Source organism: Pan paniscus, chromosome 1 (genome assembly GCF_029289425.2).
Source record: "Pan paniscus chromosome 1, NHGRI_mPanPan1-v2.0_pri, whole genome shotgun sequence".
NCBI classification, from domain to species: Eukaryota; Metazoa; Chordata; class Mammalia; order Primates; family Hominidae; genus Pan; species Pan paniscus.
The window spans coordinates 191,712,632-191,773,579 of record NC_073249.2 but is presented as its reverse complement, the minus strand read 5'-3'; the positions used below and the strand labels follow the sequence as shown (position 1 = coordinate 191,773,579).

Below are 60,948 nucleotides of genomic sequence, written 5' to 3'. Positions count from 1 at the left end.
TGAGGTGCATGGTTAGGTAGTTAATTAGAAATATTTCTTCTTGGCCAGGCGTGGTGGCTCACACCTGTAATCCCAGCTCTTTGGGAGGCTATGGAGGGTAGATCTCTTGAGGCCAGGAGTTCAAGACCAGCCTGGTCAACATGGTGAAACCCCATCTCTACTAAAAATACAAAAAAGGCTGGGAGCAGTGGCTCATGCCTGTAATCCCAGCACTTTGGGAGGCCAAGGCGGGTGGATCCCCTGAGGTCAGGATTTCCAGACCAGCCTGGCCAATGTGGTGAAACCCTGTCTCTACTAAAAATACAAAAATTAGCCGGGCATTGTGGTGGGAGCCTATAGTCCCAGCTACTTGGGAGGCTGAGGCAGGAGAATCACTTGAACCTGGGAGGCAGAGGTTGCAATGAGCTGAGATTGCACCACTGTACTCCAGCCTGGGTGACAGAGTGAGATTCCATCTCAAAAAAAAAAATACAAAAAATACGAAAAATTAGCCAGGCATGGTGGCACATGCCTGTAGTCCCTGCTACTCAGGGAGCTAAGGCATGAGAATTGCTGGAGCCTAGGAGGTGGAGGTTGCTGAGATCACGTCACTGCACTCCAGCCTGGGTAACAGAGCAACACTCTGTCAAAAAAAAAAAAGAAAAAAGGAAAGAAAGAAAGAAGGAAGGAAAGGAAAGGAAGAAGGAAGGAAGGAAGGAAGGAAGGAAGGAAGGAAGGAAGAAAGGGAGAAAGAAAGAAAGGAAGGAAGGAAAGAAAGGAAAGAAAGGAAGAGAACTATTTCTCCTTTTTTAGCCAGGTATGTTGACACATGCCTGTAGTCCCAGCTACTCAGGAGGCTGAGGCAAGCAGATTGCTGGAGTGAAGGAGTTCCAGGCTGCAGTGAGCTATGATCACACCACTTCACTCCAGCCTAGGTGATAGAGTGAAACAAGAAAGAAAGGAAAGAAAAAAAGAAAAGAAGAAAAGAAAAGAAGGAAAGGAAAGGAAACAACAAAGAAAGGAAATAAAAAAAGAAAAGAAAAGAAAAAAAGGAAAGGAAAGGAGGAAGGAAGAAAGGAAGGAAGGAAAGGAGGGAGGAAGGAAGGAAGGAAGGAAAATCATTCTTTTTTGATCCATTTTTTGGTAGGAACTTCCCTCTTAAAACTGCTTTTCCTGTGTTCCTATGATTTTGTGATGATGTGTTTCCATGTTGTTTGTCATTCTGTCCCCCAGCCTGGAGTGCAGTGGTGAAATCTTGGCTGACTGCAACTTCCGCCTCCCAGGTTCAAGCGATTCTTCTGCCTCAGCTGGGATTACAAGTGTGCGCTATCATGCCCAGCTAATCTTTTTCTGTATTTTTAGTAGAGATGAGCTTTCACCATATTGGCCAGCCTGGTCTCAAACTCCTGATCTCAAGTGATCCACCCACCTTAGCCTCTCAAAGTGCTGGAATTACAGGTATGAACCACCATGGCTGCCCTCAAGGAATTTTTAAATTTCCACTTTAATTTCTTCATTGACCAATTGGTCATTCAGGATCATCTTGTTTACTTTCCACACATGTGTAAGATTTCTGAAGTTTTTCTTATTGTTGATTTTATACCATGTGGTCCAAAAAGATACTTGCTATGATCTCTATCTTCTTAAATTTGCTGAGATTTGTTTTGTGGCCTAATATATGGTCTATCCTGGATAATGCTCAGTTGAGAAGAATGTGTATTCTGCAGCTGTTGGATGGAATGTTCTGTAAATGTCTGTTAAGTCATTTGGTCCACGGTGTAGCTAAAGTCTGATGTTTCTTTGTTGATTTTCTTTTTTTTTCTTTTTTTTTGAGACTCTGTCACCAGGCTGGAGTGCAGTGGCGCCGTCTTGGCTCACTGCAACCTCCACCTCCTGGGTTCAAGCGATTCTCCTGCCTCAGCCTCCCAAGTAGCTGGGATTACAGGCACGCGCCACCATGTCCAGCTAATTTTTGTATTTTTAGTAGACATGGGGTTTCACCATATTGGCCAGGCTGGTCTTGAACTCCTGACCTCGTGATCCACCCACCTCAGCCTCCCAAAGTGCTGGGATTACAGGCATGAGCCACCGCACCCAGCCCTCTTTGCTGATTTTCTAGCTAAATGATCTATCCATTTTTGAGGGTGGGGTGTTGAAGTCCCGTACTGTTATTGTATGCAGTCTATCTCTTTAGCTCTAGTAATATTTGTTTTATATATTGGGGTGCTCTGGTGTTGGGCACATATATATATATATATTTTTTTTTAATTTGTTTGAGACAGTGTCTCCCTCCATCGCCCAGGCTGGAGTGCAGTGGCGCGATCTCGGCTCACTGCAAGCTCCGCCTCCTAGGTTCACGCCATTCTCCTGCCTCAGCCTCCTGAGTAGCTGGGACTACAGGCGCCCGTCACTGCGCCCAGCTAATTTTTTGTATTTTTAGTAGAGATGGGGTTTCACTGTGTTAGCCAGGATGGTAGCACATATATATGTATAATTGTTATATCCTCTTGTTAAATTGACCCCCTTGTCATACATAATGACCTTGTCTCTTTTTACAGTTTTTGACTTAAGTTCTATTTTATCTGATATAAGTGTGGCTACTCCTGCTTACTTTTGGTTTCTGTTTGCATAGAAAATCTTTTTCCATCCTTTCACTTTGCTTGTGTTTGTCTTTAATGGTGAGGTGAGTCTCTTGTAGGCAGCAATATGTTGGGTCTTGCTTTTTTGTTGTTTTTTGTTTTTTTTTTTTTGAGTCAGAGTTTCACTCTTATTGCCCAGGATGGAGTGCAATGGCACAATCTCAGCTCATTGCAACCTCTGCCTCCTGGGTTCAAGTGATTCTCCTGCCTTACTTCCACTCACATAAAGGAAGCCCCGGATTGGTTTATAGATGGCAGCCATCAAAAAACCCTCCCCTCCAAGAGGATATGCCATTACTGAGGGATATCATGATGATACCCACTCTCTCCCACCTAGAAGAGTTGTAGAGGCTGCCCCCTTGCCTTTGGGCACATCCTACCAAAAAGCAGAAATTAGTTGCCCTAATAAGAGCATTAACCCTAGCAAAAACCACACAAGTTAATATATACACCAATTCCAAATATGCCTATAACATCAACCATTCCAATGCCCAAATGTGGAGCAAGTGGGGCTATCTCACAGTTAAGGGAACAACTATCATTAATGGAAAACCAATACATCATCTACTAAAGGCAGCTTTACTTCCAGGAAAGGTTGCAGTTATTCATTGCAAAGACATCAGTCAGATAAAAGCTACATTTCTTTAGGGAACTGTGAGGCTGACTATTGTGCTCAACCAATCACCCAATTCCCCAATACCTATTTCCCCTCATACAACGTATCCCCTCCTTTTATCCAGAACACCAAATACAACAACTAATCATGGCAAGGGCACAATTCAAACCCCCATACTGGTTCATACAAAACAAATTAGTCCTACCTGACCCTGAAAAAGCAACTCTTTCACGGGACATTCACAACCTCTTCCACACTAGCCATTGCCCTCTACATTTCTTAAGTTCCCATATACACATAACCCCAGATACAAAGGAACAGTTAAAAGCCATTCCCCATCAACGCTCTATTTGCCAGAAAACTTCACCCCACTGCAACACTAGACCCCCTTCTCTCCCAACCTGTCAAGCCAGGGGACACCTTCCAGGACAGGACTGGCAAATTGATTTTACCCATATGCCCCCAGTAAAAAAAGGTTCAATTTCTGGCCGGATGTGGTGGCTCACACCTGTAATCCCAGCACTTTGGGAGGCTGAGGTGAGCGGATCACTTGAGGTCAGGAGTTCAAGGCCAGCCTGACCAACATGGAGAAACCCCATCTCTACTAAAAATACAAAATTAGCTGGGCATGGTGGCGCATGCCTGTAATCCCAACTACTCAGGATGCTGAGGCAGGATAATCACTTGAACCAAGGAGGTGAAGGTTGCGGTGAGCCAAGATTGCGCCATTGCACTCCAGCCTGGCAACAAGAGCGAAGCTCCATCTCAAAAAAAAAAAGAAAGGAAAACAAATGAATCAGCCAGGCACGTTGACTCACGCCTGTAATCACAGCACCCAGGGAGGCTGAGGTGGGCAGATCACTTGAGGTCAGGAGTTCAAGACTGGACTGGCCAACATGGCAAAACCCCATCTCTACTAAAAATACAAAATTAGCTGGGCATGATGGGGCACTCCGGTAGTCCCAGCTACTTGAGAGGCTGCAGCAGGAGAATTGCTTGAACCCAGGAGGCAGAGGTTGCAGTGAGCCACCAAGATCATGCCATTGCACTCCAGCCAGGGTGACAAGAGCAAAACTCTGTCTCAAAAAAAAAAAAAAAGAAAGAAAGAAAAAGAATGAATCAAGCTTCCTATCTCCCAGAGCTCTCCTCCTATTCCTTAGGACTTAATCTTTCAGCCAGTATAAACTATTGAGACTTCAGGGCAAGAAAGACGCATGCAACTTGTGACCTACATCTACTGCTTGAAATATTGGGCCAAATTTTCAGATCTATCACTGGGGGTGGTTGGAATATCACATCTCAAAATTATCACACATCCTTACAATTTTTTATGATATCATGAATCCTACCATTTTTTCAACTCAACTCCCAAGGAAGTTAGTAATGACGATGAAACCACCATTGCAAGATTATGACTGAGACCATGAAGGAGATCTAACCTAATGGACTCCATCTTGGTTCTAACTTTAAACTGTCCTTGTTCCTTCCTGGGCATAGGCTAAACTAACTTTGGGAGGAATTTAGTTTATAGTTTAAAACAAAGACAATAACAGCCCTTTCCCAAAACAAACCTCCTCCTTGCCTGGGGACTAGAGTGCCTTTATAAGATTAACAAATTAGCCACAAGATTAGAAATTATGGTTTAGGAGTCATGCAGCTGGAGGCCAAGATTCTGACCCTCCCTAAACTGCTCCTGAGATCAGTGCTTGAGATATTTTGCAGACCCTGCACTTGATGGATCAGCTGGTACTACCCAGATCGATAAACAGGTTCATCTGATCTTGTGGCCCCCACCAGGGAACTAACTCAGCGCATGAGGACAGACAGCTTCAACTTCCCATTATTTCATCTCCTACCTAACCAATCAGCGCTTCTGGCTCACTGGCTTCCCCCCACCCACCAGTTGTCCTTAAAAACTCTGATTCCCAAATGCTCGAGGAGACTGATTTAAATAATAATAAAATTTCAGTCTCCCGCACAGCTGGCTCTGCGTGAATTACTCTTTCTCTATTGCAATTCCCCGTCTTGATAAATGGACTGTGTTTAGGTAGTGGGCAAGGTGAACCCACGGGGCATTTACAATGACATCACTTGCCTTTGGATGCCCACTGAACCAGGACTCATTTCTGGGTTCCAATCTAATCCCAGTCACTGAGTTGCTGTGTAACTTGGGGCAAATTACCTTTATCCTCTTGCCTTCAGCTTTTCCTTTGGTAGGAAGGGAGCATTAGAGGAGAGATCATTTCAGTAAGGTCCTTTCTAATCCTAACAGTCTAAATAGATTATTATGAATATTAGAAGGTAATAATAAATGTTGGAGAAATTAACTTCAGTTACTCGTATAATATTTCAAATTACCAAAGGGTTTATATTAGATTTGAGGCTAATTCCAAAGGATATTTAAGGACCATAGCAGCAAGGATTAGGAGGCCCTTTTGGTCTGGACCTCACCTTCACAAGGGCCTCAAATTTAGATTTTTGAGAATATCTCCTTTAAAAGTAATTGTCAAATATGATTATAATAAGTTCATCATTCAACCTTATATATATATTTTAGAATCCTCTTATGCCTTTAGGAATAGCACAGTTAGTTCGTCCTATACTTTTTTAGGTGTTGAAAGTATTGTCAAAAAACATTTAAAATATGCCATTATTTTTGACATGCAGTTTGGGGTTATTTTAATTTTTTTTTTTTTTTTTTTTTTTTTTTTTTTTTGAGACACAGTCTCTGTCGCTCAGGCTGAAGTGCAGTGGTACAATCTCAGCTCACTGCAACCTCTGCCTCCTGGCTTCAAGCGATTCTCCTGCCTCAGACTCCCAAGTAGCTGGGATTACAGGCGCCCGCCTCCATGCCCGGCTAATTTCTGTATTTTTAATAGAGACGGGGTTTCACCATGTTGGTCAGGATGGTCTTGAATTCCTGAACTCAAGCAGTCCACCCGCCTCGGCCTCCCAAAGTGCTGGAATTATAGGTGTGACCCACCACACCCAGCCTGGGGTCATTTTAATTTTAACGTACTAATGAAAGAAGTCTGAACTCCCTCCCTATCTCTGAGGATAATTTCCTTTTACTAGGAATTTACTCTGCAACTGGCACTTTGCTAACATTGCCTGTCATTTTTTTTTTTGAGTCCAGCTTCTGCAGAAGCCTGCCTAATCTTTACAAACCTACGATGCAGCCACTACAATTATCCCCATTTCAAGGTCGAAGAAATGGAGATTTATAGAAGTTGTCAAATCGCTTACTAGCACACAGCTAATAAGTAGTAAAGCCATCTCTCAAATCCAGGAAATCTAACTGCCCTGCCTGAGCTCTGAGTCAAGGGTCCTACTTTGGCTGCCAGCCAGCGACGACTTCAAGGGTAAGATCCTATGCGGGCCGTAAGGACTCTTCCCCTCCCCCTCTCCCACTTTTTCTATCCCAAAGTCGCTCTTCCCAATTCAGGGAGCTGGGACCACCCTGAGCCAACGGCCCTGCGCATGCTCAACCGCAGAGCACGACGGGAGAGGGGCGGGGTCGGCGGGGCCGTTTCGCTTCGAAGATTGTTTCAGAAGCGTTGGGCGGCGGGCGTCCCTGAGAGAAATTAGTAAGCCTCCTCATGCGGCTCTGGTTTCGGTCTTTACTCCTGCGCCTTACTCGAAAGGGGCAGGGTTTCTGCTGTCGGTCGGAGGGAGGATGACGCGCCGGGTCGGGGTTTTAGAGACGGAGCTTTGAGTGCGGATTCCGCCAGATGGGGGTCGGGAACTCCGGGCCAGGCCCTGACCTGGTTTGTGTTTGTCGCCTCCTTTAACCTTGCCCTCATAGACTGGGGGGGTTAGTGCTCCCCGCTTCCAGCGATTCTCGCCGCCTCCTGCTCCTGTGTAGTAACTGGGCCTTCAGACTTTAGTCTCGCTCCGCAGCCTCCGTTTCAGAAGCCCCATCACACCTGTAGCTCTCCTTCACTGAGCAGTGATTTTTCAAGAGTTTGACTCCTGGCCGGGCGTGGTGCCTCACGCCTGTAATCCCGACACTTTGGGAGGCCCAGGCGGGCGGATCCCTTGAGGTCAGAAGTTAGAGACCAGCCTGGCCAACATGGCAAAACCCCGTCTCTACTGAAAGTACAAAAATTAGCTGGGCTTGGTGGCAGGCGCCTGTAATCTCAGCTACTCAGGAGGCTGAGGCAGGAGAATCGCTTGAACCGGGAGGCAGAGGTTGCATTTAGTCGAGATCGTGCCACTGCACTCCAGAGCGAGACCCCGTCTCAAAAAAAAAAAAAAAAAAAATGAAATGTTTGCTGAACCCCAAAAGCACAGTTTGAACGCCGCTGATTTACAAGATTAATTTTAAGGTATTTGGTATCAGGGACCTTCCTGACATGACCCATGTCTACTTTTCAAACTTTCCAGTTCCTTCTACTAGCACTCTTGCACTTGTACTTTATCTGCAACAACAGTCCCACTCCTTCTAGCTCCCATATATTTGTGCTTCTTTTTTTTTTTTGGAGACTGGGTCTCGCTCTTTGGCCCAGGCTGAGTACAGTGACACGATCACGGCTCACAAGCAGCCTCAGCCTTCCGAGCTTAAGCGATCCTCCCACCTCAGGCTCCAGAGTAGGTGGAACAACAGGTGCTCCCCACTACGCCCAGCTAATTTTTGTATTTTTTGTAGAGACAGGTTATCTTCATGTTGCCTAGGCTGGTCTCGAACTCCTGAATCGAAGCAATCCACCTGCTTGGGCCTCTCAAAGTGCTGGGATTACAGGCTTGAGCCACTGTGCCCGGCTATTTGTGGTTTTGTACATGCTGTCTCTATACCAGGAATATCCGCCATCATTGGTTGGTAGACACTTTAAAACCCAGCTCAAATTTCACCTCCCAGAAGACTGACCGTCTTCTTTTTTCATTTCTTCTCAGTACCTTGTATATACTTACTGGTTGGGACATCCTACTCATCAGTGTAACCCAGTACCAAGGCACTTCGGAAATGATGGCTCTTCATTGCCTGCAGAATTAACCATGGACATTTTAGTTTGGTTTGAAAAACATATAGCCTTCTGCCTCCAGCCTTCCCATCAGGCTAGTAAAAGACCTTGCAGAACTCAGTTGAATAAAATAATTTTTTTTTTGAGACAGCATTTCACTCTTGTCTCCCAGACTGGAGTGCAGTAGCGCGATCTCAGCTCACTGCAACCTCCACCTCCAGTTCAAGTGATTCTCCTGCCTCAGCCTCCCAAGTAGCTGGGATTACACCACACCTGGCTAATTTTTGTTTAGTAGAGACAGGGTTTCACCATGTTGGCCAGGCTGGTCTAGAACTCCGACCTCAGCTGATCCACCCTCTCAAAGTGCTGGGATTGCAGACAGGAGCCACCGTGCCCGGCCGAATAAAATAAATCTTAGCAAAGTGTAATGTATAAAGAAGTGGTATAATGCGAAGAAATAAGGGATAGGAGTATATCTGCTTCCAGACTCTGTTTTGTTTTTGCTTGTGTCCATACCACACTATCTTAATTTACTGTAGCTTTATAAGCCCTTCCAACTTTTTTTTTTTTTTTTTGAGATTGTCTTGGTTATGCTAGGCTCTGTATGCACATTGTATATACATTAGAATTACCTTACAAATTCCACAAAAACCCCTGCTGGGATTTTCATCTACAGCTTAATTAGGAGAAAAATTAACTTAATATTGACTCTTTCCATCAATGAGCATTTATTTAGATCTTCCTTAATTTCTCTCAGCAATGTTTTGTTTTCACTGTAGAGTTCTTTAATAGCTTTCATTAGATTTATTCCTATATTTGATATTTATGATGCTGCAGAAAATGGTTATTTTTATATTTTTCTGTTCTAGTATAAAGAAATAAAATTTCTGTTCTAGTATAAAGAAATAAAATTGATTTTTTGTTTGTTTGTTTGAGACAGAGTCGCGCTGTGTCACCCAGGCTGGAATGCAGTGGCACAATCTCGGCTCACTGCAGCCTCTGACACCCAGGTTCAAGTGATTCTCCTGTTTCAGCCTCCTGAGTAGCTGAAACAGGTGCCCACCACCATGCCCAGCTAATTCTTTTGTATTTTTAGTAGATACGGGTTTCACCATGTTAGGCTGATCTTGAACTCCTGACCTCAGGTAATTCACCTGCCTCTGCCTCCCAAATTGCTAGGATGACAGGCGTGAGCCACTGCACCTGGCCAAAATTTATTTTCGAATGTCTTGCTAAGCTTAATAACTTGGAGATTCTTTTGAATTTTCTTTGTATAGAATCATGTCATCCATGAATAACAATTTTACTGCCTTTTCAAAGTTTGTCTTTTATTTTTTCTTGCTTTATTGATCTAACTAGAACTTCTACTACAATGTTGAAGATAAGCGATAAGAAAAATTCTAAAATGTGGATCTTGTATTATCCTATAATTCTGCTGAATTCACTTATTCTAATAGTTTCTTTTGTGGGGAGTGAGTTGGGGGAGGTTCCTTAGAGTTTTCTATATGCAGTCATGTCTACAAATAAAAAGTTTTCTTCCTTTCCAACTTTTTTTTTTTTTTTTAAATGGAGTCATGCGCTGTCACCCAGGCTGGAGTGCAGTGGCATGATCTGGGCTCACTGCAACCTCCACCTCCTGGGTTCATGCAGTTCTCCTGCCTCAGCTTCCCGAGTAGCTGGGATTACAGGCGTGCACCACCATACCCAGCTAATTTTTGTATTTTTGGTAGAGATGGGGTTTCACCATGTTGGCCAGGCTGGTCACGAACTCCTGACCTCAAGTGATCCGCCTGCCTCAGCCTCCCAAAGTGTTGGGATTACAGGCGTGAGCCACCACGCCTGGCCTGCTTTCCAACTTTTATGCTAAATTCCCATCTACTATTTTGCTTTAGCTTAAAGAATTTCCTTTAGTAGCCGGGGGTGGTGGCTCGCCCCTGTAATCCCAGCACTTTGGAAGGCCGAGGCGGGTGGATCACCTGGGGTCAGGAGTTCCAGACCAGCCTGGCCAACATGGTGAAACCCCATCTCTACTAATAATACAAAAAATTAGCCGGGAGTGGTAGTGCATGCCTGTAATCCCAGCTACTCAGGAGGCTGAGGCAGGAGAATCACTTGAACCCGGGAGGTGGAGGTTGCAGTGACCTGAGATTGTGCCATTGCACTCCAGCCTGGGCAACAAGAGTAAAACTCTGTCTCCAAAAATAAAAAAAGAATTTCCTGTAGCATTTCTACAGTGTTTTCATTTGTCTGAAAATGTCTTTATTTTGCTCTTAATCTTGAAGGATATTTTTACTGAATATAGAATTTTAAGTAGATTTTTCCCCAGCACTTTAAAGATATTACATTGGCTTCTGGGGTTTCATTGTTTCTTTTCTTTTTTTTTTTTTTAAGACAGGGTCTCACTGTGTCCCCCAGACTGGTGTGCAGTGGCTTGATCACAGCTCACTGTAGCCTCACCCTCCCGGCTTAAGCAGTCTTACCACCTCGGCCTCCCGAGTAGCTGGGACTCCAGATGCATACCATCATACCCAGCTAATCTTTTAATTGTTTTTAGAGATGGGGGTCTCACTATGCTGCCAGGGGGTGGCCTCGAACTCCTGGGCTAAGCAGTCCTCTGTCCTCTACCTCCCGACATGTTCAAATTGCAAGTGTGAATCACCACACCCAACCTTAGTGCTTTTAAGATTTTCTTTTTGGTTTTCACCGGTGTAACTATGACATGCCTACTCGTGTTTTTCTTTATATCTTATTTGTGATTCACAGAGCTTGAATTCATGTGGTTTGATGTTTTTCTTCAGTTTTAGGAAATTGTCCTAAAAAATTGTAGGTTTTTTTTTTTTTTTTTTCGAGACAGTGTCTCAGTCTGTCACCTAGGTTGGTGTGCAGTGGTGCGATCATAGCTCACTGTAACCTGGAACTCTTTCCCGGGCTCAGGTGATCCTCCAGCCTCAGCCTCCCACATAGCCTGTACTACAGGCATCCACCACCATGCCCAGCTAATTTTTCTAATTTCTTTGTAGAGATGAGGGTCTCACTATGTCACCCAGGCTGGTCTCGAACTCCTGGGCTCAAACTCCTGCCTTGGCTTCCCAGAGTTCTGGGATTATAGGCGTGAGCCACCTTGCCTGGTATTTTCTTTCAAATACTGCTTCTTTTGCATTGTCTATTTTCTCTTATCCTAGAACTGAATAAGAGATCCCACATGGCACATTATTCTAGATTCTTATTCTAGAACTGAATAGGAATCCCACATGGCACATTATTTCAATTTTCCATCCTTTTATCTCTGTGCATCAGTGTACCTTCTAGCTTGTCTTCTTCACTAATTTGATATTCATCGATTGAATTCTTAATTTCCTCACTGTGTTTTCCAATTCTAGATTTTCCATTTAACTTTTTTTTTTGATGGATGCCAGGTCACTACAGAACTTCTCCATCTTTCCTCTGTTTTCTCAAACATAACCAAGTCCTTGCCTGACAAGAACAATATCTGAGTCACCTGTGGGTTTGTTTCTATTGCCATTTTTTTCCAGTCAGTTTTGGGATTTTAAAAATTCCTCTTAGTCCATAAATTATTACTGGATTCTGGAAATTTTGGATGAACATTATTAGCATCCGGATGTACTTCCTTCAAAGCAGACTAAGGTTGCCATTAGGCACATGGATAGTAGTAGCAGATGACATTGATCCTGTTGAGGATTGATTATAGGTCTTGTTAAGACTGGTCTATTTCAGTTTGTCCTTTCTTCTTGGAAGTGGTCTCTTTTCCTCCTGGGGCATAGCCGTTACTCCTAGGGCAAGGCCCTCCTTGAGTCTCAACCCGAAATCCAGGTCTTTACCAAAACCCCTCTATCTTGCTGGTCTTAAATTTCAACTCTCAACTCAGCATAGCTGCTATAATCTTATTAGCTCTTTGACGTTTAACTGCTGTGTTCTGTTAAGTTTTTGAAGTCTCACTCTGTAAATGTGCAGTTTAGGAGTCCGCCAATGACTTGGAGGAGGGGAGATTTCTATGCATATTATTTTTCTGTAGTTCCCTCCTCTCCCAGATTGTGCCTCTTGAGTTCCAGCTACTTTAGAATCCAGTACTTCTAACTGTCTCCTGCTGTTTTCTGCTTGGGTTTCCACTATTTTGTCATGGAAAGTCCCCTTACCAGTAAAGTCTGTTAAATTTTGTAATTAATTCCAGTGAAAGGATTTAGTATGCTAAAGGCTACTCTGTTATGCCTGGATTTATCCGTTTTTTGTTTTGTTTTGGTTTGGTTTTTTTTGGAGACAGAGTCTCGCTCTGTCACCCAGGCTGGAGTGCAGTGACGTGATCTCGGCTCACGTCAACCTCCACCTCCTGGATTCAAGCAGTTCTCCTGCCTCAGCCTCCCTAGTAGCTGAGAAATACAGGCACGTGCTACCATGCCCTGCTAGTTTTTGTATTTTTGGTAAATATGGGGTTTCACCATGTTGGACAGGCTGGTCTTGAACTCCTGACCTCAAGTGATCCTCCCACCTTGGCATCCCAAAGTGCTGGTACAGGTGTGAGCCACTGTGCCCAGCCCTGGCTAATTTTTTTTTGTATTTTTAGTAGAGACAGGGTTTCACCATATTGGCCAGACTGGTCTCAAATTCCTGACCTCAGGTGATTTACCCGCCTTGGCCTCCCAAAGTTCTGGGATTACATTACACGTGTGAGCCACCATGCCTGGCCCCATTTTTTTTTTTTTTTTTTTTTTTTTTTTCTCTGAGACAGAGTCTCGCTCTGTCGCCCAGGCTGGAGTGCAGTGGCACTGTCTCAGCTCACTGCAAGCTCCGCCTCCTGGGTTCACGCTCTTCTCCTGCCTCAGCCTCCCAAGTAGCTGGGACTACAGGTGCCCACTACCACGCCTGGCTAATTTTTTGTATTTTTAGTAGAGACAGGGTTTCACCGTGTTAGCCAGGATGGTCTCGATCTCCTCACCTTGTGATCCACCCGCCTCGGCCTCCTAAAGTGCTGGGATTACAGGCGTGAGCCACCGCGCCCGGCCCCCATATTATTTTTACTTCATGCTAGTCTGTTAAAATCTGGAGCTCAGTTGGTTTCCAAACTGCATAGGATCTGATTAGGCAGAAATGACTTTGGCAGGAAGGAAAGCAGTATGAGGACAAGTAAAGTGAGGAGGTTAAGGTGCAGCTGATTCTTTGCCTTGACATCTGTCTCCCTTTCCCTCTGGCCCAAAGAGGAGGATAGTGTTTTCTCCTGTGGTTGTTGTAGATCTCCCTTCGGCTGCAGCTGTCCTTTGCTGACCCTGAAACCACCTCCTTGACTACATTTCAGCTTCAGGGACAATAGCCTCCTTCCTTGAACAGTCATTCCTAGAGCTCTCTTGGGCCTGCCCTTTCCTGCCTTTGGTGTGGCACATGCCAGCCACCTAGCTCTAATAGGGAATTATTGTTAAATCAGTATTCTGTACCCCTCATTCCCAGCCTAGTTTTGAAATGTACTTGTGGTTGGAGTGCTAGGTTCACACTGGCCCCTAGCATTTGTGGGGTCCTTGCTAAGAGTATGAATGGAAGCCCACATACTCTGTGTCTAAATATTTAAAAGTTATAAATAAAGCTAACACATCGTGGAATAAAATGAGTTCTATCCTCCTGCCGTGACAAATACACCTTTGTAATGACCAAATAGAAAAACACGTGTAAAGCTGTGGTTTTCAGGACTGAAAGTAAGCAAATTATCAATGATGACAGAATTCAATTTTATGTATTACGTTTAAACATTGTATTTGGGTTACTCATGGTAAATTGTTATCACAGAAAATATAGAAGATTTGAATTTCATTATATAAATCACTGTCATTCATAATGTGGCTTTTTAAAATCATTTCTTCAAGTCATATTTATATTCATACAGAATTTTAAGGTTTTTTCCCAAAATTTTCAATATATACAGAATTTTAAGGTTTTTTCCCAAAATTTTCAATATTGGGTTATTAGTTTATTTTATTTATTTATTCTGAGATGGAATCTTACTCTGTCACACAGGCTGGAGTGTGGTGGCGCAATCATATCTCACTGCAACCTCTGCCTCCCAGGTTCAGGTGATCCTCCCGCCTCAGCCTCCTGAGTAGCTGGGACTACAGTCTGGGCTATTTATAAAAAGCAGAAAATGACTGTTTGTTGCTAAATTTGTTCAACTCTGTCTCCAATCAATATTATAACTTAATCTGTAGCAGTAAAAAAAAGTCTCTATATAAATTAGTTTTGAGATTATATGTCTGTGAATCTTATTCATCGTCATGCAGTTTCCTTTCATTATTGTAACTGCCTTATATTTCATTGAAATCTCATGCAATTTTTTTTTCAATTAAAAAATTCTTTTTTTTTCTTTTGAGATGCAGTTTCGCACTGTCGCCCAGGCTTGAGCGACAGTGAGCTTGATCTCAGCTCACTACATCCTCCACCTCCTGGGTTTAAGCAATTCTCTGCCTCAGCCTCCTGAGTAGCAGGGATTACAGGCGCCCACCACCACGCTCGGCTAATTTTTTTTGTATTTTTAGTAGAAACAGGGTTTCACCATCTTGGCCAGGCTGATCTTGAACTCCTGACCCTGTGATCCACCCACCTCAGCCTCCCAAAGTGCTGGGATTACAGGCATGAGCCACCACACCCAGCCTTTTTTTTTTTTTTTTTTTTTTTTTGAGATGGAGTCTTGCTCTGTTGTACCCAGGCTGGAGTGCAGTGGCACGATCTCCACTCACAGCAGCCTCCATCTCCCAGGTCAAGAGATTCTCCTGTCTCAGCCTCCCAAGAGCTGGAACTACAGGTGTGTGCCACCACACCTGACTAATTTTTTGAATTTTGAGTAGAGATGGGGTTTTACCATGTTGGCCAGGCTAGTCTCGAACTCCTGACTTCAGGTAATCTGCCTGCCTCAGGCTCCCAAAGTGCTGGGATTACAGAGGTGAGCCACTGTGCCCGCCCAAAAATTCATTTTTTAACAGTAGTTTGAACCATCAGGGTTATATAAATACTATTGTACTAATTTTCCAGGAGGAATCTGGATGATATCCCCTGGAGGTCTATATGTGTATCTGGAAATAACTCTTGAAACTTGCATTTTCTTTTTTTTTTTGAGATGGAGTTTCGCTCTTCTTGCCCAGGCTGGAGTGCAATGGCGCAATCTCAGTTCACTGCAACCTCTGCCTCCTGGGTGCAAGTGATTCTCTTGCCTCAGCCTCCCAAATAACTGGGATTACAGGCATGCCCCACCACGCTCGGCTAATTTTTTGTATTTTTAGTAGAGACAGGGTTTCTCCATGTTGGTTAGGCTGGTCTTGAACTCCCGACCTCAGGTGATCAGCCCGCGTTGGCCTCCCAAAGTTCTGGGATTACAGGCGTGAGCCACCACGCCTGGCCTCGAAACTTGCAGTTTCTTTGTGATCTCGTGTTTTACTTTAAGAATGAATATGGGCTGAGTGCAGTGGCTCATGCCTGTAATCCCAGCACTTTGGGAGGCTGAGGCCGGTGGATCATGAGGTCAGTAGTTCAAGACCAGCCTGGCCAAGATGGTGAAACCCGGTCTCTACTAAAAATACAAAACTTAGCCAGGCATGCTGGCTGGTGCCTATAATCCCAGCTACTCAGGAGGCTGAGGCAGATAATTGGTTGAACCTGGGAGGCGGAGGTTGCAGTGAGCTGAGATTATGTCACTGCACTCCAGCCTGGGTGACAGAGAGAGATTCCATCTCAAGAAAAAAAAATGAATGTGAATTTTGTTGTCTGCTCTTATCATATTTCTCTCTTTGGTTTAAATTAAAATATTTTATGGCTGGGCGCGGTGGCTCACACCTGTAATCCCAACACTTTGGGTGGCCGAGGCAGGCGGATCACAAGGTCAGGTGATCGAGACCATCCTGGCCAACATGGTGAAAACCTGTCTCTACTAAAAATACAAAAATTAGCTGAGCTTGGTAGCACGTGCCTGTAATCCCAGCTACACAGGATGCTCAGGCAGGAGAATCGCTTGAACCCGGGAGGTGGAGGTTGCAATGAGCCGTGATCGTACCGCTGCACTCCAGCATGGGCAACAGAGTGAGACTCCATCTCAAAAATGTGTTTATGTCTGTGTATATATATATATGTATATATATTTTATATTACTACCAAGTAGTATTGCCCAGCAGGAAGATGTGCAACATTCATCCTTTGACTATTAATACCTGTACTCTTTCATACTATGATTTAGCCCTAGTTTGGAAAGATGAGTAGGGCTATATTAAAAGAAAGTCTGTAGGACTTATTTTACTCTAATGTGCATCTTGTTGGAAAAGGAAGTAATGGATCTGTCACTAATACGTGTTTTGCTCTTCTTATAGCCAAACAAATGTTGCATAGGATTTTCCCTTGCCTCAGAAATTTTCAGGATGCTTTCCTTTTTTTTTTTTTTTTTTGTTTTTGAGACAGAGTCTCACACTCTTGCCTGAGCTGGAGTGCAATGGCATGATCTCGGCGCACTGCAACCTCTGCCTCCCAGATTCAAGCAATTCTACTGTCTCAGCCTTCTGAGTAGCTGGGATTACAGGCGCCCACCACCACGCCCGGCTTATTTTTTGTATTTTTTAGTGGAGATGGGGTTTCACTGTGTTGGCCAGGCTGGTCTTGAACTCCCGACCTCCTGATCCACCCACCTCAGCCTCCCAGAGCGCAGGGATTTCAGGCATGAGCCACTGCACCCAGCCTCCACTATTTTTATGTTTGTATGGTGACACGTTTGAAGGAGTTGCAAGATGCCAAAGCTCATAGGTACTTTGTTTTGTTTTGTCTTACAAATAACAATAATTGTACCTCACGTAAACCTCATTGGCTGTGATACCACCACTGCACAAAACTCGGTGCTTTGTTTTTAATTGATGTTTAGACTTGCATGGCATATGTACTTTCAGGTGAAGGGAATCTACCTAATGACAAATAGTTAATTTTTAGTGAGTTTTGCTTTACTGTTTGTGTATAATGCTCAAATGGGCTGGACAGAGGCTGTATGAGCTATTTATTGCACTTGACTCTCAGGCCTTATTTAACTTTCTGCATTGGGATAGGAACTTTCAACAAAAGCTGAGCTAAAGATGGAAATGAGGGAAGGTGGTTGAGCCCCAATCACAGAAATAAAAAATAATGGCAGAATTACTTGGGTCTTTCATGTACTAACCCAGAATAAAACCATAGTCCTGGAATTACTCCTGTAAGAGGTTTTTTGTTTTTTTTTCTTTTTTTGAGCCCATTATTCTACGTGATCCTGTAACAACTTCAACTTCTCCACATTTGTGTTAGTTATCATCTGCCCTCCATAATGATTAGTTGTAAGGCTTTTTTTTTTTTTTTTTTTTTTGAGATGGAGTCTTGTTCTGTCACCCAGACTGGAGTGCAGTGGCATGATCTTGGTTCACTGCAAGGTCTGCCTCCCAGGTTCACGCCATTCTCCTGCCTCAGCCTCCCGAGTAGCTGGGACTACAGGTGCCCGATATAAGGCTTTGTTTTTTTTTTTTTGTTTTTTTGTTTTTGTTTTTTGAGACAGAGTCTCGCTCTGTCGCCCAGGCTGGAGTGTAGTGGCGCGATCTCGGCTCACTGCAAGCTCCACCTCCCGGGCTCATGCCATCCTCCTGCCTCAGCCTCCCGGAGTAGCTGGGACTACAGACACCCGCCACCATGCCCGGCTAATTTTTTTGTATTTTTAGTAGAGATGGGGTTTCACCATGTTAGCCAGGATGGCCTCGATCTCCCGACCTCGTGATCCACCCGCCTCGGCCTCCCCAAGTGCTGGGATTACAGGCGTGAGCCACCGAGCCTGGCCTATAAGGCTCTTTTTTAAGGATCTAGGAGACAGGAAGACTTGCACTCTGAAGCCAAGCTAGGGTGGCAGGAAGGGAAGGGGTTCCAAAGGATTTAGAATCAGAGGTAACAGCTACCAGATAAGTGGAAAGTAGGCCTCAGTCAAGGAAAAAGGAGAAAACAAGGAACCAGTCTGTCTTTGAAAAAGAGACCTTGCTGGGAGGGATAGCATTAGAAGCTATACCTAATATAGGTGACAGGTTGATGGGTGCAGCAAACCACCATGGCATGTGTATACCTATATAACAAAACTGCACGTTCTGCACATACACCCCAGAACTTTAATGAAAAAAGAAAAAGAGACCTTGCTTTCGTAGTTCCTCAAAAGTTGTAAGATTGACCAAAAAGGAATCTATTGATTTGGATAGTGAGGAGAAGCAGGCAGGCATGTGTGATGGGAAAATAGACTTAAGACTTATTTGACTGGGTGTGGTGGCTCACACCTGTAATCCCAGCACTTTGGGAGGCCGAGGCGGGCGGATCACCTGAGGTCGGGAGTTCGAGACCAGCCTGACCAACATGGAGAAACCCTGTCTCTACTAAAAATACAAAATTAGCCAGGCGTGGTTGCACATGCCTGTAATCCCAGCTACTCCAGAGGCTGAGGCAGGAGAATCACTTGAACTTGGGAGGCTGTGGTTGCAGTGAGCTGAGATCGCGCCATTGCACTCCATCCTGGGCAACGAGAGCAAAACTCTTGTCTCAAAAAAAAAAAAAAAAGACTTAATTAAAAGGTAGATTGATCTAATTTCATAATTAGATTTAGGGAGAAGAATAATAATTCCAGGTTAATCCTAGATTTCTGGCATGGGAAATTAGGTATATGACACTGCTATTTACCAAAAAAAGGAATATCTGTAAAACAGGTTTGTGGGGGTAATAAAAGAATATAGTTTTACTGAGGCAAGAGGATTGCTTGAGACCAGAGTTCAAATCCCTTGAGTTTGAGGGACCTGTGGAACATTCAAGTGGAGATATTTATTTATTTATTTATTTATTTATTTATTTTGAGACGGAGTCTCCCAGGCTGGAGTGCAGTGGCGCGATCTCGGCTCACTGCAAGCTCCGTCTCCCGGGTTCACACCATTCTCCTGCCTCAGCCTCCCAGTAGGTGGGTCTACAGGTGCCTGCCACCACGCCTGGCTAATCTTTTTTGTATTTTTAGTAGAGACGGGGTTTCACCGTGTTAGCCAGGATGATCTTGATCTCCTGACCTCATGATCCACCCGCCTCAGCCTCCCAAAGTGCTGGGATTACAGGCGTGAGCCACTGCCCCGGCCAAGTGGAGATATTTAATAGGCAATTAGGTATATGGGCCACAGCTCAGGAATGTTGGGGAAAAACAGCCCATAGGTGATAGTTGAATCTGAGGTTGTGATCATAGGCTGGGCGCAGATGGACACCTGTCATTCGAGCACTTTGGGAGGCTGAGGTGAGAGGATCACTTGAGCCCAGGAGTTCGAGATCAGTCTGGGCAACATAGGGAAACACCTTCTCTACAAAAAGAAAAAAAAAAAAAATTAGCTGGGCACTGTGGCACATGCCTGTGGTCCCAGCTACGCGGGAGACTAAGGTGGGAGAATTGCTTGATCCCAGGAGGGTGAGGCTGCAGTGAACTGAGATAGTGCCACTGCCTGAGTGACGGAGCGAGGCCTTGTCTCAAAAAAAAAAAAAAAAAAAGAGAAAAAGACTTGGTTTTTGTTTGTTTTGTTTTGTTTTGTTTTGAGATGGAGTCTCGCTCTGTCTCCCAGGCTGGAGTGCAATGGCACAATCTTGGCTCACTGCAACCTCTGCCTCCCGTTTTCAAGTGATTCTCCTGCCTCAGCCTCCAGAGTAGCTGGGATTACAGGCACCTGCCACCATGCCCAGCTAATTTTTGTAGTTTTAGTAGAGACGGGGTTTTGCCATGTTGGCCAGGCTGGTCTCGAACTCCTCACCTCAGGTGATCCACCTGCCTCGGCCTCCCAAAGTGCTGGGATTACAGGCATGAGCCACTGCGCCCGGCCAAAGACTTGGTTTTTTTGTTTGTTTGAGACAGAATCTCGCTCTGTTGCCCAGGCTGGAGTGCAGTGGTGCGATCTCAGTTCACTGCAGCCTCCGCCTCCTGGGTTGAAGTGATTCTCCTGCCTTAGCCTCCTGAGTAGCTGAGATCACAGGCACACACCACCACACTCGGTTGATTTTTTTTTTTTTGTATTTTTAGTAGAGACGGGGTTTCGCCTTGTTTGCCAGGCTAGTCTCAAACTCCTGACCTCAGGTGATCCACCCGTCTTGGCCTCCCAAAGTGCTGGGATTACAGGCGTGAACCACTGTGCCCGGCCAACGGGTCTTTTCTTTTCTTTTCTTTTCCTTTTCTTTCTTTCTTTTCTTTCTTTCCTACCTTCCTTTCTTTCTTTCTTTCCTTTCTTTTCCTTTTCTTTTCTTTCTTGACAGAGTCTTGCTCTGTCACCCAGGCTGGAGTGCAATGGCGCGATCTTGGCCCACTGCAACCTCTGTCTCCCAGGTTCAAGTTATTCTGCCTCAGCCTACCGAGTAGCTGGGATTACCAGCACACGCCACCAAGCCTAATTTTTTGTATTTTTAGTAGAGATGGGATTTCAGCATGTTGACCAGACTGGTCTCAAACTCCTGATCTCACGTGCTCCACCTACCTCAGCCTCCCAGAGTGTTGGGATTACAGGCGTGAGCCACTGTGCCCAGCCAACTTCGTTATTTTTTTAAAGCCAGGAGTTCAAGATCATAGAGCAGGCAAGGAGAGTACTGGGGAATTGTGTTTTTGTGGAACACAAACATTTTAGAAGCAGGTAAAATAAGTATTTGTGAAAAATACTGGCAAAGAGGTAAAATGAGAAATAGGAGACCTCGGAGTAAGAAAAATGAAAGGAATTTCAAGAATGGGGAAAGGGGTGGTCAGAGAGAGGGCGGATAGCTTTAGATTCTAGAATGTATTTAAATGCTTATATCCTGGAATCAATAGGAGGGGAAGAGGAACTGAAGAAGCAAATGAGAAGGATAACTGGAGGGCAGAGAGGGGTAGTGAGTACAGATTGGGTTAACCTCAGATAGAAAGCTTTACATTTCTTTTTTGTTTGTTTGTTTGTTGAGACACAGTCTCACTCTGTCACCCAGGCTGGAGTGCAGTGGCTCAATGTCCATTCACTGCAACCTCCACCTCCCAGGTTCAAGCGATTCTCGTGCCTCAGCCTCCCGAGTAGCTGGGATTACAGGTATGTGCCACCACAACCCGGCTAATTTTTGTATTAGTAGAGATGGGGTTTCACCATGTTGGCCAGGCTGGTCTCAAACTCCTGACCTCAAGTGATCTGTCCGCCTTGGCCTCCCAAAGTGCTGGGTTCACAGGCGTGAGCCACTGACCCTGGCCGAAAGCTTTACATTTTCTCCTATGGAAAAGTTAAAAATAAACTTGTAAGTTTTGGTGGTTTTATGCTGCATTCAGTCTTGGGGGAACAGAAACGGAGACTTTCCAGAAGAAGGCACAGAGTTGGTAGTAGCTACCAGAGAAGTATAGAGCAAAACTATATTGAAGAATAATGGATGAAAGGAAAGAAGCCAGTGTTCTTTCAATGAAGGAACCTTGATGCCAAGCTGTCTAAAGACCCTTTTGTGGTTCTAGAAAATTACCATATTTAAAAGGACTAATTTTAAAATCAAACTCTTTATCAATATTTTATTTTAGGAATCTGGAAACTGTTCTTCAGGAAGAAACCCATTAGTTTGGAACTGGAGAATTCCTTTGCATCAGATACTAAAATGAAAGAACCACTGTTAGGTGGTGAGTGTGACAAGGCAGTGGCATCACAGCTGGGGCTGCTAGATGAAATTAAGACAGAACCCGACAATGCTCAAGTAAATATTTTCCCTTATTTCCATTATTTCTAGAGCAGCATTTAACTATAAATTTTAGTTACAAAGGTGCTGAAATGATTCATTGAAAAACTCAAATCCTTATCTCCTCCAAAGCAGTTAATTAAATAATACAAGGTATATGGTGTTAAGTGCCACTACAAGTATATGTAAGAAAATTATTTGAGGAAAGATTAGACTGTTTGGAATTGGGTTTTTGCATAGGTAAAAGGATTGTTTAGGGTGTTGTGGGCCTAGCTAAGGTTAACACTTTTTTTCTTTTGCCAGATTCTACTTCCAGAGAAGGTTAACACATTTTGTTTTTGTTTTTCTTAACTTAATACAAATTACATTTTTTAATCTAAATTAATTTATGTAAATTTAAAAAAATTTTTTTAGACATATCACTAAAGAACCTATAAAGGATGAACTGACTTGAACTGTGAGTATTGTTTAAGTAGGGAAAACATTCCTTAGAATGTTTGTATATATGGCCAGGCACAGTGGCTCACACCTGTAATCCCAGAACTTTGGGAGGCCAAGGTGGGAGGATCACCTGAGCCCAAGAGTTTGAGACCAACCGGATGACAAGACCTTGTCTCTATAAAAAATACAAAAATTAGCCAGGCATAGTGGTGCACGCCTGTAGTCTCAGCTACTTGAGAGGCTACAGCAGGAGGATCGCTTGAGCCCAGGAATTCAGGGAAGCAATGAGCTATGATTGTGCCATTGCACTCCAGCCTGGGTAACGAAGCAAGACCCTGTCTCTTAAAAAAAAAAAAGGAATGTTGTATATGAACTGTGAACCAGCTGAAAGTTCTAATGAAAGAAAAAAATCACTAAAAAGGGTAATTTATTTGTAGTATTCTATTTAGAAATAGCCTAAAGTAGATTAATATTAAATAAGGGTATGCTTACCATTGAGTTGTTAACACTGGGGAATGTTACTCATTTAGGAACTATCTATTGCTTCTTCATGCCATGGACATTCAGGCATAGATCAAGTTTAGATATGGTGGCTATGAAATTGCCTCCTGCTCTGAAAAAATTGTCCTTTGTAAGAATCATTCTGCCCAATTAACAATTTCTGGGGTTAAGGTCTTTATGAAGACAATTAGCTGTTAATGATTAGAGCAAGCAGGGAAGGCTGGGTGTGGTGGCTCATTCCTGTAATCCCAGCATTTTGGGAGGGTGAGACAGGCAGATCACTTGAGGCCAGGAGTTCAAGACCATGGGCAACATCTCCACTAAAAATTAAAAAATTAGCTGGGCATGGAGGCATGTGCCTGTAGTCTCAGCTACTTGGGAGGCTGAGGCAGAAGAATCACTTGAACCCAGAAGTAGGTTATAGTGAGACGAGATCGCATCACTGTACTCCAGCCTGGGTGACAGAGTGAGATCTTGTCTCAAAAAAAAAAGAAAAAAAAAAGAACAAGTAGGGAAAATAGTTGTAATTCAATATGTCTGCTCCCTATTGATAGTGAATGGAGGGATTTTGTTGACAAAGATTTTGATGTCACACCTGGATACCATAGGAAATAATGTATTGGGTGATTAGTGTTGTCAGCCAAAGAGCACCAAAAGGGTAGTGCATACCTGTGTATTTTGGTTCAATTCAGTTATACAATTCGTTGACCAGACTTGACCACAATTTATCATTTTCTGTTGAATGACTGGTTGTCTTAAATTCATTGTATTCACTATTTTTAATTATTATTATTTTTTCTTTTTAGGAGTATTGTCATAGGCAACAGTCCAGAACTCAGGAGAATGAACTGAAAATAAATGCTGTGTTTTCAGAGAGTGGTAATAGAATTATTTAAGTTAATTATGTTTATTCAGACCAATATGACAGCTGATTCATTCCTTTTTAATGCCTTTGAATATTGCTTTGTTTGTGTTGGGTTTTAAGTCCAGGAGAAGTAACCTGTAAGAAAATGAAAGAGAGGCCGTGCACAGTGGCTCACGCCTGTAATCCCAGCACTTTGGGAGGCCGAGGCAGGCGGATCATGAGGTCAGGAATTCGAGACCAGTTTGGCCAACATACTGAAACCCCGTCTCTATTACAAATACAAAATTAGCCAGGCGTGGTGGCGCATGCCTGTAATCCCAGCTACTCAGGAGGCTGAGGCAGGAGATTTGCTTGAACCTGGGAGGCAGAGTTTGTGGTGAGCCAAGATTGCACCACTGCACTCCAGCCTGGGCAACAGAGTGAGACTCCATCTAAAAAAAAAAAAAAAAACAGAGAAGAAAATCAAAGAGGCTGGGCATGGTGCCTCATGCCTGTAATCCCAACATTTTGGGAGGCCAAGGTGGAAGGATCAGCTTGAGGGCAGGAGTTTGAGACCAGCCTGGGCAACATAGCGAGATCCTGTCTCTATAGAAAATTTAAAAACCAGGTGTGGTGGTGCATGCCTGTAGTCCCAGCTACTTGGGAGGCTGAGGCGGGAGGTTTGTTTTTTTTTTTCTGAGATGGAGTTTCCGCTCTTGTTGCCCAGGCTGGAGTGCAATGGCACGATCTTGGCTCACTGCAACCTCTGCCGCCCAGATTCAAGCAGTGCTCCTGCCTCAGCCTCCCAAGTAACTAGGATCACAGGCCCGTGCCACCACACCCAGATAATTTTGTTTGTTTTGAGACGGAGTCTCGCTCTGTTGCCAGGCTGGAGGGCAGTGCATGATCTCGCCTCACTGCAGCCTCCACCTCTCAGGTTCAAGCGATTCTCCTGCCTCAGCCTCCTGAGTAGCTGGGACTACAGGCATGTGTCACCATGCCCAGCTAATTTTTATAGTAGAGACGGGGTTTCACCATGTTGCCCCGGATGGTCTCAATCTCTTAAACTTGTGATCCACCCACCTTGCCTCCCAAAATGCTGGGATTACAGGCGTTAGCCACCACACCTGGCTAATTTTGTATTTTTAATTGAGATGGGGTTTCACTATGTTGGCCAAGCTGGTCTTGAACCCTGACCTCAGGTGATCCACCTGCCTTGGCCTCCCAAAGTGCTGGGATTACAGGCGTGAGCCACCGCACCAGGTGGTGAGAGGGTCACTTGAGTACAGGGTGTCAAGGCTGCAGTGAGCCATGATCGTATCACTACACTGCCTAGAGTGCAAAAGAGGGCAACAGAGCAAGACCCTGTCTCTAAAAAAAGAAAGAAAGAAAATAAAAGAATGCCTAGTTAATTTTGTGTAAATAACAATTTTTTTTTCTCCCTCTTGTGTTTTTATAGCTTCACAGTTGACTGCAGGCATTCAGCTTTCTCTGGCATCATCTGGCATGAATAAAATGCTTCCTTCAGTTTCAACCACAGCTATTCAGGTTTCCTGTGCTGGTTGTAAAAAAATTCTCCAGAAGGGGCAAACTGCTTATCAGAGGAAAGGATCTGCTCAACTTTTCTGCTCCATACCATGCATCACTGAATACATTTCATCTGCCAGTTCACCAGTTCCTTCTAAGAGAACTTGTTCAAACTGCTCAAAGTATATAATTCTAAATTATGCCCCCTTTTATTTCCCTACCTTGTTCTTGATCATAGTCTTAGTTGTAATTTCTACATTTTCTTTTTTTATTTTTTGAGACTGAGTTTGACTCTTGTTGCCCAGGCTGGAGTGCAGTGGCACGATCTCGGCTCACTGCAACTTCCACCTCCTGGGTTCAAGCGATTCTCCTGCCTCAGCCTCCCAAGTAGCTGGGATTACAGCCATGCACCACCACGCCCGGCTAATTTTGTATTTTTTAGTAGAGATGGGGTTTCGTTCGCCATGTTGGCCACGCTGGTCTTGAACTCCTGACCTCAGGTGATCCGCTTGCCTTGGCCTCCCAAAGTGCTGGGATTACAGGTGTGAGTCACTGCGCTCAGCCATTTTCATTTCTTTTGAAGACGTGTCGTCTTGGTTTAGTAAAAAGAAGTTTTTTCTACTTTTAGTTCCTCTGATGGATTCTCTAGAAATATTTTTTTTTGCAGAAATTACCATGTGAAAAGTACTGTTTCTCTTCACCTTTACTCTTTTCATTTGAAATTCTCTGTAAATGGGATTATTGTTTATCCATTCTGTTCTATTTAACTGTATAGGGAGCAACCTACTAAAAAATTAATCCTATGACAGTTAGTTTGGATTTTCCAAGATGTGGAATAATATTATATTTCTTTTATAATGGTAAATGAAGTGATTCTTTTGAAAAATTGTTGGCCATAGATAAACCTACATGTCTCTATGTAATCTTTTAAAAATTTATGTGAGAATGTGTGAAGAATCAGTGTCATTTTGGCTTTGAGAGTCCTAAGGCTGTATAATTATGGTTGTTAGCACTTAGGATATGCTAATTTTTAAATGTTCTTGTTCAGAACAAGAAAATCCATAGGCAACCACAGTGCTTCTAAATATAACAGGTTTCTTTCAAATAATACTTGTTTTGGACTCAGGTTGCCATAATTTGAATTTTGCTTCTTCTGTTTAGTTATATTTTACTACTCAAAGTTTCATCCCTGAGTTGCTAGATCAGCATCACCCAAGAGTTTGTTAGAAATGCACTTTCTCAGGCTGGGAGCAGTGGCTCACGCCTGTTATCCTAGCACTTAGGGAGGCCAAGGTGGGCAGAATGCCTGAGCTCAGGAGTTTGAGACCAGCCTGGGCAACACAGTGAAACCCTGTCTCTACTAAAATACAAAAAAATTAGCTGAGCACTGTGGCATGCACCTGTAATCCCAGCTACTTGGGAGGCTGAAGCAGGACAATTGCTTGAACCCGGGAGGCTAAAGTTGCAGTGAGCTGAGATCAGGCCACTGCACTCTAGTCCGGGCGACAGAGTGAGACTCTGTCTCAAAAAGAAAAAAAAAGAAATGCACTTTCTCAGGTCTTACCCAGACCTGCTGATTCAGAACTGCATTTATCCCCATGTGATTCCTATACATGCTAAAGTTGGAGCAGTATTGAGAACTTCTTTGTTATTTAGTATTCGTACCTGTTTTTGATAAATGTACAAAAGAATTATGAGCATTAAATAGTATATTTAAGTGGTCAGAACAATACCAGCATGTAGTAAGAACTCAATAAATGTTAACTATTATTATTCTCTTAACAAACTCACAAACCCTTTTGATGGGTTTGTTTCAGCTCCTCTGGCTGCTGCTTCAGTTATTATCTGTTGCTTCAGGTCTTATTCCATGGCACGTTACTTACCATTCTCTTTTGCTTTTCAACCCTTCAATACTATACTAGTCTTTTGTCTTTTTACTTTTTTGCTATGGGCCATATAGTACTCTCTTCAGCCTGCTTTCTCTCCCTGCAGAATCATAAAACTGGAAGGGACCTTAGAGACTCACTACACATCTTCAGCAGATGTCCCAGACAGATTGAAAAAGGCTGAAGCAGGAAAGATTTAGTGTGTAAGTTCTCCTAGGCATGGAAATCCAATATGAGTAAAAATCTGAGATAAGTTTTACTTCCTCTAGAATAAAATTTTTTTATAAAAAATATTATATTGTAGTAGGTAGAAAGATGGTAGTAAATTTTAGGCTGGAAAAGGCCATCCATGATTCAGAGTAGACTGCTTTTTTCAAAACTTAAAAATTCCACATTAATTAGCCTTTTACATAAATTTTAGCTATTCTTCTGGGGTTTTTTTATCTTCCAGTGAAACCATCCTGAACTGAAAATAATTTTCAGTTACTTATTTATTTATTTTTGCAGAGACAGAGTCACTATGTTTCCCAGGCTGATCTTAAACTCCTGAGTTCAAGTGATCCTCCTGCCTTGGTCTCCCAAAGTGCCGGGATTACAGGTGTGAGCCACCGTGCTGATTTTCAGTTTTGTTTGTTTGTTTTGTTTTGTTTTGTTTTGTCTGAGATGGAGTCTCGTCTCAATCTGTCACCCAGGCCAGAGTGCAATGGTGCAATCTCGGCTTACTGCAACCTCCACCTCCTGGGTTCAAGCAATTCTCCTGCCTCAGCCTCCCAAGTAGCTGGGATTACAGGCGTGTGCCACTGTGCCCAGCTAGTTTTTTTATTTTCAGTAGAGATGCAGTTTCGCCATGTTGGCCAGGCTGGTCTCGAACTCCGGACCTCAGGTGATCTGCTTTCCTCGGCCTCCCAAAGTGCTGGGATTATAGGTATGAGCCACCACACCCTGCCTGATTTTTAGTTACTTTTTAAGATTTCTTTTATAGGAATGATTTAATATCTGTTTTGAGTCAATGCACTTTTTATTCTATTTCATGGACCAAATGGAAGATCACTTTGAAGATGACATTTTAAATCTTATTAGAAAGATGCGATTTGTGGGCCAAGCGAGGTGGTTCACACCTGTAATCCCAGCACTTTGGGAGGCCAAGGCAGGAGAATCACTGGAGGTCAGGAGTTCAAGACCAGTCTAGCCAACACCGCAAATCCCTGTCTCTACTAAAAATATAAAAATTAGCCAGGCGTGGTGGTGTGTGCCTGTAAACCCAGCTACACCAGTGACTGAGGCAGGAGAATTGCTTGAACCCAGGAGACAGAGGTTGCAGTGAGCTGAGATTGTACGACTGCACTCCAGCCTGGGCAACGGAGTGAGACCCTGTCTCAAAAAAAAAAAAAAGATGTGACTTGTTCTTGGGAACTTTGTATTTAAGAAGTGTCATTTCTTCACTTTAGTATCTCAGTTGGAACCAACCGCAAATCCTGAATGCAATCAATAAAGTCCAAAATAGGCCCCTGCACTAAGGTTTGATTTATTTATCGGAAAGTTGTTCCTAATTTGTTGGCGTTTCTTTTTTTTTTTTGAGACAAGGTCCCTGTCTGTCACCCAGGTTGGAGTGCAGTGGCACCATCTTGGCTCACTGCAGCCTCGACCACCTGGGCTTAAGCAATACTCCCACCTTTACCCTCCCAAGTAGCTGGGATTGCAGGCACATGCCACCCTGCCTGTCCAGTTTTTGTATTTTTTTGTAGAGATGATTTCACCATGTTGTCCAGACTGGTCTTGAACTCCTGGGCTCAAGTGATCCTCCTGGCTTGCCCTCCCAAAGTGCTGGCATTATGGGCGTGAGCCACCGTACCCAGCCAACATTCTTTTTTTTTTTTTTTTTTTGAGGCGGAGTCTCACCGTTTTGCCCAGGCTGGAGTTCAATAGCGGGATCTCAGCTCACTGCAACCTCTGCCTCCCAGGTTCAAGCGATTCTGCTGCCTCAGCCTCCCTAGTAACTGGGATTACAGGTGCCTATCACCATGCCTGGTTAATTTTTGTATTTTTAGTAGAGATGGGGTTTCACCATGTTGGCCAGGCTGGTCTCCCAACCCCTGACCTCAGGTATCTGCCTGCCCCAGCCTCCCAAAGTGCTAGGATTACACATGTGAGCCACCGTGCCCGGCCAACATTCATTTTTCAATTTTTTATAAAGCTTTAGTAGATTCTTAGAAGCCAGCAATCTAGTATGCTGATAGCAATAAAAACTAAGAAGCATTTTCAGACTTCCATGCGTCGCTGATGTAGTTTCTTCTTCCTCCCTTCCCATCTGGCTGGTGTCTTTATTCTGTCTGAAAGGTATGCCTCAAATATCTTTACCTTTTGTCTATTCCCACACCATTCCTCACTCTCCTCTTACAACCGCCCGCCCCCCAAATTAATTCTTCTGTGGTCTGTGATTTTACAGTGTTGTGTTCATAACTCCCAAAACATTGATCACAAAATACTAATGTTTTTAAATATTTTTAGTAGAGACGGGGTTGGCCAGGCTGGTCTCGAACTCCTGACCTCAAGTGATCTGCCCACCTTGGCCTCCCAAGATTAAAGGTGTGAGCCACTGCGCCTGCTATTAGGTATATTGATATTTTCTATAGTGGCTGTTCTCAAACTTTCTGGTCTCAGGACTTCTTGTACCCTTAAAAATTATTGAACACCCAAAGAGCTTTAGTTATGTAGATTATGAATATTAACTGTATCAAAAATTAAATGACATTTTAAATGAAAAATACCCATATTTTTAAAAATTGATAAGTATCATTGTTTTATCAGTTTTGCAAATCACTTTACATCTAGCTGGATTTTTGTATCTGTTTCTGCCTTCACTTTATTGCAAAGTGTTGTTTTGGTTGAAGTCTGAAGAAAACCTAGCCTCATAAATAGGTGATTGGAAAAGGGGGGAGTATTTTAGTAGCCTTTTAGATCGTTGTGGGTGTTCTTTGATACTACAACCAAAAATCAAGTGGTAGTTTCTTAAAGGCTAGTTGCAATGTGGGATCAAACTTTTTGTACCATGTGGATCAGTGAACTTTTTGCACTGTTATGTTAAAATTCATTAATCTATCTTGTACTTTGAATGGATCTTTTACCCGTGAATGATTTTTGTAATATGCTATTGTAGTTTGGAAAATACTGGTTCACCGAGTTCTGCAGATCTTCTAGATGTTCTCATATTTTATTATGCAGTATTTTAAAAATCACCACTAATCTCAGAAAAGTTGTTAAGTTTTGGGTATCGATCAAGTTGAAGTTGGAAGATACAAGTTTTCCAAAACTCTAATTATCACTTGAAAGCCAAAATTTTATTGTTGGCGATAAATACTGTCAGTCGTTTTACTTGAAGTGACAGTCTCATTTTTTTCATTTTCAAGAAAATATCTGCAGATACCCACTTCTGGATAATAGTTTGTCTTTATTTACAGTAAACTGTTTACAGTACTTTCAAGTAAAAATGTTTTCCATGAAAAAAGTGGCTAATTCATTTATAACTCAACATTTCCATATGGGCTTTTCCTTGAGACAACCATCATCCTTTGGTGTACAGAAGTACTTTATGCTTATGTCCTGTGTTGTCACACGGAATTTTTTTTTCTCACCCTACCACTTGGCCAAGACAGAATATTTTTTAAATGTACTTAAGGATGAAGTTTAAATAATTTAAAGTATTTTGCTGTTTCATTGAGTACTTCCTTAAGTGAAACTGATACTTTAAAAAGAATTTTTTTTGGCAGTGAATGTATAGCAGGGAATAACATGAATATTAGCACATTTTGGTGCCACTGCCTTGATTTCTGCTAAGGCTCTGACAGTTTTACCCACCATTGCCTTTTTTCTTTTCCAAATTCATTGAAGTGAAATTTGTATACCAAGAAATTAACCATTTCATTGGCATTTAGTATATTCATAATGTTGTGTGACCATCCCCTCTATCTTGTTCCAAAACATTTCCATCACTTCAAAGTAAAACACCTTAAACACTAAGCAGTTTCTCCTAATTTCCCTCTCCCCCCAGTGCCTGTCAACCACCAGTATGCATTATATCTATAGATTTTATCTATCCTGAATATCTCATGTAAATAGAATCATATATGACTTTTTTGTGACAGGGTATTATTACTCTGTTGCTCAGGCTAGAGTGCAGTGACTTTTTGTGTCTGGTTCTTTCCCTTAGCATAATATTTTCAAGGTTTGTCCATGTTGTAACATGTATCAGTACTTTATTCTTTTTGTTAATAGGCGAATAATATTCCACTGTATGTATGTAACACAATGTGCTTATTCATTCATTCACTTACTGATGAACATTTGGGCTGTTTTCATCTTTTGACCATTGTGAATAGTGCTGTTATGAATATGCACGTACATATGCTTGTTTGAGTACCTGTTTTCAGTTTTTTTGGGTGTTTACCAAGGAGTGGGATTGCAGGGTCCTACCATTAGCTTTGCAACATCAGTTGCAAAGTGATGTTGCAAACATCAACACGGTGAAAAAGCAAATAACATCTTACTATGAAAATAGTTTTGATCTTGGGGACTCCCCCAGGGATTTGAAGACCATATTTTAAGATTCTCTGTCCTATAGATTCTCGAGTTGCTCGTGTGAATATGTGATCTCTCATCATCCCTCGGTTTTCACTAGCACCACCTAATAATACAGGCTGGCTAGTCTCCAAAACTACATCTTCAAAGTCAGGCATGGTGGGATTATGTGCCTGTAATCCTAGCTATGTGGGAGATTGAGGTGGGAGAATCTCTTGAGCCCAGGAATTTGAGGCCAGCTTGGGCAACACAGCAAGACCCTATCTCTTAAAAAACAAAACTGCACTATTAGATGTGCTTTATAATCTGTAATGTATAGATGAGAAAATTAAAATTTAGGGAGTATAAATGTGACAGAACTGGGTACCAAATTCAGGTTTTCTTATTTCAAGGCTAATGTTCTTACTCTAATTTGAGAGGTCATTTCATTTATAAAGAGAAGTTATAATTGTGTTTAAACTGTTTAATGATGTCCTTGTTATTTGTTCTTAGAGACATTTTAAATCCAAAGGATGTGATCAGTGTCCAGCTGGAAGACACTACCTCTTGCAAAACTTTTTGCAGCCTATCTTGTCTTTCATCATATGAAGAAAAAAGAAAACCATTTGTTACCATATGTACTAATAGCATTTTGACCAAGTGCAGCATGTGCCAGAAGACTGCTATTGTAAGTTGCAATTATAACCTTTACAGGGATTCTGATGATTCTGCTTAAATATCAGAGTTTTTACTGAATCTTTTTATTAAATCCTAGATTCAGTATGAAGTAAAATACCAAAATGTGAAACATAATCTTTGCAGTAATGCCTGCCTTTCAAAGTTTCACTCTGCTAACAACTTCATCATGAACTGCTGTGAGAACTGTGGCACTTACTGTTACACCAGCTCTAGTCTGTCCCACATACTTCAGATGGAAGGACAGTCTCATTACTTTAATAGTTCAAAGAGTATTACAGCATATAAGCAGGTATGAATAAAGACCTATTGTTTCTTCTATTAACTGGCCTATGAATGGTTTCACTCTAGGAAAATGTGGGAAGTAGTTTTTGGTACCCTTTGGAATAATGTCGATAAGTTGATGAAGATGAAATAGAAGGCTTTTAACGGTTTCTTCTTGCATAAGAATTCATGATAAATGCTATATGGAGATTTTCCTAAATAATCTCAGATCGATTATCTCACCTTAAAGAAAAGGCAAGCAGGCTGGAGCCGGTTTATAAACTAGAAATAAGTATAGCAAAAATAACAATAGTCTGCTGGTCAATAAAACCCAAACACAAAAGTATTTTTGTTTTTATTTTTATGTATTTATTTTATTTTTTTTTTTTTTTATTTTTTTTTGGTGAGATGGAGTCTTCCTCTGTCACCCAGGCTGGAGTGCAGTGGCACGATCTCGGCTCACTGCAAGTTCTGCCTCGCGGGTTCATGCCATTCTCCTGCCTCGGCCTCCCAAGTAGCTGGGACTACAAGCACCCGCCACCACCACGCCTGGCTGATTTTTTGTATTTTAAGTAGAGATGGGGTTTCACTGTGTTAGCCAGGATGGTCTCGATCTCCTGACCTTGTGATCCGCCTGCCTTGGCCTCCCAAAGTGCTGGGATTACAGGCATGAACCACCACACCTGACCTTATTTATTTTTTTTGAGACGGAGTCTCGCTGTCTTGCCCAGGCTGGAGTGCAGTGGCACAATCTTGGCTCACTGCAACCTCCGCCTCCCAGGTTCAAGCAATTCTCCTGCCTCAGCCTCCCAAGGAACTGGGATTACAGGCGTAAGCCACTGTGCCCAGCTTTTTTTTTTTTTTTTTTTTTTTTTGATTTTTTTGAGACGAGGTCTTTGTCAGCCAGCTTGGAGTGCAGTGGCAATCATGGCTCACTGTAGCCTTGACCTCCTTAGCTCAAGTGATCCTACCACCTCAGCGTCCCGAGTAGCTGGAACTACAGGCACACGCCACCACACCTGGCTAATTTTTAATTTTTTTGTAGAGACAAGCTCTTACTATGTTGCCCAAGCTTGTCTTACAACTCCTGAACTCAGCTGATCCTCCTGCCTTGGTCTCCTAAGGTGCTGGGATTACAGATGTGAGCCTAGCCATGTTTTTGTTTTTAATTCCATGTGTTTAACTCTTACACCAAACAATGCAAAGATGAATCAAGAATGTCACATGTGGACAGTCATGGTGGCTTACACCTGTTATCTCAGCACTTTGGGAGACCAAGGCGGGAGGTTCAGTTGAGCCAGGAGTTCAGGACCAGCCTGAGCAACATAGCAAGAACCTGTCTTTAAAAAAACAAACAAAAAATATCACATGCTTTCTCTGAATCAGTCATAGGAGGAAATAATCCAGTGAGATTAGTATTATTTGTCCGTATTTCTGATAGACAAGCTCTGGGTGGGTGCTTCTGAGAGCAGAGAAAGAGCAAATGAGATGAGGTGGGACTTCTTAGATATGTTGCTTGTTCATATCATATTTTGAGACCCAACTCTATCCCTATACAGACTTCCTTAAAAACAAGCAGTTGGCCGGGTGCAGTGGCTGATGCCTATAATCCCAGCACTTTGGGAGGCCGAGGCTGGCCGATCACCTGAGGTCAGGAGTTGGAGACCAGCCTGGCCAACATGGCGAAAACCTGCCTCTACTAAGAATACCAAAATTAGCTGGGCATGGTGGCAGGCGCCTGTAATCCCAACTACTTGGGAGGCTGAGGCAGGAAAATCTCTTGAACCTGGGAGGTGGAGGTTGCAGTGAGCCGAGATGGCACCATTGCACTCCAGCCTAGGCGACAGAGTGAGACTCCGTCTCAAAAAAAAAAAAAAAAAAAAAAGCAGTTGAAGATGGGAGTCAAAACAAGCCATAATTCAAATAGATCATTTGTGACTCACATCTTTTCTATGGCCCCCATCTTGAGAGTATCCTGCCTTGGGACCAGAACGGAAAGCACAGAAGACTTCTCCCAAAGGCAGGAAATAATATTCCTTTTTTTTTTCTTTCTTTCTTTTTGACACTCAATAGGCCTTGTTCTGGGTTGTTTTTGTTGTTGTTGTTGTTGTTGTTGTTGTTGTTTGTTTTTTGAGACGGAGTCTCGCTCTGTCGCCCAGGCTGGAGTGCAGTGGTGCAATCTCAGCTCACTGCAAGCTCCGCCTCGCGGGTTCACGCCATTCTCCTGTCTCAGCGCGAGTAGCTGAGACTACAGGTGCCCACCACCACGTCTGGCTAATTTTTTGTATTTTTAGTAGAGACAGGGTTTCACCGTGTTAGCCAGGATGGTCTCAATCTCCTGACCTCGTGATCCGACCGCCTCGGCCTCCTAAAGTGCTGGGATTACAGGTGTGAGCCACCGCGCCTGGCCGGCCTTGTTCTGTTTTTAAAAGCCTATATGCCAGGCACGGTGGGTCACGCCTGTAATCCCAGCACTTTGGGAGGCTGAGGCGGGTGGATCACGAGGTCAGGAGATCGAGACCGTCCTGGCTAACATGGTGAAACCCCATCGTTACTAAAAATACAAAAAAAAAAAAAAATTAGCGGGGTGTGGTGGCGGGCGCCTGTAGTCGCAGCTACTCGGGAGGCTGAGGCAGGAGAATGGCGTGAACCCGGGAGGCGGAGCTTGCAGTGAGCCGAGATCGTGCCACTGCACTCCAGCCTGGGCGACAGAGCGAGACTCTGTCTCAGGAAAAAAAAAAAAAAAAACCTGTATTGAGTACCCAGTTGTTCAGCTTATGTGATGGGGCAAGACTGATTTGGGTAAACGAGTTAGTTAACAAGCACAGCCTAACACTTTCCCCTTGCATCTGAATGTAAGACATCATGTGACAGTGATAATGGAGTAAATCTACAATGTTAGTGAACTATAATCCAGAATTAGAAAAATGTCCAAATATGTGAATCTAAAAATGGGGTAGCTTTTTATTTTTAAAAAGTGGATTATTAGATGTAATTGTAATTATTTTGGCCATATGTTAATAGAATATATTAAGTTAGCCTTCCCTTATGAATATTAAACTAACTTAATTATAAATGGTACCACTATTGGGCCAGGTGCGGTGGCTCACGCCTGTAATCCCAGCACTTTGGGAGGCCAAACGGGAGGATCACTTGAGGTCAGGAGTTCAAGACCAGCCTGGCCAACATGGTGAAACTCCATCTCTACTAAAAATACAAAAATTAGCCGGGCATAGTGGCACACACCTAATAATCCCAGCTACCCGGGAGGCTGAGGCAGGAGAATTGCTTGAACCTGGGGAAGGTAAAGGTTGTAGTGAGCCGAGATCATACCACTGCACACCAGCCTGGACAACAGAGCAAGACTCTGTCTCAAAAATAAATAAAGAAATAAAAATAAATTATGCCACTATTGTTGCTTAACGTTAAAGATTAGTGAATTGTTAAGATTTCTCAAAATATAAAAGTTTTTCATACTAATAAAGGATAAAAATAGAAATTTTTGAAATTATCCTTTTTGTTTTGTTGTGCCTTTGCCAATATCCTGTTCTCTCACAGAAAAATAAAACGTATATGTATTTTTTTGTCTTTGTACTTTGGTGGGTTTTATTTTGTTTTGTTTTTGTTTTTTTGAGACACAGTCTTGCTCTGTTGCCCAGGCTGGCGTGCAATGGCACGATCTCAGCTCACTGCAACCTCCGCCTCCCAGGTTCAAGCAATTCTTCCATCTCAGCCTCCCAAGTAGCTGGGGTTACTTGGGCGCACACCACCACACCCAGCTAATTTTTGTATTTTTGTAGAGACGGGGTTCCACCATGTTGGCCAGGCTGGTCTTGAACTCCTGACCTCAGATGATCTGCCCGCCTCGACCTGCCAAAGTGCTGGGATTACAGGTGTGAGCCACCGTGCCCAGCCTGTCTGTGTACTTTGCATCTCCAAAAGCAGTTTTGTTCTATTGGTGATTTTTTTTTTTTTTAATTTTAGACTGAGTCTTGCTTTTCCACCCAGGATGGAGGCTGGAGTGCATGATGTGAGCAAAGCTCACTGGAGGCCCAACCTCAGGTGTTCAAGCAATCCTCCTGCCTCAGCCTCCCATGTAGCTGGGACCACAGGCATGCGCCACCACACCTGGTTAATGTTTGTGTTTTTTGTAGAGATGGGTCTCACTTTGCTGCCTAGGCTGGTCTCGAACTCCTGGGCTCAAGTGATCTTCCTGCCTTAGCCTCCCAAAGTGCTGGGATTACGGGCAAGAGCCACCACACTGAGCCTGATGTATTATTTTTTCTTTCTTTTTTTGAGACAGAGTCTTACTCTGTCACCCAGGCTGGAGTGCAATGGCATGATCTCGGCTCACTGCAACCTCTGTCTTCCTGGGCTCAAGTGATCCTTCCCACCTCAGCCTCACAAGTAAATGGGACTACAGGCGCACGCCACCACACTAGGCTAATTTTTTATTTTTATTTATTTATTTATTAGAGATGAGGTATCACTATTTTACCAGTCTGGTCTGAAACTCCTGGGTTCAAGTGATCCCCCCGCCTCAACCTCTGAAAGTTGAGATTACAGGCGTGAGCCACTGTGCCTAGGCTCTGACATATTCTGAAATCCAGGAATATTGGTTCCTGTTTGACTAGAAAGAATAGGTGGTGAGCATAATCTTTACAGTAATGCCTGCCTTTCAAAGTTTATATCCTTTCTTTTGCACGGTTACTACTTACTGAACTCACAGTACTCTATACTTTCTATTGCTTGTATGCTGCTTTCTTACAATATGCTTGTTAATTTTTACCATGAAGTTAGCCTAGAAAAACAGTGATTCCCACAGTATCTTGTAAGGTATTTAAGTTAAGCACTCCTTCCTGGCTCCTCCTCAGCATCAGTAGACATCTTCACAAGTTAATTCCCAAGCTACCATTGAGGACAGATCTATAACTATATAAGGCCTTTGTTTATCCAGTAGGCTTTGACTGCCTGAAATAAACTTCTGTGACCACTTTCTTCATTGCTTTTTTTTTTTTTTTTTCCCTTGAAAAGGAGTTTCACTCTTGTTGCCCAGGCTGGAGTGCAGTGTCACAATCTCAGCTCACTGCAACCTCTGCCACCCAGGTTCAAGTGATTCTCCTGCCTCAGCCTCCTGAGTAACTGTGATTACAGGCGCTCGCCACTACACCTAGCTAATTTTTTGTATTTTTAGTAGAGACGGGATTTCACTATGTTGGCCAGGCTGGTCTCGAACTCCTGACCTCAGGTGATCTGCCTGCTTTGGCCTCCCAAAGTGCTGGGATTACATGCATGAGCCACTGCACCTGGCCTTATTGCTTTCATAGGTATTATTATTATTGCTGTTAAATATATCTGATAAATAATAAAAATCATTTTCAAATTTGCCAGTATTCTTTTAGTTATTGCAATCTGTAGTGTCTTTTTAAGAAAATGTAAAAACTGTCTTAATTGTTATTCTTTTTAATATTCCAACTAAAAGCAGTGGTAATAGATAGGTTCTTCTTCATTAACAACATATCATATACCAGGAATATGAATATTATTTTAATCTCTAAACAGAAACCTGCCAAACCACTTATATCTGTTCCTTGCAAACCATTGAAGCCCTCAGATGAAATGATTGAGACTACAAGTGATTTGGGGAAGACAGAGCTTTTCTGCTCTATTAATTGTTTCTCTGCATACAGTAAAGCTAAGATGGAATCTTCTTCAGGTAATGTTTGTTTAGCAATTGTAGGGGTTTAGTAATTATTAATAAATAATATTATTTGACTTTAATTTATAACCTTGATTCATTTTCAAATTAAACTGACTTTTAAAAGTCAAAACAATCTAAACTTGTTGCAAAGAACTGTTTTTCAGTATTTTTGTATAAAAGGAAGGCTACTTTACCACCAGAGATTTAATATTTGTAGGCCAAGCATGGTGGCTCATGCCTGTATTCCCAGCACTTTGGGAGGCCAAAGTGGGCAGATCACCTGAGGTCAGGAGTTTGAGACCAGCCTGGCCAATATGGTGAAACCCCGTCTCTACTAAAAATACAAAAAAAATTAGCTGGGCGTGTTGGTGGGTCCCTGTAGTCCCAGCTACTCAGGAGGCTGAGACAGGAGAATCATTTGAACCTGGGTGGTGGAGGTTGCAGTGAGCCGAGATCGCACCATTGCACTCCAGTCTGGGCGACAGAGTGAGACTCCATCTCAAAAATAATAATAATAAAAATTAAAACATACATGTCTTTTTTTAGATTATTTAGTAAATGAATATATGTATGTTTACATCAATATATATTGAGCACCTACTGCAAAACATGGTACATAGGAGGCACTTGATCAATATAGAGTTTAATACATTTACAAGACTGCTTTTATTAGAATATAGAATGTTTTACTTAGCCCTGTTTTGTAAAAACAAGTTTTCATTACATTTTTCACATGAAATAGAAGTAATTGTAAATGCTTTAAGACTCAATAATAAAAAAGCACAAATAATCTGAGCCAACTAAGTATTCCATCAAAAAGCCTCATGTAGGACCAGTGGTGCTATTTACATAGACCATAGAGTGACTAATGCCTCTGGGATTTGTAAGTCATACAAACTGGCTTGTTACAGAAATTTCTGCAATAGTAGCTTGGGCAGCAACCTAGCGCTCCATTGATGTTAAGGTTTATGAATCCTGGAAGAGTTTGAAATAGATGCCCATTAGGAGATTCGATGAGAATCTCTTTTCTTCATGAGTAATTTCACAGAAAAATTTGCTCATAATTTTAAACAAATTCTTTAAAAGGACTGGGAAATTGTGTACAAAGGTAAAAGACATAAAATGTTGGAGAAGTGTGAATTTTCAGTGTAGTGTTGTAATTATAAATACGATACTAAAGAACCTGGCTATTCCTAAGCCCTAATAAAAATTACTTCAGTACCTACCAATTCCTTAAGCTATTAGATGCTTGCATTATTTCTTGAAACAGTATTACTAAACAGTACTTTCTGATGATTGATTTTGCCTTGTTTATAAGAAATCTTTTTATTTTTGTCAGTAAGTGTTGTTTCTGTGGTGCATGATACTTCAACAGAGCTTCTTTCTCCAAAGAAAGATACGACTCCAGTTATAAGCAATATAGTGTCATTGGCAGACACCGATGTTGCCTTGCCCATCATGAATACTGATGTCTTACAAGGTAAAAGTTGATGTTAAGATATTTGACATAAATATTGTTTTGTCATACTTGATAAATCTGTCTATATGCTAAATTTTCTTTTTGTTTCTTATATGAAATAAGCAAATATAGTTTATGATGCTATTTTATAAGTTATAGTATATAAGATCTTGAATTTATGCTCTATTTTAACAGATACAGTTTCTTCAGTAACAGCAACAGCAGATGTCATTGTGGATGTAAGTTTTAACTTTTTTTACCACTGTCTTTTTTTAATAAGCAGATTTTTGTTGTTGTTGTTGTTGTTGAGACAGAGTCTCGCTCTGCCACCCAAGCTGGAGTGCAGTGGCGTGATCTCAGCTCACTGCAACCTTTGCCTCCTGGGTTCAAGCGATTCTCCTGCCTCAGCCTCCTGAGTAGCTGGGATTACCAGCGCCTGCTACCATGCCCAGTTAATTTTTGTATTTTTAGTAGAGAAGGGGTTTCACCATGTTGGCCAACCTGGTCTCAAACTGCTGGCCTCAGGTGATCTGCCCACCTTGGCCTCCCAAAGTGCTGGGATTACAGGCATGAGCCACCACACCTGGCGCAGATTTTATATATATATATAAAATATATACTATAATATATAAAAATATAAATATATAATATATAATATAAATATATTATAATATATTGTATATTATTTATTATATATTATATTTATATATTTAATATATATTTTATGTATTATGTATTCATATATGGTGTGTGTGTGTGTGTTTGTAGATTGTTTAAACAGAAGTATTTTTTTCCTCTGGGTTCTTCTTTTAAAAAAATACTACACAATTTGAGTCATCTGAGCAATAAAAATTATTTTTATGACAATTACATACCAAAAGGTCCTTCAAACATTTAATGCTGAATCTAGATTGCAAATAAATAAGTTATACGTAATTGTTAACGTTTCCCCCTAGTGGAGCTCATACTGTAACTCAGCCATTTATTTTACTATGTTATTAGAGTAGATATATTTGATATTTTAATTAATTTTTGAAAACTGTTAAATGTTCTTTTCTCATTTTCTCCCAAAGCTTTCTAAGAGTTCACCTAGTGAACCCAGTAATGCTGTTGCTAGTAGTAGTACGGAACAGCCAAGCGTTTCACCATCTTCATCAGTATTTAGTCAGCATGCAATTGGTTCCAGTATAGAAGTACAAAAAGACAATATGAAATCTATGAAAATAAGTGATGAACTATGTCACCCAAAATGTACATCCAAAGTACAAAAAGTTAAAGGTAAATCACGAAGTATTAAAAAATCTTGTTGTGCAGATTTTGAGTGTTTGGAAAACAGTAAAAAAGATGTGGTATTCTGTTATTCATGCCAGTTGTTCTGCCAAAAATATTTTAGCTGTGGAAGAGAGTCATTTGCAACCCACGGAACTTCTAATTGGAAAAAAACCCTGGAAAAATTCAGAAAGCATGAAAAAAGTGAAATGCATTTGAAGTCATTGGAATTTTGGAGAGAATACCAATTTTGTGACGGAGCTGTCAGTGACGATTTATCTATTCATTCGAAACAGATTGAGGGAAATAAAAAGTACCTAAAGCTTATAATTGAAAATATTTTATTTCTTGGAAAGCAGTGTTTACCCTTAAGAGGAAACGACCAGTCAGTTTCATCTGTGAATAAAGGCAATTTTTTAGAATTGTTAGAAATGAGAGCAAAAGATAAAGGAGAAGAAACATTTCGACTTATGAATTCACAAGTTGACTTCTATAACAGTACACAAATTCAAAGTGATATTATTGAAATAATAAAGACTGAAATGTTGCAGGATATTGTGAATGAGATCAATGACTCCTCAGCATTTTCAATCATATGTGATGAGACAATCAATAGTGCCATGAAAGAACAGCTTTCAATTTGTGTAAGATACCCACAAAAATCATCAAAGGCTATCTTAATTAAGGAAAGATTCTTGGGTTTTGTTGATACTGAGGAGATGACTGGGACCCATTTACATAGGACTATCAAAACTTATCTGCAGCAAATTGGAGTTGATATGGATAAAATACATGGCCAGGCCTATGATAGCACCACTAATTTGAGGATAAAATTTAATAAAGTAGCAGCAGAATTCAAGAAAGAAGAACCAAGAGCTTTATACATACATTGTTATGCACACTTTTTGGATTTATCAATAATTAGGTTTTGTAAAGAAGTAAAAGAACTCCGAAGTGCTCTAAAAACTCTCAGTTCTTTGTTCAACACTATTTGTATGTCTGGGGAAATGTTGGCAAATTTTCGAAACATTTATAGGCTAAGTCAAAACAAAACATGCAAGAAACATATATCACAATCATGTTGGACAGTCCATGATCGTACATTACTATCTGTGATTGACAGTCTTCCAGAGATTATTGAAACATTGGAAGTTATAGCAAGCCATTCTTCAAATACAAGTTTTGCCGATGAATTGAGTCATTTGCTGACATTGGTTTCCAAATTTGAATTTGTCTTTTGTTTGAAATTCCTGTATCGAGTGCTGAGTGTTACAGGAATTCTTTCCAAAGAGCTTCAAAATAAAACCATAGACATTTTTTCTTTGTCTTCAAAAATAGAAGCAATTTTGGAATGTTTATCATCTGAAAGAAATGACGTATACTTTAAAACAATCTGGGATGGAACAGAGGAAATATGTCAAAAAATAACCTGTAAAGGTTTTAAAGTTGAAAAACCTTCTCTTCAGAAAAGAAGAAAAATTCAGAAATCAGTAGATCTTGGCAATTCAGATAATATGTTTTTTCCTACTTCAACAGAAGAACAATATAAAATTAATATCTATTACCAAGGATTAGATACTATATTACAAAATTTAAAGTTATGTTTTTCGGAGTTTGATTATTGCAAAATAAAGCAAATTTCAGAACTGTTATTTAAATGGAATGAACCATTAAATGAAACAACAGCAAAACATGTTCAGGAATTTTATAAACTTGATGAGGACATTATCCCAGAACTTAGATTTTATCGACATTATGCAAAGCTTAACTTTGTCATAGATGATAGTTGCATAAACTTCGTCAGTCTCGGCTGTTTGTTTATTCAGCATGGTCTTCACAGTAATATTCCTTGTCTCTCAAAGCTATTATATATTGCTTTGTCTTGGCCAATTACTTCAGCAAGTACTGAGAACTCATTTTCTACCCTGCCTCGTCTTAAGACATATTTATGTAATACCATGGGACAAGAGAAGCTTACTGGCCCAGCCCTAATGGCTGTTGAGCAGGAGTTGGTAAATAAACTAATGGAGCCTGAAAGACTCAATGAAATTGTGGAAAAGTTTATCAGTCAGATGAAAGAAATATAATACATGCTCATTTGAACTTACCTAAAAGACTTGTATTTCCATTGGGATGTTTTCATTTCAAAATTGTTCAAAATTCAAAAGACACATAATGATAAACAGTGAAGTCTCCTTCCCTCCTTTAGAACTCATTTTCTCTTCCCAAAAAGTGTTATCTTTTCCTTAAATATCCCTCTAGAGATGTTTTTCCTAAGTGGTATTGTACGGTGTATACTGTTCTTCAGCTTGTCTTCTCTGTGTAACATATTTTTGAGATTGTCCCATGTCGTTACATGAAGAGTTTCTTGATTCTTGGTCTATAACTGCAGATGTTATTGTATGAATGTACCATAATATATTTGAGCAGTCCCTGCTGACATTTTTTTCCTAACCTTTTGCTATTATAAATAATGATTCATTTTATAACCTTTTATATAGGTCACATTGCACATGAGTGAGTTACTGTAAGCTGGAAATCTAAAGTTAGAATTACTAGGTTAAGATATGTGCATTTTTACTTTTGATAGATATTGGCAAGTTGCCATCTATAAGGATTGTGCCAGTTTACAGTCCCACCCACAATGCATGAGAGTGCCTATTAAATCTTTGTAAGTGTTATCAAATGTTTTGATCTTTCCTAATCTCTTACTTTAAAAATGGCGTTTTAATCTCAGTACAATTTTGTATATTCACTTAAGAATAAGGTTGGGGACTGGGCATGGTGGTTCACACCTATAATCTCAGCCCTTTGAGGGCCTACGCAGGAAGAAAGATCACTTGAGGCCATGAGTTCAAGATGAGGTTGGCAACATAGTAAGACCTCATCACTACAATTTTTTTTTTTTTTTTAATTAGCGAAGTGTGGTACTGCACACCCGAAGTCCCAGCTACTTGGGAGGCTGAGGCAGGAGGATTGCTTAAGCCCAGAAATTTGAGGCTGCAGTGAGCCATGATTGCACCACTATGCTCCAGAGTCTAGGCAACAGAGTGAGACCTTATCTCTTTAAAACAAACAAGAATGAAGTTAGGTATCTGTTTATTTGTTTGAGCCATTTGTATTTCCTTTTTTGTAGACTGTCCTCTTTAAACGTTAAAATCACTGCTGTGTTTTTGATTTATACATCTCAGCTGGATGGCACAATAAATTATTAAGCCATGTTATGAAAATATAACTATATTTAAGTAACCTGCAAAGAAAAGACTATTTCTTTATACTTCAAAAAAGTTTTGTTTTTGTTTTGAGATGGAGTTTTGCTCTTGTTGCCCAGGCTGGAATGCAATGGTATGATCTCGGCTCACTGCAACCTCCGCCTCCCAGGTTCAAGTGATTGTCCTGCCTCAGCCTCCCAAGTAGCTGGGATGACAGGCGCACGCCACCATGCCTGGCTAATTTTTGTATTTTTAGTAGAGATGGTGTTTCACCATGTTGGCCAGGCTGGTCTTGAACTCCTGACCTCAGGTAATACGCCCGCCTGGGCCTCCCAAAGTGCTGGGATTATGGCATAAGCCACCACGCCCAGCCAGAAAAGTTTAAATAACAAAGAAAATGTGATATTCAAAGATTTGAAAGAATTAAGTGGTATATATATCTAGGCCTGGAATTTTTTTTTTTTTAAAGACTATTTCTCTGGCACTTTTCTCCAGCTGTTTCTCCCTTACCCTCTCATCAATTTTGATAACTTGTACTTTTTCTAGGAGAACATCCATTTCATTGAGGCTTTCTTTCAAATGCATTTGCCTAGAGTTGTAGAAAATATTCTCAGTATCTTCTATATACCTGTTTTACTTTCTTTCTTTCTTTCATTTTTTAAGATGGAGTCTCGCTCTGTTGCCCAGGCTGGAGTGTACGGTGGCGTGATATCGGCTCACTGCAACCTCCACCTCCCGGATTCAGGTGATTCTCCTGCCTCAGCTTCCCAAGTATATGGGATTACAGGTGCCCACCACCACGCCTGGCTCATTTTTTTGTATTTTTAGTAGAGATGGGGTTTCACCATGTTGGTCAGGCTGGTCTCGAACTCCTGACCTCAGGTGATCCACCCACCTTGGCCTCCCAAAGTGCTGGGATTACAGGCATAAGCCACCATGCCCGGCCCTAATTAATTGATTTCCACCTTAAAAAAGAGAAAACAGGCCTGGCGCAGTGGCTCACACTTGTAATCACAGTACTTTGGGAGGCCGAGGAGGGCAGATCACTTGAGGTCGGGAGTTCAAGACCAGCCTGACTAACATGGAGAAACCCCATCTCTACTAAAAATATAAAATTAGCCGGGCGTGGTGGCACATGCCTGTAATACCAGCTACTCGGGAGGCTGAGACGGGAGAATAGCTTGAACCCCAAAGGCTGTGGTTGCGGTGAGCTGAGATCGCACAATTGCACTCTAATCTGGGCAACAAGAGAGAAACTCCGTTTCAAAAAAGAGAGAAAATAGGCTGGGGACGGTGGCTCACGCCTATAATCCCAACACTTTGGGAGGCTAAGGCAGGCGGATCACAAGGTCAAGAGTTCAAGACCAGCCTGGCCAACATGGTGAAACCCCATCTCTACTAAAAATACAAAAAAATGAGCCAGGTGTGGTGGTGGGTGCCTGTAATTCCAGCTACTCAGGAGGCTAAGGCAGGAGAATCACTTGAACCCAGGAGGCAGAGGTTGCAGTGAGCCAAGATCGTGCCATTGCACTCCAGCCTGGGAGACAAGAGTGAAACTCCGTCTCAAAAAAAAAGAAAATAGAAGTTAACTCTAGTATTGAATGTGTGTTGCATGTATTTTCATTCTTTTAATGGAAGTGCTTAAGGCTATGAACTTTCCTCTAAAGTCAGCTTGGTCAACCATGTGTTTTTTCATTTTCATCATTTTCTAGCTGTTTTTAGTTGTAGTTTCTATCTTGTCATAAAATCAAGAAGTTGGGCCAGGCACGGTGGCTCACGCCTGTAATCCCAGCACTTTGGGAGGCCGAGGTGGGCGGATCACGAGGTCAGGAGATCGAGACCATGGTGAAACCCCGTCTCTACTAAGAAAATTAGCCGGGCGCAGTGGTGGGTGCCTGTAGTCCCAGCTACTGGGGAGGCTGAGGCAGGAGAATGGCGTGAACCTGGGAGGCGGAGCTTGCAGTGAGCCGAGATCGCACCACAGCACTCCAGCCTGGGCCACAGAGCAAGACTCCATCTCAAAAAAAAAAAATCGAGGTTGGTGTTCTTGTTTTCATTTTCAAGTGTTTTCTATTCTTGTAGTCTATTATACAGCCAATAATGTAAAAAATAAACTTACATTAAGTATAACAGCTATCTTTGTTGAATGCCTATTAGCCTATTAAGTAACCTAGTACTTCCCTCAGTGTTTTACATATATTATTTCATTTAGTTCTCACAACAACCTATTATTTTACAGAAGAAACTAAAATAACACATTATGGATTACACAACTAATAGGGGTGAAACTGGATTTGTACCCAGGTAGTCTGACTCCAAAGCCCATGCTGTCAATCACCATGCTCTACTACCTCTTAGACAACCATTATCACTTATAAATATTCCTAAATAAAAGATTATCAGAAGTCCATTAAAAAATAGATGGCTGGGCATGGTGGCTCACACCTGTAATCCCAATACTTTGGGAGGCCGAGGCAGGTGGATCACCTGAGGCCACGAGTTCAAGACCAGTCTGACCAATATGGTGAGACCCCATCTCTACTAAAAATACAAAAAAATGAGCCAGGCATGGTGGTGCACACCTGTATTCCCAGCTACTTGGGAGGCTGAGACGGGAATCGCTTGAACGTGAGAGGCAGAGGTTGCAGTGAGCCAAGATTGTGCTACTGCACTCCAGCCTAGGTGACAGAGTGAGACTCTGTCACAGAAAAAAAAAAAAAGTCAGAAATAGTTGTGTCATTTTTGTTAATCTCCCCAAATCCCTTCATAAAAACAGCAACTAGGAGAGTTAAAGCAGAAATCCATGCACAGCATCTACTGCTAATCTTTGTGACAAGGTATCTCCACAGTCCCAAAATATGATCAGATAGTGACAAACTCAAAAGCAGCTATAAGATCTGCTTGGGACATCTGTGTGGAAAGCCGTGGAGGAAAGGCAATGGGACATCTGATGGCATTAAGAATAGGAGAGCCCTCAACTCAACATGTTTTCACTGGAAAGCATGGTAGGCCAAAAATAAAATTTAAAAAATTGGAACCAGGTGTGGTAGCTCACGCCTGTAATCCCAGCTGTTTGGGAGGCAGAGACAGTGAATCACCTGAGGTCAGGAGTTTGAAACCAGCCAGGCCAACTGGTGAAACCCCATCTCTACTAATAATACAAAAATGAGCCAGTCGTGGTGGTGGCAGGCACCTGTAATCCAAGTTACTTGGGAGGCTGAGGCAGGAGAATCGCTTGAACCCGGGAGGTGAAGGTTGGAGTGAGCTGAGATCCTGCCACTGCCCTCCAGCCTGGGCAACAGAACCAATGAGACTCCCATCTCAAAAAAAAAAAAAAAAAATTCTAGCAACAGTCAAAACACAGAAGGTTTCTATAGACTCCAATTTGCCCGTGAGTTTGTGGGGATGGTGCTAAGTTCTGAAGATGTAGTGGTCTAGGTTCTCATGAACTCTTGAAACTAACAAATTTGAGCTTCATTCCAAAACAAAACCCCTCTGAGGTTGTAGATTCCAAATTGAGCAGGACAGTAACAATAAGAGGTAAAAGAGAGAAAAGGTATAGACAGAAGTGAGAGAGAAGCAGAGGAAACATCTCAAAGTATTAGGCTATTTTAGTCACTTTCTGAAAATAATAGAACTTCATGAGCCTTGAGGCTAGAAAAGCTATTCTGTCCTGTCTCTCCCAATAAGTACAGGAAAATGCATTTCACGTGAAAGTAAGCAACAGAAAAGGATTATGAAATATAATACAAAATTGCATAGAAAACAGCAAAGTAAATCCCTACCAAACAGGTGAAAATTAACATGTTTCAAAACAAGCTAAAAGCGCCTGGGCAACATAGTGAGACCCCGTCTCTGCAAAAAATAAAAAAAGCTGGACGTGGTGGCTCGCACCTGTAGTCCCAGCTACTTAGAAGGCAAACGTGGGAGGATTGCTTGAGCCCAGGAGGTCGAGGCTGTAGTGAGCTGTGACTGTACCACTGCACTCCAGCCTGGATGATAGAGTAAGACACTGTCTCAATAAATAAATTTTTAAAAATATGGGGCCGGAGCGATGGCCTGGGTCTGGAGCCCGCGGCCTCCACCGCCCACAATAACAACAACGTGTAGGGAGCAGCCGCGGCCAGAGCCAGAGCAGGAGCCAGAGTTGCGGCTAGAGTAGGGCCTGCGCGTTTGAGTGGCTGAGAGTTGCCCCTGCCTGAGACCTCAAACTCCAGGCGGAAGCGCTATCGGTTGGCTGAGCACCCGTCGCCCGCGGCACGGCGACCCCCAGGCCCAGACAGCGGGGCGGAGGTCTCGCAGGCGCGGGACTGGCTTCTCTCAGGATGAGCCCTTAGAGCCGGGCTCCGGATCTTCCTCAGCCTCGGGCCCCTTTCACTTTCAGGACAGAGGCCAGAGAACGGTGATCATCACACACCCCAGCCGGCTTCCTGGCCTGGGCATTTTCTCCGCGGCCAAGCAGTGTTGGGGTTGTAGCTGCTGGGAGCTCCCTCCTGCCGCCACCTCTTCTGCTAGGAAGGGACTGACGCGTTCCCACGTTCTTGCTCTGCACCTCCCCACTCTTCCCACTCAAGAATAAGTTTCTCGGCCGGGCGCGGTGGCTCACACCTGTAATCCCAGCACTTTGGGAGGCCGAGGCAGGCGAATCACGAGGTCAGGAGATCGAGACCATACTGGCCAACACAGTGAAACCCCGTCTCTACTAAAAATACAAAAACATTAGCCGGGCGTGGTGGCAGGCGCCTGTAGTCCCAGCTACTCAGGAGGCTGAGGCAGGAGAATGGTGTGAACCAGGGAGGCGGAGCTTGCAGTGAGTGGAGATCGTGCCACTGCACTCCAGCCTGGGCGACAGAGCGAGACTCCGTCTCAAAGAAAAAATAAATAAATAAATAAGTTTCTCTTCCCTCCCCATTGAAAATTCTGCCCCGGAGGTCCAAAACATCTATTTTGTGTGCCCTTCCCCAGCTCCTGGAGCAGCACCCTTAGAAGTATTGCCTACTCATCAGGGCTGAGAATCCTTCATTTTTGACTTGGCTTTTTTCGCCCTTTGGGAGATAAAGGTCCCTTTCCACCCTCTTTACTAACGCTCTGCCCACAAGCCCTTATCCTTGGGGTCATCAGCTCCTTGGCCATTTCTATGTGACTTCCCCCACCCATCTGAGTTCCAGCTTCCTCTGGGCTCCAATCTCCAGTCCCTGGCGGAGTGACCAGGGGGCTCTGGCCCAGGATCCCCAACCCTGGAAGGCAGCTCCAACGCAGGAAGAGAATTGGGCGTCGGGTGCGCACCTGGCAGCTCAGGAGTCGGGGCTCCACTCACCCCACACAAGAAGATGAAAATGCCCAAAGAGCTCAATGTATTGATTGGTTTGGCTGGGGACAGCCGGAGAAAGAAGCCCAAGCAGTCACCGCCTGCTTCGCCCTGAGCCTCCTGACTTAGACTCTGAGTCCAGCTCCAAGGAGGAAGAGGAATTCGGTGTGGTTGGAAATCGCTCTCGCTTTGCCAAGGGAGGCTATTGACGATGCTGCAAGATCTGCTATCCGCTCTGTGGTTTTGTCACCCTCGCTGCCTGTGTTGTGGCCTGTGTTGGCTTGGTGTGGATGCAGGTTGCTCTCAAGGAGGATCTGGATGCCCTCAAGGAAAAATTTCGAACAATGGAATCTAATCAGAAAAGCTCATTCCAGGAAATCCCCAAACTTAATGAAGAACTATTCAGCAAGCAAAAAAACTTGAGAAGATTGAATCTGGAGAGATGAGTTTGAACAAAGTCTGGATAAACATCACGGAAATGAATAAGCAGTGCAGGGTCGGGTCATGAGTGGCCAGAGCCTATCCTGGCAGCGTAGAGTGCAAAGCGGGAACCAATCCTGGACAGGAAGCCATCCCATCGCAGGGCTTACTCATACACACGCTCACACTCAGACTGGGACCATTTACGCATGCCAACTAACCAAACATGCACAGTTTTGTGATGTGGGAGTACCTGGAGAAAACCCACGCCAACATGGGGAGAACATGCAAACAGACAGTGGCCCGGCCAGGAGTCAGATTTTTTTCTCATCAATGTTATAACCAAATGACGTTGAACAAAACATTATTCAAGGACCTGCTGTAAATAGGAAAGTTTACTTCTGTCCTAGGGCTTCATCTATGAAGCTGGAAGAGATTGCACTGAAACCCTTTCCATTTCAGCATCAACATGCCTTCAAAGATTCTGGGACTGACTTATGAAGCCAGCCTGATAACAGAGGACTTCTCTGCGAGCACAGGTCCAGAAGCATGGGTGGTGGGAAAGCAGAAACTTGTGTTGTTTCCTAAGGGAGCTCTCTGAGTGGTTTTCTAAAATTAATGTTACACATCTCTGATGGTCTGTTCAAGTCAGAGGCATCTGTCCTAAACCAAAATAGGTAGAAAAATAAAAGTATCTGGGCATGGTGGCTCACGCCTGTAATCCCAGCACTTTGGCAGGCCGAGGTGGGCAGATCACCCAAGGTCAGGAGTTTGAGACCAGCCTGGCCAACAGGGCAAAACCCTCATCTACTAAAAATTAAAAAAATTAGCCAGGCCTGGTGGCATGTACCTGTAATCCCAGATACTCCAGAGGCTGAGGCACGAGAATTGCTTGAACCCAGCGGCAGAGTTTGGCAGTGAGCCGAGATCACGCCACTGCACTCCAGCCTGGGTGACAGAGCAAGACTCCATCTCAATTTAAAAAAATTAATTCATTAATTAAAACATAAAAGTAATATTTAACCATAAAATTTTTTTTAATTGTCCATTTCTCCATCTCAAAAAAATAAAAAATTCTAATTTTCCTTTTGATTCCTCCTTTATGAGTTATTTAAATGTATATTGATTATGAAGGGATACTGAAATCTCCAAACTTAATTATGAACTTCTCTATTTTTCCTGCAGTTCTAGCAGTTTTGGCTTTGTGTATTTTGAATCTTTATTAAGTGTGCAGTGTTTAGAACAGGTATGTCTTTTTGTTTATTTGTTTTTTGAGACGGAGTCTCACTCTATCGCCCACGCTGGAGTGCAGTGGCACAATCTTGGCTCACTGCAACCTCCACCTCCTGGATTCAAGCAATTCTCCTGCCTCAGCTTCCTGAGTAGCTGGGATTACAGGCACGTACCGTCACGCCCAGCTAAATTTTGTATTTTTAGTAGAGATGGGGTTTCACCATGTTGGCTAGGTTGGTCTCGAACTCCTGACCTCAGGTGATCCACCCACCCACCTCAGCCTCCCAAATGCTGGGATAACAGGCGTGAGCCACTGCGCCCAGCCAACATTATTATTATTATTTGGAGACAGGGTCTTGCTCTGTCACCCAGCCTGGAGTACAGAGGCATGATCATGGCTCACTGCAGCCTCAACCTTCTGGACTCAAGTGATCCTCCCTTCTCAGCCTCCTATCTAGGTCTATAGGCATGTGCCACCATGCCTGGCTAATTTTTAAACTTTTGTAACGACGCGGTCTCACTGGGTTGCGTCGGCTAGCCTCAAAATCCTGGCCTCACGTAATCCTCCCACCTTGGCCTCCCAAAACATGGGATTATAGGTATGAGCCACTGTCCCCTATTATAAGGGTACACACCTAATTATTATATTATCAAAATATAAGCCTATTTTAATTTATGTCTATTTTTATATTTAAGGTGGCCTTTATGTAGGTGGCATATGATTGGGTCTTTTTTTATTCAGTATGATCTGACAATCTTTGGTTTTTCATTGGGGTATTTAGACCATTTATATCTAATGTGGCCAGGCGTGGTGGCTCATGCCTGTAATCCCAGGACTTCAGGAGGCCAAGGTGGGCAGATCCCTTGAGCTCAGGAGTTCAAGACTGTCCTGGGCAACATAGTGAGATCTAGTCTCTGCAAAAAAAATAAGCAAAAAATTATCTGGGTGTGGTGGCATGCACTGTAGTCCCACCTACTTGGGAGGCTGAGGTGGGAGGGTCGCTTGAGATTGGGAGGTCAAGGCTGCAGTGAGCCAAGGTTGTGTCACTGCACTCCAGCCTGGGTGACAGAGCAAGATGCTGTCCCAAAAAAAAAATGTGGTTATTAATATGATCAAGTTCAAATCTACCATCTTTTTTTTTTTTGAGACGGAGTTTCACTCTTATCACCCAAGCTGGAGTGCAATGGTGTGGTCTCGGCTCACTGCAACCTCTGCCTCAGCCTCCTGAGTAGCTGGGATTATAGGCATGCACCACAAATCCCAGCTAATTTTGTGGTTTTTTAGTAGAGATGGGGTTTCACCATGTTGGCCAGTCTGGACTTGAACTCCTGACCTCAGGTGATCTGCCTGCCTCAGCCTCCCAAAGTGCTGAGATTACAGGCGTAAGCCACTGCACCTGGCTCAAATCTACCATTTTACTATTTGTTTTCTATTCGACCAATCTGTCTTTGTTCCCTTTTCTCTTTTTTTTTTTTTTTTTTTTTTTTTTGCTTCTTTGGAATAAGTATTTAAAAATACATTTATCTCCTTTCTGGCCGGGCACGATGGCTCAAGCCTGTAATCCCAGCACTTTCGGAGGCTGAGGCAGGTGGATCACGAGGTCAAGAGATCAAGACCATCCTGGCCAACATGGTGAAACCCCCCCGTCTCTACTAAAAATACAAAAAATTAGCTGGGCGTGGTGGCATGTGCCTGTAGTCCCAGCTACTCGGGAGGCTGAGGCAGGAGAATCACTTGAACCCGGGAGACGGAGGTTGCAGTGAGCTGAGATTGTGGCACTGTACTCCAGCCTAGTGACAGAGCAAGACTCCATCTCCAAAAATGAATAAATAAATAAATATATTTATCGCCTTTCTTGACTTACCATTAGTATAACACTTCATTTTGTTTGTTTGTTTGTTTTATAAGTGGTTGCTTTCAGGTATGTAGTATACATATTCACCTTCAATTGATATTACACTACTTCACGTATAGGATGAGAATCCTGTACCAATATACTTCTACTTCTGCCGTCCCAACTTTTGAACTCATCATACAATACTTCTACATATGTTATAACTCCCATAACTCATTTTTTTTGCTTTAAGCAATTATCTTTTAAAGACATGTAAATAATTTTTTAAATAGTCTTTTATGTTAACCCTCATAGTTACTTTTGCTTTTAAATTGAGACAGTCTCACTCTGTTCCCCAGGCTGGAGTGCAGTGGCTCAATCTCGGCTCACTGCAACCTCCATTTCCTGGGCTCAAGTGATCCTCCTGCCTCAGCCTCCCAAGTAGCTGGGACTATAGGCATGTGCCACCATGCTGGGCTAATTTTTTTTTTTTTTTTGAGATGGAGTCCCACTCTGTCACCAGGCTGCAGTGCAGTGGCGTGATCTCAGCTCACTGCAACCTCTGCCTCCCAGATTCAAGCAATTCTCCTGCCTCAGCCTCCTAACTAGGATTACAATCATGAGCTACCACGCTCAGCTACTTTTTGTATTTTTAGTAGAGACAGAGTTTTGCCATATTGGTCAGGCTGGTCTTGAACTCCTGACCTCAGGTTATCTGCCCGCCTCGGCCTCCCAAAGTGCTAGGATTACAGGCTTGAGCCACTGCAAATGGCCTGCATTTTGTTTTGAAAGATATTTTTGCTGGGTATAGAATTAGAGGTTAATAGTTGTTTTCTTTTCTTTCAGTACTTTGAAGGAGTTTACTACCTCTGCTTGCATTATTTTCTTCAAGAACTTGGCTGTCATTCTTATCTTTATTCTCTACATGCTGTGTCTTTTTTCTCTGTCTGCTTTTTCTATTTCTTTTTTTTTTTTTTTTTTTGAAAACGGAGTTTTGCTCTTATCGCCCAGGCTAGAGTACAATAGCACGATATTGGCTCACTGCAACCTCTGCCTCCCAGGTTCAAGCGATTCTCCTGCCTCAGCCTCCCAAGTAGCTGGGATGACAGGTGCTAGCCACCACACCTGACTAATTTTGTATTTTTAGTAGAGACAGGGTTTCACCATGTTGGCCAGGCTGGTCTTGAGCTCCTGACCTCAGATGATCCATCTGGCTGCTTATTAAAAAAATACCGTTTCCATTCATAGTATGTAAAAGAAGAACTGAAATGTCCTGGGGAAGTAGATGCTTCAAATCTCCCTGTCCACTGGTTCCAGGGCCTGGGGAAGTTCTTTCTTTGTTTAAATCTCAGCTCTTCCTGTTGCCTATGATATTTCTTATTGTTCAGTCCTCTAAGGAGGCTGTACAGCAGTTCTGTATCCCCTTTTCTTTGTTTAATATAATATCCTTTCAGAAATAAAATGACAATTCCATTTCCCCCCAACCTGTTTTTGGAAACAGAGTCTTGCTCTGTCACCCAGGCTGGAGTGCCGTGGTGCAATCTTGGCTTATTGCAACCTCCGCCTCCCAAGCTCAAGCAATTCTCATGCCTCAGCCTTCCAAGTAGCTGGGACTATAGGCTCATGCCACAACACCTGGCTAATTTTTATATTTTTAGTAGAGACAGGGTTTTGCCATGTTGCCTAGGCTGGTCTTGAACTCCTGACCTCAAGTGATCCACCCTGCTAGACCTCCCAAAGTGCTGGGATTACAGGCATGAGCCACTGCACCTGGCCAGAAAGCTCATTTTTAGAAGGTTGTGAAGTCTCATGTACTATAAAGACAAAATAGAGGAGGAAGGGAGAAAACAACAAACAAAGAACAATCCTGAAAAATCAATATAGGCCACAATACTCTGAAGTCAATACATCAGTAGGCAGGTATGAAAGCTGCTTATCTATGTAAATAGGTTGTTGTTATTTTCTTCTGAAATTTAAGTTGTCTAGCTTCAGTTCGCAGGGCTTTAAGAAAGCACAGCTTAGGCCAGGCTCAGTGACTCACGTCTGTAATCCTAGCACTTTGGGAGGTTGAGGTGGGCAGATCACCTAAGGTTGGGAGTTCACGACCAGCCTGACCAACATGGAGAAACTCCATCTCTACTAAAAATACAAAATTAGCTGGGCATGGTGTTGCATGCCTGTAATCCCAGTTACTCGGGAGGCTAAGGCAGGAGAATCGTTTGAACTTGGGAGGCGGAGGTTGCGGTGAGCCGAGATCGTGCCATTGCACTCCAGCCTGGGCAACAAGAGCGAAACTCTCTCAAAAAAGAAAAGAAAAGAAAAGAAAGCACAGCTTGATTTTCAGTGACTCCAAATTAGGGAAAATGGAGAAAAAGGAGGAGAAAAAAAATTGAAAATAATATTTTGCAGGCTCGTAGCCAAGACAATTAGAATTCGGTCCAAAGTGTAGAAAAAAATAAAAATTGGTAAACATTAGGCAAGACTAGAATCTAACAACAGGTGTACTAAAGTTTTTGAAACATAATTTTTCTGTCTCCAGTTTCCCATTTTTACTAAAGACAAATCATGGTAGGACTGATTTGCTTTATTATGCTTGGCCTGATTATTTGTATACACTGCAGCAAGAATAATTATTTTTTTCCATAGGCTTTTAAAGTGGCTTTGATGGAACTTTGTTCAGTAGAAGGAATCTCAGATAAGACTTTTTTAAAGGTGAGCCCAGCCATGCATTTGTATCATCAAATACCTACAAGTTGGGTGAATTCGTCTCCTCTGAGGTTCCAAGATATATCTGGGGCTCCTGGGCCTGTCAGAAAGTGACATTCTTTACTTACCACAGGTCAGGAACCCTGTACAGGGACTGTGTAGATGAAAGTATGAGGCCAGTTTTTTCCAAGGGGCTTTTATTGGCTACATAAGTCACGTTCAATTCCTTAAAGGAAAGCACACCATTCAAGTCAAAGCCTTGGTAAAATATCCAGTTTCTCCAACTGTGTCCTGTTACAAATGAAAACAGATTTTTTTTTTTTTTTTGAGATGGAGTCTTGCACTGTCGCCCAGGCTGGAGTGCAGTGGCACGATCTCGGCTCACTGCAAGCTCCACCTCCCGGGTTCATGCCATCCTCCTGCCTCAGCCTCCCAAGTAGCTGGGACTACAGTCACCCGCCACTGCACCCGGCTAATTTTTTGTATTTTTAGTAGAGACAGGGTTTCACCATAGCCAGGATGGTCTCGATCTTCTGACCTCATGATTTGCCCGCCTCAGCCTCCCAAAGTGCTGGGATTACAGGCATGAGCCACCACACCCAGTCAAAAACAGATTCTTATTGCACTTATGCAAACAATTGTATTGTCATAAGTTAAGAATACTCACAAATAGTTTCCAAATTCTGTAGAAATCAGGTAGAGAGAAACAAATATGCTCCTAATTTTGTTCATAGGAGTATACTTTACTCGATTGTTAAAAGCTGTAAATAGCTTAAAAGAAAAATTTTACTACTATGAAAAAAAAAGAATCAGCAACGTTTTTTGTTTGGTTGGTTTTTTTTGTTTTTTGTTTTTCGTTTTTGAGGCGAAGTTTTGCTCTTATTGCCCAGGCTAGAGTGCAGTGGCACAATCTCGGCTCACTGCAACCTCCACCTTCCAGTTTCAAGAGATTCTCCTGCTGGGATTACAGGTGTGAGCCAATGCACCCAGCCATCACACACACATCTTGGATGTTAGCTTTTAATTAAGCTGACTTTTAACCATTGAGCTCCTTTAAAAAAAATTTTTTTTAACCTCATTACCATATTTCAGCTAGGACAACCTGCTGCTATTTCAGAAGTACAGCTATTGCTCTTTCAGTTTGGCCTGGCTGGCAAAAACATGACCTTGTTATGTAAATAAACCCCTTAGTAGTCAAAAGAAAAAAATCTTTCCTCTTTTTTTTTTTTCCTTTTGCTGGCTGTTTTTTCTCCCCCACGATACCACCTTTGTGTGGGGGGGTGGGGGGAGAATTTAACCATTTCAGGGCCTTGTTCCCCATAATTTGGAACTTTCCTTTGGATTTGATCAAGTCAGATAAAGTTGGTCAAACCCAATGGGAAAAGGACCAAAGCACCAACAAAAATGGACACAAACAACAACAAAAAACAGTTAAGCAAAACAAACAACCCCACAACTTACATGGATTACTGAGTGCTCTAATAGTAAAGAGAAATTAAGACCAGCTGGTTGTTAACTTTAGCCTAGACAAAATCCCAATTCAGCTACTTACTTAGGGATGGGTCTCAGGCTGAAGACTGCTCTCTACCATCCTAGAAGCAGGAAAACAAAAAAAAAAACTCACCTTCCCTATTGGAAGCAAGCTCAAACCCGGCAAAGAAGTTAACCTGCTTTCCATCATCATGGAAGCTGGAAAACTTGCCTTCCTTGTTGGAAGCAAGTGAAACTGGAAAAAAAAAAAAAAAAAAGGAAGTTGTACAGCAAAATCAACTTTAGATCTCAACCAAATCTTGGGAAATCAGGGATTCTCTGGAGGGGGTGATCCAGGCCTCAGCAAGTTGTCCTATTTGTTTGAGCCATAAAGATAGCTCAAGCTGGTACCAAGCACCGATAGGAGGTTTGTCAAGGTCAGGGGCACCTCCACTCAGAATCCCTTCATGGTTACCAAAATGTGAACCCTGAAAATCTGAGACAGATCTCAGTTAATTTCGAAAGTTTATTTTGCCAAAGTTGAGGACGCATGCCTGTGACACAGCCTCAGGAAGTCCTGATGACATGTGCCCAAGGTGGTCAGAGCACAGCTTGGTTTTATACATTTTAGGGAGACAAGAGACAGCAATCAACATATGTAAAATGAATATTGGTTTGGGTCAGAAAGGTGCGACAACTCGAAGCAAAAGCAGGACAACTCGATGTGGGGAGGGGCCTTCCAGGTCATAGGTAGATAAGAGACAAATGGTTGCATTCCTTTGAGTTTCTGATCAGCCTCTCCAAAAGAGGCAGTTAGATATGCATTTATCTCAGTGAGCAGAGGGGTGACTTTGAATAGAATGGGAGGCAGGTTTGCCCTCAGCAGCTCCCAGCTTGACTTTTCCCTGTAGCTCAGTGATTTTGGGGACCCAAGATATTTTCCTTCCACATCCTGTTAACACTGAGCTGAGAGAGGTTCCGGCACCCACCATGGTTATTCCAAATTCCCAACACCCACAAACATATGAGCTCTCTCCTATAACTCTTCACACTCTGTATACATCACAATTATAACATTAGCATGTTGTATTGTAATTATTTGCATGTATGCCTGCCCTCTAATCTCCTTAAGGTGTTGGGGGAGCTCTTCTTTTATTGAATGTTTTTTTTTTAACTTGCCACTTTAACCATTTGAAGTATACAGTTCAGTGGCATTAATTACATTCACAATATTATCCAACCATCACTTCAATCCATTTACACATTTTTTTATCACCCCAAACAGAAATCTCCCATTCATACCTACCGCAACATCTGATAATGTCTCGTCTTTCTGTCTCTATGAATTTGTCTGAAGCAGGACAAGCCGCAAACAAAACTCCTCAGACACCGAGTTAAAGAAGGAAGGGGTTTATTCGGCCAGGGGCATCAGCAAGACTCCTGTATCAAGAGCCAAGCTCCCCAAGTGAGCAATTCCTGTCCCTTTTAAGAGCTCACAACTCTAAGAGGGTGCACGTGAGAGGGTCGTGATCGATTGAGCAAGCAGGGGGTACAAGACTGGGGGCTGCATGCACCAGTAATTAGATGGGAACAAAACAGGATAGGGATTTTCACAGTGCTTTTCTATACAATGTAATCTATAGATAACATAACCGATTAGGTCAGGGGTCAATCTTTAACTACCAAGCCCAGGGTGTGGCTCCGGGCTGTCTGCTTGTGGATTTCATTTCTGCCTTTTAGTTTTTACTTTTTCTTTCTTTGGAGGCAGAAATTGGGCATAAGACAATATGAGGGGTGGTCTCCTCCCTTATTCCCCCCCTTTGAGACTCTCACTCAACAGTGGGAGTTCTCACTTTCATTTTTACTACCTATGTCTTCTTGCAAGACAGATTGATAGTGATTCATATAGTACACTTGTGCTGAAGCATTTTGGTGAACTAAGGTAGCGATGAAGCCTTTTATCATTTGAAGAAGTACAGGTAGCAAACAAGGGAGCAGTAAGCAGGTTTCTATTACTATTATAACTCTTTTTTATAAGAGTTTAAAATTTTTTTTTAGTGCTGGGAACCATTTTCTAAACTTGGCCCTAGGATCAAATCCATGCCACACTTGCACGGGCACATGAGCCAGTTTTGTCATCTCTCTAACTATGTCTTCAACTACTTGCCTTTGATTATCTATGTGTAGGCAGCAATTAGTAAGGTTATATTTCCTACAGACCTCTCCTTCAGCTGCTAACAAGTAGTTGAGAGCTAATCTATTTTGATAGATAGCGTTTCTCATCTGAGTTTCTTACAGGGCCAGAATAGTCAAAGCTCTGCTGGTTTTATTAGTGATTATTTTTAAGACAGTTTGTAACTGTCAAGCCTCTGAGCCCAAGCTAAGCCATCATATCCCGTGTGATATGATCGTGGTAAAGTGTTGGGATGACAAAAATTTTGGGGGGTTGTATGGAGAGATAATGGGCAATGTTTCTCAGGGCTGCTTCAAGCGGGATTAGGGGCAGCATGGGAACTTAGAGTGGGAGAGATTAAGCTGAAGGAAGATTTTGTGGTAAGGGGTGATATTGTGGGACTGTTAGAAGAAACATTTGTCATTTAGAATTATTGGTGATGGCCTGGATATGGTTTTGTATGAACTGAAAAACTAAACACAATAAGAGAAGAAGAAAAACAGGTATTAAAGGTCTAAGAATTGGGAGGACCCAGGACATCTAATTAGAGTGCCTAAGGAGATTCAGCATAGTCCTGCCAGCAAAGATTATTTATTTACTTCAAGAGTTAAGAGTGGCAGTTTGGGGATAGCACCAGGAGATATCAGCTGTGATGGCTTGGAGAAATAGTGTAAACCAGCAGTGTAAACAAGAGCAGGGCATGTATGAGTAGTTGAGAAGAGTGAATAGGAATATGACTAGACAGAAGATAGTAGGGATGACAAGTTTTTGGGGGCACAGTCCAAGTTGGTCTGGTGTCTGGAATGAGACTGGGGCTTAATAAAAAGGAGCATCTATACAGGAACTCAAATGGGCTGTACCCTGTAGCATTCCAAGGACAGGCCTGAATTCTGAGAAGGGAAAGTGGTAAAAGTATTGTCCAGTCCTTTTTAAGTTGGTGGCTGAGCTTGGTGAGGTGTGTTTTTAAAAGACCATTAGTCCGTTCTACCTTCCCTGAAGACTGAAGACCGTAAGGGATATAAAGGTTTCACTGAATACTAAGAGCCTGAAAAAATGCCTGGCTGATTTGACTAATAAAGGCCGGTCTGCTATCAGACTGTATAGAGGTGGGAAGGCCAAACCGAGGAATTATGTCTGACAAAAGGGAAGAAATGACTGCGGTGGTCTTCTTAGACCCTGTAGGAAAGGCCTCTACCCATCCAGTGAAAGTGTCTACCCAGACTAAGAGGTGTTTTAGTTTTCTGACTCGAGGCATGTGAGTAAACTCAATATGCCAGTCCTGGGCAGGGGCAAATCCCAGAGCTTGATGTGTAGGAAAGGGAGGAGGCCTGAACAATCCCTGAGGGGTAGTAGAATAGCAAATGGAACACTGAGAAGTGATTTCCTTGAGGATAGATTTCCAGGATGGAAAGGAAATGAGAGGTTCTAAGAGATGGGCTAGCGGCTCATAACCTACATGGAAGAGGTTATGAAATGGCAACAGAATAGAATGGGACTGTGAGGCTGGAAGGAGATATTTTCCTTGGTCTAAGAACCATTTGCCT

At 42.5% G+C, this 60,948-nt stretch overlaps 1 protein-coding gene across 6 annotated transcripts; it reads left to right on the top strand.

Moving 5' to 3' along the window:
• Positions 1-6,717: 6,717 nt before the first annotated feature.
• On the top strand, positions 6,718-46,389 carry ZMYM1 (zinc finger MYM-type containing 1). Of its 6 annotated transcripts, none has more exons than XM_063592962.1 (11): positions 6,718-6,821; positions 21,754-21,923; positions 23,654-23,726; positions 25,151-25,400; positions 32,172-32,346; positions 32,434-32,646; positions 38,181-38,334; positions 39,659-39,799; positions 39,974-40,017; positions 40,852-41,056; positions 41,172-43,417. In XM_063592962.1, the coding sequence occupies exons 2-11, from the start codon at positions 21,828-21,830 to the stop codon at positions 41,264-41,266; spliced, it is 1,446 nt and encodes a 481-aa protein (XP_063449032.1). In that variant the 5' UTR covers positions 6,718-6,821; positions 21,754-21,827; the 3' UTR covers positions 41,267-43,417. The 6 variants fall into 6 exon arrangements, with proteins under 6 accessions (XP_063449032.1, XP_003812614.3, XP_054951542.2 ...); XM_055095567.2 differs by adding an exon at positions 16,547-16,973 and having other exon boundaries at positions 6,735-6,821; positions 40,852-46,389; XM_003812566.5 differs by having other exon boundaries at positions 40,852-46,389.
• The last annotated feature ends 14,559 nt before the right edge of the window (positions 46,390-60,948 follow it).

Excerpts from the sequence above, each read along its gene's own strand:
- ZMYM1 (XM_055095567.2), top strand. Across the intron at positions 21,924-23,653 it reads CAGAACCCGACAATGCTCAA|GAGTATTGTCATAGGCAACA; the intron begins GTAAATATTTTC and ends TTTTCTTTTTAG. Across the intron at positions 32,347-32,433 it reads TGTGCCAGAAGACTGCTATT|ATTCAGTATGAAGTAAAATA; the intron begins GTAAGTTGCAAT and ends ATTAAATCCTAG.